Below are 71,895 nucleotides of genomic sequence, written 5' to 3' on the forward strand. Positions count from 1 at the left end.
TCAGAGACAATACCATTGATAGCACTAAGATGGTCGGAGATTTTCACATTGTGATCCATGCGTAGATTATGGAACTGCTCCTTCAATAACAACCGATTTGAGATGCCCTTTGCCTGATACAACCCTTCGAGTTTATCCCAAAGTTCCTTGGCTGTTTTCATTCCTTGCACATTTGCAAGAACATTCTTAGCCAAACACAGGCGAATAGCACTTGCAGCTCTCAAATCTAGTTCCTCCCAATCTTCATCCTTCATACCAGAGATCCTCTCCTTCAACGCCTTGTGCAAACCTGATTGTATCAACACATCCTTGACTTGTATTTGCCACAAGCCAAAATTGATTCTTCCATCAAATTTTTCTATTTCAAGCTTCACAGCACTTGAATACCCTGACATTGTTGCAACCGTATACTGGAATAGTATAACTCAACTGTAGACCGTGCACTAGGAAGGGTCCCCAGGAAAGAGAGGTGGGTCACAATGGACACACTTAAATACCAAGTCTTTCCTTAGCCAGAACCTTTTCCAAACTGCACTCTCACAGAGTCACACTGCCTTCCAGCAACAACAACAGCAACCAAAGATCAACCTCAAGCTACAGGACAAAATTCTTTTCTGATGTGGAAGCTCAGACTAGGCTGCAACCACAGAGCATACTAAGAATAAATCCCACCGAACCGAAGCTCTGATACCACTTGTTGGGAATACGACACCATTCCTCCTTGAGAAAACACCTTTGACAGAGAAATAAAATAGACACAATCACAACACAAGAATTTAACGTGGAAACTCCAATTACTGGAGAAAAAACCACGGCTGTTGTCAAATGACAACCATAGAATATCACTATGTGAAAATTGTTACAACACATAGACTTCTTTCTCTCTAACACCGGCACCCCAGTACACCCACACTCTCTCAAAACAAATATTTAACTACACCTCACAACACTCTCTAATCAAAGAGTATAGAGGAAAAGAAAAGTCAGATACAAGCTTTAAGTGTTTCCAACTGGTGCAAAAACAAATGGAGAACTTAGCCTCATATTTATAGCATAGGCCACCCACTCCATTTGCTATCCTAAGCAATGTGGGACTAATTCAACCAAATCCTAACATTTATATCTATTTATAACAACTCTGTAAGATAAAATGAATTTCAAGAAAAATCCCTACCTCGTTCGCGATTCAACTACGCGATAAACTGCATTTCTATTATTATCCTACAGCAATAACATCAATACCGACTGTCCTCGCAGCAGCCACAGCTTCTAAACACAGCCTTAGCTCAATCCTAAAATATTAATGCCGCATAAAACTCAATAACCTATAACACAACAGCAACTAAAAGAGTTTGGAACAAGGAACGACTTACTGGGCTTACGAATAATCGAGAAAACGGAGCAACAGCAGCTCCGGTGACGACGCAACACCTTGATGCTGTGTGCAACAGCCATAGAACTCAGTAATCAAGACCCGTAACTTGATCCTATGACACCAAGACCTCAGATCCTCAAACAATTTAAAATAGAAATACTAATTTAAAGAACGCATTGCTTACCCCAACAGACTTAGGCCTCAGTGGTGATTTTTGGTGGCAGTGGCAGCGGCGTGGAGCTCCGGCGACGCGGAGCCGTGGCCAGAAGCTTCAGTAGCGGCGGATCTGGCGACGGTTCAGACAAGGACGGCGCCGGCGACACGAGCGGCAACTGGGCACGGCGGCTGGACAGGTCGCGGTCCTCCCTTCCTCGCGGATCTCTCTCCTCTGCTTCATCCATGGACGGCAGCGACGCTAGCTCCCTTTGGCGATGACAACGGCGCGGACAGCTGCAGCAACAGCGACGGCTTCACGGCGAGGACAACGGCGGCGACAGGAACCCTCGAAGACGGCGACAGGCGCGACGTGGCGGTGGTTCACGTGGCTGGCGCAAGCCCTTTCTTCCTCGCGCAGCTCTCCCTCCCTCTGTTTTGGGCTTCCTCACGAAGGGGCAGCGAGCAACTCGGCGGCGACGGGAGGCCAACCGGTGCCGGCTCGTCCCTCTCCCCCTTTTCCTTCTTCTCCGTTCTCCCTTCCCTCTGCTTCTCCTTTCTTTCTTTCTATGAGTTTTGCTGCTGGATTAGGGAAGAAAAGGGGATTTGGTGGCTGAGGAAATAAGGCAGCTAAGTTTTTGGGGAAAATTAGGGTTAGGGTGATATTTTGGGGATTTAAGGTTTTGTGTATGAAATTAGGGATTTTGGGGTTTAATTTAGATTTGGTTAATTTTAATCAAATTAGGATATAGAGTGTTAATTTAAAATCTAATTTAATCTTAAAAATTATTTTAAAATATCATTTGTTGTATTAAAATACTAATTGGTTTGAAATCAAATTCTTTAATTGAATTTATAAGATAATAAGATTAATTTTCTTTATTCCTAAAACTTGAAGTATTAAATCATAGAAATATCAATTATTTGAATTAAATCACATAAAATTGTTTGTCATTCTGTAACTACTAATTTTGTAATTTAAATATAGAAAATAATTCAATAATTATAAAATTAGATAAAATTCTAATTAATTATCAAAACCTGATTTAATTTTTGATTTAATTAGCTTTAATAAAATAATTTCTGAGAATAAAACTTCTAATGAATAAATGAATTGAAATTAATTCATAATAAGATTTATTTAAAAATTATGGGTCTTACAATATAGGTATGACCAAATTGTTATTGTGAATGGTTATTAATTTTTTATTAATAAAAAATTAGATTTTTTTTTTATATATGTTTGTTATGTAACAGCAAATTTGTGCTTATAAACATGTAATCGGATTCCTATGTCTAAATATAGTTTTAGCATTATTTATCAACTATATTATTTAAAAGATTAACATAAATATCATATATGTTAATGGAGGAATATTAGGCCCGCGCAGGTTTTATACTAGTTGTAATAATGACTATACATAAAAAATCTAAAAAAAATCTAGAGGCTGCCATATAAGAATTTTACTATTGAATAAACCTTCTTTTAAAGGATTGTTATAGGATAGGATATATAGGATAGCTCTGTCCGTATAACTCACTTCTCATCTCTCTGTTCAACACAAGAAAAAACCTCATCACTCCATTATTGCTCACTTCTTCAATAAATTCGTTGCTCATCCACTAATACAAGAGAGTCCAAGCAAGCAATAACCAAAATTTTCACTACTTGAAGGTTTTTTTCTTATTTCTTATTTTTTTGAGTTTACTCAGCTCAATGTGTAGTTCTCAAATGCAACAAGTTTCTAATAGTAAAAATTTTTCTTTTTTAGCTGCAAAATATATGACCTGTTGTTTGATGTTCTTTGGCTTTAATCCCACTTCAGCAACGTCAGGAGGTATGATATATGGATTAGTTTTCAAAACAAGAATTTAGATCTGAATTTTTTATTCTAGTTTCTATTTTTCAGTCTTACTTCATATGTAAAGATTTAATTAGATCTGATCTTCTCGTGCTTCTTTTGTTATATTTCAATTTCCACCGTTTATTTAATTGTTTTAAAAGTATTGAAAATTAAGTACTAAAAAATAAATTAATAATATCAATAACGGTAGACTAATACTAAATCATGAAGGAAAAAAACATAATATCGTAAATCTTCTAAATGTGTAATTTAATCTCCTGGAGTTGTTAAGATGTTCAAGAAAGATTAGTCTGTGTTATCTAAACTATTGTTCTGATAATTGAAATCAGTCTGATTAATCGAGACCGATCCTCGAATCAATTCAGCCAAGATAAAAATTGATCGGCAATGAACTGATAAAGAACAAAAAAAAAAAGGGTCAAACAATCGATTAATCTGTCAAATCAAATTGGTTTTCAGCGATTAACGGTTTCAAAATAATAAAACATAAAAAATTATTTTATTAAATTCGATTCAACATTATTTAAGATTGAATTTTTAAACCTCTAACTTATTCGATTATTGGTTTGGCTTTCAAAACTTTTGTTTCAAACTGTCCCTTTACATATATGTTTCGTCAACTATGTTAGATGTACATTTTTTTTAAACAAAAAGCTCAATACAGTAAGGTGGAGCATTTAAAAAGTCTAGAATTACAATACAAATACTAAAAAAGAAACCGTAGTTATTTTTGACATTGCCATTAACAACTAGACGGAACAAAGTCAACCCACTCTTTGTAGCTCCTAATCGACTTGGTAATAACTTCCGCAACACCTGTTTTTTTATTCCCGAAAATCCTAGCATTCCTTTCCAACCACGTATTCTAAATGATAGCAAAAAAGCCAATCAGCCAGCTATTACGTTCGTCTTTTCTTACAGGAGCTTCTGTCCAACTCTCAAAGTGTTACTTAATGGTTCTTGGAATAGACCAAAATTTATTATAGGCGTCTAACCAAGCACACCACCACAGCCAATGAATAACTGAAAATCATTCTCAATTTCTTTTTTACATAAAACACAAATTATATCCATGTGATCAATAATGCCCAATCTAATCAATCTTTCCTTAGTATTGACCCTACCAACTAACACAAACCAGGTGAATAACTCAACTCTTGGTGGTACTAGTTCTCTCCATATAGATCTAGTGAAACTATAACTCGTAATGTTCTCCGAGAGAGTCTCAGTCTGCATACCTGAACAAATGAGTTAGTAGAATAAATTCTTAATCTATCAAAGTTCTATAATTCTGTCCTCCCTCTCACTTGTAACCTGACAGATTGTAAAACTTCATAAAATTGGTTAACTAATTCTAACTCCCATTGGAATAGTACTCTTCTCCAATAAAAGTTCCATATCCACTCCAATCCATCCTAGAACCCACAGTCCTCTATTACAGATCCGACTTGGTTTGAAACCGAGAAAAGCCTTGAAAATACATCCTGCAACACACCACATGGTAGCCAATTATCTTCCCAGAAACGAATCCTTCTACCATCTCCTAGCTCTAATGATAACCCTCCGACCATCTTATCTCTCGCTTGCTGTTCTCTTATCTGCAACTGACAAATGTCCTTCCACGGATCCTTTGTTTTAGGAATCGGCTGACAAGAAAGAAGGACACTTGGATTCAAGTCATTGCAGGAGCACACAATTTTCTTCCATAATGGGTAATCCTCATTTGAAAATCGCCACCACCACTTGAACAATAATGCTGTATTCCAGAGCACTGCGTCGCCCACGCCCAAACCTCCGAAGCATTTTGGAGCTTGCACAATATCCCACCTCACCAAAGGTACCTCATTCCTTCCGTCCTCATTACTCCATAAAAACCTCCTCTGCAAAAATATCAACTTATTTGCTACTGCTTTGGGCATCTTATATAAGTTAAGGTAATAAACCGGCAGACTATTAAGTACAGATTTGATGAGTACCAGCTTACCAGTTTTATTAATCGTTTTGGCTTTCCACAGATTGAGCTTCTCTTCTACTTTGTCTATAATAGATTTCCATGTCTTGACCAATTTCAGATTCGCTCTCAAAGAAATACCAAGATATTTGACTGACAACATTATTTCCTTACATCCCAACAAACTACACATCTTTTGTGACCACTCTCACTCGCAATTAACCGGAATCAAACTAGATTTATCAAAATTAATACTCAAATCAGACATCATTTCAAAACACTGTAAAAGTCACTTATAATTATAAATAGTCTCCTCCTCTGAGTGTAAAATACTGGATAGCACATTTTAAATAGGGTAAATTACACATAAGCTAAAATTTGAGAGATAAATTATTATCATTATTAATTGCTTCCAGTTTTATATTAACATTTGAATTTGTTGATGAAATTTGGACAGGGATTTGTTTTAATATCTTTGCCCTTCGGTCGAAGGTTAAATTATTGCAAGCAATCAGATAATAAGTTCAGTTATGCTATGAATTTTGAGACTGCTTTTGAAAAGGGATTTTTCCGTACACTTGAAAATGATATTGTGTATTTAAATTATTTTTAAAATTTTAGTTACATCGATTATATATTTGAGATTGATAAAACAACACCACATACATTAGTTTATCTTTTTGGTTAACAATACATTGACATTACTTGATAATATATATAAACCTTGTGATATATGTTACCTTATGGTTTGATTATATATAACTGTATGATGATAGATTGGTTAATAATACGTGGCATAATGACGAGTCAGCTAATGACACATGATATGATGGCGTAGATGGTTATGCTACGTATAACAATATTATTCATCTACTGACATCTATTATATTATCGTTGCAAATACATTAAATTGATCTTTGACTTTGTACTAAATGACTTATTTTAGTCTATAAAATTAAATGTCGTACATCAAATTAGTTTTTTCATATATTTTTTATTTTTTTATAAATTCAAAATTCTTAATATGTTTGAATGCACTAATTTTAATTTTTTAATTTTTCACAAATTATTTAAATACAAGTATTTTTATAGAAGATAAATGTTAGAGAGTCATTAGAATTTATTATTTTTTGTTATCACTTTTAGTTATCAACCTCCTTTAGTCCGCACTGTACTTTTAAATATTAATGGCGAACTATTAACCAAAATAATAAATTCTAATGACCCTCTAACATTCTTTTTTATAAATTTCAAAATTTAGTTTTAACCATACACATTTTATTCATAATAATTTAATATCGAAAAATTTTGTAGTATAAAATTATATTATTAATAAAAGAGATATATTGATTGATTGATTATAAAACATATCTTTTATTTTAGTCCAAAAAATATGTATTTTATAGGAACTGAAAAAATAAAAAAATGTATATTTTAATTCTTAATTTTTTATGAAAAACATGTATATTTTTAGACGAAAAAAAATATGTGTTAATCAATCATATAATTCTTTTACTAAAATAACATCTTTATATATTACAAAATTTATGTGTATTAAATTATTATAGAAAAAAATTAGATAATTAAAATTAAAATTTTAAAAATATTTTATAAAAGCACTTGTATTTAAAAAATATGTAAAAAATATGATTGAATTATTGCATCTAAAAATATTAAAAATTTTGAATTTACAAAAAAAATAGAAAAAACTCGTGAAGAGACTAATTTGGAGCACAATATTTAATTTTAGAGACTAAAATAAGTCATTTAATGCAAAGTCAAGGATTAATTTAATTAGTGCATATGTAATGATGATATAGCGAATAACACGTGAACGAATAGTATTGCGACACGTGACATAAGCTGACACATGGATAAATAATATTGTGGCATGTAGTATAATCGTCCACGTTAGGATACCGCGCGTCATTAACCAACCCGTTATCATATTATTACATGTGACTATATTATAATATGATACGTGTCATTAATGTTCCACGTCAATGTGCCGTTAATAAAAAACGAGTCAGAGATTAACGTAATGCACTCTTATCAATCTTAAGAACCTAATTGATACAATTAAAATCTTAAAGATGATTTTAGTGTATCACACCATTTCAAAGATCATTTTAAGAATTTATTAAAATATCTATATATTTTGTTTAGACTAAAAAAAATCGAAACAAAAAGGTTCGGACTATGCTTTTGGGATGATATCTTTTGGATGAATTCGTTACTTATACACTGCTATTCAACCAAAATGTCTAAGCAGACCTCATATATATATATACTGTTTTCTCCGATTTATTCCAACCGCACACGTTAAAATACTTTTTTTTTTTAAAGCAAATTTCAATTTAGAGTTTGTCATTTACCACACTCCCCTTTAATAAGCTTTTCAATCAACCAGCATTAACAATATATTGATTACCATATGTATAATTTGTTGCAAGATTATTTATCAGTCAATACATGATCATCCTTAGCCACCTAAAACAATGCTACCAGAAAACCCACCACACATATATTTATATATATATATATATATATATATATATATATATATATATATATATATATATATATATATTCTTGGCCTCTAACATTACTTTTTATCACCATAAGGTTCCACTCATTGATTCTTCAATGGCTGAAGTTGTTTCTGGTGTGGCATCAACACTCTTGGCCAATTTAGCAACAAAATCATTCCAAGAGATTACTCTGGCATGTGGTCTTAAAGATGATGTAAAAAAGTTTGAAAGTTCTTTGAGAATCATCAATGCATATCTCATAGATGCTGAGAACAAGCAAGCAAAAAACCGTAGTATAGATGACTGGTTGAAGCAACTCGGTGAGGCATTTGATGATGCTGGTGACATATTAGATGAAATAGAGTATGAAGCAAAACTTAATGAAGTGGTCAAAATGTATGGAAGCATTAGCACCAAGGTCCACCGATTCTTCTCATATACAAGTAATCCACTTGCATTTCGCATCAGAATGGCCCACAAAATCAAAGATATGAAACAGAAGATGGATGAAAAAATAAGAGAAGGGAGAAACTTGGGTATAATTGAACAACATGTCAACACTCCAGCTCCGGAGCACAATTTACCATGGCGAGAGACTACTTCTTCATTGCCTTTCCGTTTGTGTGGTAGACATGAAGAGAAAGAGGAGATTATAAATTTATTGATGAATCAAAAATCAGAAGCTAATGGTATTGATGTGATCTCAGTTGTTGGGATTGGAGGTTTGGGAAAGACTACACTTGCACAAATGGCTTACAATGATACCCAAGTGAAGGCGAATTTCGATCCCTTAATGTGGGTGTGTGTATCTAATGATTTTGATGTGAAGAAGCTAATACAAAGAATTATTCATGCGGCCTCAAAGAGAGAGAATGTGGTGGATGCAAATTCTAGTTTGGAATATATGATATCTCTTCTCAATCAAAATTTACATGGTAAGAGATTCTTACTCGTCTTAGACGATGTTTGGAATGAAAACCACAGCAAATGGGATGAATTGAGAAATCACTTGTTAGAAGCAGGTGGTGACAAAGGCAGCAAAATTATAGTGACCACTCGTAGCCAAATAGTTGTTGACATTGTGGGGAGTAATCTTTCAAAGAAGTTAGAAGGACTTCCTGAGAATGAATGTTGGCGGCTCTTTGTAAAATGTGCATTCCAAGAAGAGAAGGAAGAAGAGAAGTACCCAAGGCTAAAGCAAATTGGAGAGCAAATTGTTGAAAAATGCAAAGGGGTACCCTTGGCTATAACAACTTTGGGTTGCTTGCTTGGATCAAAATCCCATGATGAAAATGAATGGAGAAAAATAAGGGATAGTGAGGTGTGGAATCTCGATCAAGAAGAAACTGACATTTTGCCATCACTAAAATTGAGTTACAATCACTTGGCATCAGAAGTAAAACAATGTTTTTCATACTGCTCATGTTTTCCAAAAGATTATGAATATGAGGTTCTTGAGTTGATTATGTTCTGGATGGCTCATGGACTCCTCCAACCTACAGGCGAAAAGGAAGATGCAGAAGATATAGGGGAGTTGTATATTAAGAAGCTTGTTTCAGCATCTTTACTTCAAATTGAAGGAGATCCTAACCCCGACTTTAAATTCAAAAATTTAATGACATTTAAAAGACTCAAAATGCATGATCTTGTACATGATCTAGCACAATTAACAATGAAAGAGTCGAGCAAGACAAGAACCATTGTGCAAGAGGGACAACAAGAAGCATCAATAGAATGGATCTCTAACAAGTTCAACTATCTGAGGGTGTTGCACCTAAGAAAACATATGGAGTTGAGCTCGTTGCCTGATGATTGCTTTGCCACAATGAAAAAGCACTTGAGATATCTCTTTCTTAGAAATTGTCCTAGTTTGAAAAAGCTTCCTGATTCCATTTGTAAGCTGCAAAGTTTGCTGAGTTTGGGCCTTGGTTGTAACAGCCTTCAAGAACTTCCCAAAAACATGAACAAACTCATCTATCTTCAATATTTGTTTTTGATGGGAATCAAAATTACAAGTTTGTCTTCAATGAATATAGGGCGCTTCCAACAACTTAAATTCTTGTATCTTTTCTATTGTTCAAGGTTAGTGTCTGTACCAAGTGCTGTTGGTCGCTTGACTACTTTAAAAAAGTTGGGTTTTTATGAATGTCAAGAGCTGGTGCATTTTGAGGATGAAGAGGAAGAAGAAAAGCAACATGTGAATTTAAACCTTCAAGTATTCTTTATCCTTGGATCAGAAAAGTTGGATTTTTTACCAAAATGGCTTGAAAGAGCAACTAAATTGCAATATTTGAGTATAGGCATGACAGGAATAAAATCATTGCCCGCAAGGTTGCCGATGACCTCTCTTGAAGAACTTTCTATCTATTGGTGTTTAGAAATGTCATCTCTTCCTAACATGGATCAAACTCATCATCTTCAATATTTAAAGATATCTTTGTGTCCCGACTTATATGCAAGGTACAATAAAGAGACAGGTTCAGATTGGCCCAAAATTGCTCATATTCCATATTGCAAGGTTAGTTCAAATAATCTATCTCATAATATTATAAATCTAACCATACTGATTTATTATTATTATTATTATTTCAATTTTTGTATGAATAATTAATTGTTGGAATTTTAATTAACCAGTTAGAGTTATATCTTACTCTCCCTATAATTAATTCTATCACTTTTTAAATTGACAATTTAATTTTCTTTCTAAATAATTCCGTATAATTTATATATAAAAGGTATGGTAGAGTGAACTAATAATTAGTCCTTATAATATGGAATACTTCCAAATTTTGAAAATGCAATAGAATATAGGTTATAAATTTATACTTTCAACTTTGAGTCATACTGTAACACCTTCACTATCAGAAGTCACGCTTCCGGCTGCGTCACTCTGATAGCAAGAAGTATTATGACTAGTTTACATACTAAATACCAAAATAGAAGCCTGTGCCTCAAAACTGTATCGCTGATTTTTTTTGAAAATCGGAAATAAACACTTTATCTTAAGAAAAATACAAGCAGGCATAGGTTCATATACAAGACTCTTTACATAATAACTCATATTATAATATACATATAAAACATAAAATTCCTATCCCTCTTACAAACTTGTAATAACAAAGACGAGGGAAGAAAATAATCTAATTAATACAACAACTTAATAAACCAAACGCAGTATAACTCTTCTTAAAGCTTCTTCATTCGATTCCTGAAAAGGTAAAGCTGTAGGTAAAGCTGTAGGGGGGTGAGAACCTAACCACACGGTCTCACCATGGAGTTTTAAAGTTGTCATAAGAAGATATTTAATAAGAAAACTGTTTTCAAGCTCAGTGATTATCATTGCCTTATGACTCTTTTAAAAACCAATGGGTAATCGTTCAAAACCTTTTTAAAGAAACCATGTTTAATCTTTCAGAAATCCAAGGTCTTTCTTTTTACATAAGCAAATCTCAATCAGAAACCAACCACGCAATCAAACCACACAATCATTAATTCAGTATCAAAGTCCATTCTCAAATGTAACACGCCAGGACAAACACAGGCAAGACAGACAAGTAAAACACAAGTAGGAAGCAGTTATAGCAAATAGTTCAAGTAGCAGTTAGGAACAGTTTAGCAATTAGGCAAACCAAAACAAGTTCAAGCCTAAGCAAAGCATACAAATGCATATGATGCATGTCTGTCCTATGGCTGATGAGGCTCATCTATCGGTTATCCAGCCAACCCGACAAGTCTGAATTGTCCTTAGACTGTCCCCCGACGTGCATCCCCAAGAGTCTATGCATAGCTTTTTCTCAAATAATCAATATTGCTCAATGGAGGTAACATTCCCGAGAATTTATATAGTGACCAGTCACACTTACATCGTAGGGTCAACAGAGTATCGAGTTTTCAACCTGGTACACGTGGTGGCAAGCCACGGTACTTAATCCAAGGAACCTCATATCTCAGATATTTCATTCATAAGCCATTTCATTTTCATAATCAGTATATAATCATTTATCAAGCCATGACATTAACCTTCATGTAACATTCTCAATATTCTCAACATCATAATCCTTCATCAATCCAATTCTCATTTCCAAATTCATTCAAAAATCATATTTCAAAGAAATCCTCATCATCCTTCTTTTCATTCCATTTACTAACAATTCTCAATCCAAAACATAACTTTTCCTTTGATAAATGAAGTAATCTCAAATCATATAATACTTAAAATTAAACCTTTTTAAAAATAACTTCTTCAAGTGAAACTTCTAATTTTATAAAATTTCGGCAGCATTTTCTCTAAAACTCGGACTCTGCCACCCTTTTCGGGTCCCATCTAATCATTTCTCAAACCCTTTCTCAACCATTTCCAAATCTCATTCATTTTCAAAATTCAACCGGTGCCAATATCGTTGTTTTCAAGCGAATCAGTGCCAATAGTAAATCTCTTTTAAAATCAAACCAGTTCAAATACTAATTCATTTATAAAGTCACTAACTCAAAGTTAATCCAGTTTCATATTCCAAATCATTTCCAAGGCCAATTCCTTTACATTAACGAAAATAGCTTCAAAACCAAGAAAAGCCATTTTTCATAATAATCAACTAAATAACCTTTCAAACTAATTTCTTTTCAGCAATCACAAACTACTCAAGTAATCAAGCAATTAGTCATTCAGTCCAGCAAAAAACCACATTTAGAAGACAATCATAATCACAGACATATGTTCTCTCACATTAATATCTAGTTATCACAACTCTGTAATATAAATCAGATTTTAAGAAAAACCCCTACCTCGATGTCGCAATCGTATTATTAATCATAACAATTTCCTCTATCCCCAATTCGTGGTAGCAGTGGTCATTCCAACACAACCGGAACGGCAGCGGCATCACCCACAACTCTAGTAGCAGCAACTACAACTTTGGAAGGAAATTTAATAGAAGCTTAAGCAAATGCAAGGGTAAAATAGAACAGATCATCAAAAGAACAATACTCAGAATATTGGTTGTAGAACAAAACCAATCTTACCAAAAGAAATACGGGAAGGGGACAGCATTAACCATGGTAATAACAATGTCGATTCCAATGATACTCCAGTAACAGCGACATCAGTAATCCTCACAGCAGTAACCAAGGTTGCAACAGAATAGAGAGTTCAAATTCAATGGAATCGGAAATGGAAATGAATTCAATGGAATTGGAAATAGAGATAGCTTACAATGAAATAATAAAGCAGCAACAATAGGGTTTTCGGGCAGCTCCATCGTTGGCTCCCAACAACTCTAATGACAACACCCATGGTGGCAAGGACTCTGGCAATTGCGAAAACCAGAAGCAGGGGAGCAGTATAGAGCAAGAGCAAGAGCAGCAGTAGCTTCTTCTGACAATAGCTCCTTCTTCGACGAGCTTCAACGGCGGCAGAACAGTGATCCTGATTGCGGCACAGGACCCACCAACGACCCTGGCAGCGGCGGAGATCCTTTCTTCCTCTGCCATATGTGTGTGTTCTGCGATGATGACGGCTTGGACAGTAGCGGTGGTGTCAACCCAGCAGCAGCGACGGCATGGCGGTTCGGCGTTGATGGAAGCTCGGCGGTGACGCAGCAGAGGCTCCCTCCTCCACTGGCTCTCGCGCGGTTTACAACGGCGATTCACAGCCTCGGCGACGGTGACGATGGCGATCCGGGATGAGGGTGACGGCGGTGGCGACAGCAAGACGCGAGGCGGCTTCTCTCTCCCTTCCAGTCGTGACCTTTCTCTCTCTCTCAGTGACTCGACGGCAACGGCGGCTCCCAGCCCCGCCGGCGCCGTCCCCTTTCCTTCCCCCTTTTCTTCTCAGCTTTCCCTTCCTTCCGTGCCACCCCTTCTTCTTTCTTTCCCTTTCTTTCGTTTCTTTCTGCTGTAGGTTAGCTTAGGAAAGCAAAAGTGGATGGCGGCTAATTTAGGGAAAATTAGAGTTAGGGTTTTTGTTTTAGCAATTTAGGGTTTAATTTGGATCTTGGTTAATTTTAATCAACTTAGGGTAAAAAGTGTTAATTTGAAATCTAATTTAATTTTAAAAATTATTTTAAAATATCATTTGTTGTATTAAAATACTAATTAGTTTGAAATCAAATTCTTTAATTGAATTTATAAAATAATAAATTTAATTCTCTTTATTCCTAAAACTTGAAGTATTAAATTATAGAAATATCAATTATTTAAATTAAATCACATAAAAAATTTTGTCATTTCATAACTACTAATTTTGTAATTTAAATATAAAAAATAATTCAATAATTACAAAATTAGGTAAAATTCTAATTAATTATCAAAATCTGATTTAATTAACTTTAATAAAAATAATTTCTAAAAATAAAATTTTTAATGAATAAATAAATTAAAATTAACTCATAATAAAATTTATTTGAAAATCCTGGATCTTACACATACCCTAGCCGTGTTTCATGTTAATTTTAAGAAAGTAATGATATTAAGATATTAAAATCAAAATTTTTATTAAATGAAATAAAATTCCTTCTGTGAGTCTGTTAGTAAAAATTTTCCAAAGTTAGTTAATCATTGCTTTTAGTTATTAACTATCCAAATGTACATTATCTTTAGGGTTAACCACCAATTATACCCCCGGATTTTGTAAACGCTGACAATAATGCCCCTCACTTTTATTATCGACAAAAATATCATTGGAAAATTTTAAAACGCGCACGAAATGCCCGTCCGGCAAGTGATGCATGAATTACTACGTATTATGAATTATTGTATTGAAAAGCACAATAAGCTAATTATTATGTGAAATACAAAGAATGAATAACTCTTAATCATTTGAATATTGACTATACATTATTTAAAATGAGCACAAAATTTTATTATTATTGTGATTATAGGAGTTGATGCATGAATCTTTATTTTTGGATAGTGAAATACTTTTTTATTGTCAATTGACAGAAAATGAAAATTTAGAAAATTATAAAACAATTTAATTGTATTTAGTATATATATATATGCATGGTTGAATTAAAACTTAAGTTATTTTCATAAGGACTAGTCTATTGGCCTTTATTGCAGATTTATGATGATGATGATGATGATGAAGATGATGATTGAATAAAAGATATGAATGAAGAAAAGAAATGATAATAATAGCATTATCTTTGCGTAATATAATGGTTGTGTTCTAATAATTGCTTTGTTTGGCTACTCAGATCATGTCTTTGGCTACAACTACTTTATAAATGCTTTAATTTGTGTGGTTCGATTGCTTTTGTATGTCCCATTTTCTTTTAAAACTGAAAGAAAGCTATGTAGCTGGGCACCTCAAACTTTTGGGTGTTGAGTTTGAAGCAGTTTGAATATGTCAAGGTTTTAATTGTTCTACATTTCTATCTATTTTATTCAATTTTTAATTCGGTGTTACAGTTAAGATTTCTAATCACATTTGATTGTGCAAATAAATTTTACATCCAAGCATGTATCTTATTTCATTCATCCTTATTACAATTATAAAATGGTTAAATGACTTTTATAATATACATGTTATTTTGCTTTAGTTCTTGTAATTACTTTTCTTTTGATTCCGTAAAACTTAATAGGAGTTTTTGGATTTCTTCAATGAAGAACAAACAACAAAACCACAAAATATATATGTATGGCCACAAGAACATCTAATCTAAGCTTAATAAAATTTATTAACCTTTTAGTAGTTTGAAAATTAGAGACTTATAAAATATGGTCAAAAATAATTAAAATAACAAAAGGATTATTGAAACCCTATTAGTTAATATTAATATATTTGTTAATATATATGTAATGGTTTTAATGCTAAATTAATGTGCAGAGTGTGCCTCCACCTGCCCAGACTGCCAAAGTTATAGTGCATTACTGCAATGTACGGATCCATTCATTTTTGCAAATGCATTGAATTGAAAAAGTCATATCATATGTAAAGTCTTTGGTCCTTAGAGGGAAAATACAAGTTACTAAATAAATTATTTGTATAAACTATAATATATATTAAAAATATATCAAATATTAATTCAATAAAAGTTTAGGGTTTAAAGATTATATATATATATATATATATATATATATATGTATATCAAATAAGATTCAATAAAATTTTTATTAGAGATATTGATTTTTTTATTGTTTTAAAGATGATTAATATATTTTATAATGATATTTTTTATTTAATTATCTTATAATAAAATTTTTTAAAAATTTATTTGTCTAATGTAGATGTTAAAAATTTGATTGAAAATGATAAAATATGTCATATGAAAGTAATTTTTGTGGACTTATAATAAATAAAAATTTTTAACGACTAAAGTATTCAATCTAAATTTTTTTAATGATCAATTTAGGTATTTATTCTTTATTTTACTTTGTCATCTCATCATCTCATTTTATCTTTCAAGATTTTTGCTAATTCAAAACTTTTTGAATATCATTTTACAATTTAATATTAATATTGATAGTATAAAATATTTCATAGTCGGCTAATCATATTTGTTCTTTTGAATTACTATTCATACAACTAGTATAAAAAATAATTATTCCCACTAAAACACAAAAAACACTCCATTTATATTCATCTTCATCCTAATTTAAAAAAAAATGCAGCCGCCTCATTCTCCTACACTGCACGCCGTCAACCTCCATCACAGACCACGTTTGCGCGGCCGTCGCCTCCTCCAATGCTGTCGTGAATGATGCCATCGCGCCGTGTTGCTTCCGCTGTGAGGACGCCATCCACCACAGTTGAAAAGTCACGCTGAGTCGTACACGCTCTTCCCCTGTGCTGCACAACCTTCCATTCCGTCGTCACCACATTGTTGCGCCGTGTCGTCTGCCTCTTTCATCACGTCGCGTCAACCATATCCATCGTGACGCCACGTCTCTTCCTCCTCCTCCATCGTGTCTTGCCTCCTCCTCCTCTTCCTCTTCCATCACGGTGTTGAGTCACGTCCCATCCTCCAAAAATTGGTGGATGTTGTTTCTTCAATTTACTGGATGTTCCTTTTATTTGAGATTGGATGTTTTTTTACTTGAGAATTGATGTTTCTTGTCCTTGCACGAACAATGTCAATGGCGTTCTGCGTGGCGAGACGGAGATATGTGCAACGAGAATGGCGGCACATTGCTTGACGGACCACACGCACATGGTGGCAACGATGCGGCGGTCTGTGTGGCGAAAATGGTGGCGCACTACAGCGGTAGCGAAGTGGTGGTCTGTAGGAGAAGAAGGCCAAAGCTATGAGAAAAAAGGTTGACGGCACTGTGTTTAGAGAGCAGTTAATTTATCAAATTCTTATTATTCAAAAATGTAATTAATGTCAATTAATCAGATTCTGATTTTGAAAATAATTCAAAATTAATAATGAATACCCCACCCGACTCCTGACAATTATCTCGAAAGGACAACGAGGCTCCCAAGAAAAAAAACACCTAACTCGGCCCCTGATTTTTTTTTTGACTGATTAGTTCCTGTACAAAAAAAATATTAACTTTTTTTGGTACAGGCAGTCTCATAAAAGTAAATCTCAGAAGCTGAGTGGAGTATTTTTTTTGTCAAAGACTTCGTTATCTTTTGAGATAATTGTCAGGAGCTGTTTTGGATTTTTCTCAATATTAAATGAAGTTGTTTACTTGGTCTAGAAAATAGAATATTACTGTTGATACCCTGGCCCAATAATAAAGGCCCAGGATCAAGCAAAATGTCTAATCCAAAGGGTTGGGCCTCACCCAGTACCAATCTTCGTCTTATGAAGTCAGTACTCACTACGACTTGCTCTAAAGAAGTCGGGTACGAGGGTTAGCTGGCAGATAAACACTCATTCAAAAGAGTAACTGCCCCAAGAATCTCTCTAACTACTTTACAGAGCCATATCTTAACCTCCCTAAGATAAAGGGACGGTTAACACCCTAAAAGAGTGGCACTACTCCAATGGTGGTTATTGGTTCACCACTATAAATACGCTGACACCCCTAAGGTATCTCTAAGTCCAATACTCTTTAGACCTGCTCACACTCTTGCTAACTTAGGCATCGGAGTGTCTTTGCAGGTACCACCCCCCATTCTTCACGAGCACAAGTCGGACGGGGGTCCCCGAGTTACAGACCCACTTGAAAGCCTCCTCCTTCACACGTTTGGGCTAACCAACGTCATCTAGCCCATCAATCTTCGATTACCCACCGTAACATTGGCGCCGTTGCCGGGGACCCGAGAGATCAACCACTGATGGCGGACAGATCCCCCGAAGAGGGTCATGTGGAGTCAGATTCTGAACAAGAGAATCTGAACACAGGTAATAATGATGCAGACTTGACCCTCCACCAGGGAACCAATGATCAACACAGAGAAGGTACCTCTGGAGTAAAAAATCCGAAGGTGAATTCTTCAGAAGGGCACGAATCAGAGAAAGAGGGACCATCCCATGCAACTGAACTCATGGGATTAGTCCACAGTCGCCTGGAACAGCTAGAACAAGAACAGGAGCGACAGAAGGAGACTGAAAAGAACCTAAAAGAGGAGATGGAACGACGAAAAGAGTTAGAAAGAAAACTCTTGAAGTTAGAATCCTCCCTCAAAGGTCGCAACTCCCGTGACGAGCGAGAAGAACCGCCCCTGGGAGGGGAGGATCCTTTCAGCGAGGACATAATGAGGGCAAAAGTTCCGAGGAACTTCAAAAGCCCCGATATGGACCTCTATGACGGAACCACGGATCCGAAGCATCACTTAAGCAATTTTAAAAGTCGGATGTACCTAGCTGATGCTTCCGACGCTACGCGATGCAAAGTTTTCCCGACCACTCTGTCGAAAGCAGCGATGAAGTGGTTCGACAGCCTCCCCCCGAGGTCGGTCACTAGTTTTGAAGACCTCTCAAGGAAGTTTTTGATGAGGTTCTCTATCCAGAAAGACAAAGTGAAACATGCACCGAGCCTTCTGGGAATAAAACAGGAGGTCGGAGAATCCTTACGAGCCTATATGGAAAGGTTCAACAAAGCATGTTTAGAGATTCAAGACCTGCCCACAGAGGCAGTCATAATGGGGTTAGTCAATGGACTTAGAGAATGTCCCTTCTCACAGTCCATATCTAAAAGACACCCCGTCTCTCTAAGTGATGTACAGGAAAGAGCTGAAAAGTACATCAATATGGAGGAAAACGCTAAGCTGAGAGACCTGAGTTGGCGACCTGGGCACCCTCCCTCAACAAAAGAGAGGGAGAGGGAAACCAAGAAAAAGGAAGAACTCGGTCTCGAAAGGCCAAGAAAATACCACTCTTATACTCCTCTGAAAGTTTCTATAGTGGATGTATACAGAGAGATTTGTAATACTGAAAGGCTGCCGCCCCCTAGACCCATTAAAAATAAAAAAGGGGGGAGCCACAGCGACTACTGTGAGTACCATAAAATATATGGTCATTCCACAAATGACTGCTACGATCTTAAAAATGTGATAGAAAAGCTGGCTAGAGAAGGTCGGCTTGACAGGTATCTCATAGAAAGGTCGGACAGTCATGGAAAGAGAAAGCGAGATGATATGGATAGAAGAGACCCACCACCGCAGACTCCGGAGAGACATATCCATATGATCTCAGGGGGGTTCACGGGAGGGAGACTCACTAAATCCTCTCGCAAAAGACATCTCAAAAGAGTCTACCAGGTCGGAGAGGAGTCATCCGACCTCCCTACCATTTCATTCACAAAAGAAGATGGGCAAGGAATAATCCCTGGACATGATGATCCAGTAGTAATAACTATGATCCTGGCAAATGTCCATCTCCACAGAACCCTAGTAGACCAAGGAAGCTCAGCGGACATCCTTTTTAAGCCCGCTTTTGACAAACTAGGGTTGGATGAGAAAGAATTAAGAGCCTATCCCGACACCTTATACGAACTAGGGGACACGCCAATAAAACCACTGGGATTTTTGCTCCTCCACACCACTTTTGGAAAGGGGGAAAAATCAAAGACTCTGAGTATAGACTTCATAGTCATCGATGTGGGGTCAGCATATAACGCTTTAATCGGCAGAGCTACTCTTAATCGACTCGGAGCAGTGGTATCCACTCCCCACCTTTGCATGAAATTCCCGACCTCAGCGGGGATAGCAACGGTAAGGGGAGAGCAAAAGTTGGCAAGGAAATGCTACAATGAAAGCCTAAATCTGAGAGGAAAGGGCAGAGAAGTTCACACAATAGAGCTCGGCGGTGCAAGAGCCAGAGAAGAGCTGCGACCACAACCGGGAGGAAAAACCGAGGAGATACAGGTCGGCAAAGAGGAAGGGAAAAATACTCACATAGGAGCCAACCTAGGGGAAACCCTAAAATAAGGGTTGACTAAGCTCCTAAGAGATAACTCCGATCTCTTCGCTTGGAAGGCCTCCGACATGCCTGGGATAGACCCCGAGCTCATGTCCCACAAACTCTCGGTCTACCCGGGGTCCCGACCTATACAACAAAGAAGACGCAAGCTCGGCCCAGAACGAACCCTAATAGTAGAAGAGCAAGTACAGGCACTCCTGGAAGCTGGCTTCATCAGAGAAGTCAAGTACCCAACATGGCTAGCCAATGTAGTGTTAGTCAAAAAACAAAATGGCAAATGGAGAATGTGTGTCGACTATACCGACTTGAATAAGGCATGTCCCAAGGACCCTTATCTACTGCCAAGCATCGATACCCTAGTAGACTCCAGCTCGGGATATCAATACTTGTCATTCATGGATGCCTACTCAGGGTATAACCAAATCCTGATGTACGAGCCAGACCAGGAGAAGACATCATTCATCACACCCAGAGCTAATTTCTGCTACGTGGTCATGCCATTTGGATTGAAAAATACAGGAGCCACATACCAGAGGTTGATGAATAAGGTGTTTGCCTCTCACCTTGGGAGCCTAATGGAAGTATACGTCGACGACATGCTGGTAAAGACCAAGAAAGAAGTCGACCTCTTGTCAGACCTCTCACAAGTCTTTGACACCATAAGGCTGCACGGGATGAGACTAAATCCCGCAAAGTGCGCCTTCGCGGTGGAGGCAGGAAAATTTCTAGGATTTGTGCTAACACAAAGAGGGATCGAAGCCAATCCCGATAAGTGTAGAGCTATCCTAGAGATGAAAAGCCCGACTTGTTTGAGAGAGGTCAAGCAGCTGAATGGCCGACTTGCAGCCCTCTCCAGATTTTTGGCAGGATCAGCACTAAAATCCCTTCCACTGTTCTCCTTATTGAGAAAGGGATGTCAGTTTGAATGGACCCCTTAATGCGAGGAGGCATTCCAGGAGTTCAAAAAGTTCTTAAGCCAACCTCCTGTTCTGACCCGACCCGTAGCTGGAAAAGACCTCGTCCTATACTTATCTGTAGCAGACAAGGCTGTCTCATCAGCCCTGATAAAAGAAGACGAGGTCGGCCAACATCCAGTATATTTCATCAGTAAAGTTCTACAAGGCCCTGAGCTAAGGTACCACAAACTAGAGAAGTTTGCCTACTCCTTAGTAGTAGCCTCACGAAGGCTACGGCCTTACTTTCAAGCTCACACAATAAGAGTCTGTACGAACCAACCCATGAAACAAATCCTCCAAAAGACGGATGTTGCAGAGAGAATGGTTCAATGGGCAATAGAGCTCTCCGAGTTTGACTTAAGATATGAAACTCGGACGGCGATTAAAGCCCAATGCCTCGCCGACTTCGTTGCAGAATACGCAGGGGACCAGGAGGAAAAACCAACTACATGAGAACTCTATGTAGATGGATCCTCCAACAAAACAGGAAGCGGCGCAGGCATAATATTGGTAGATGAAAGAGGAACCCAGATAGAGGTTTCCCTAAAATTTGAATTCCCAGCTTCAAATAATTAGGCAGAGTATGAAGCCTTGATTGCTGGATTGAAGTTGGCAGAAGAAGTCGGTGCTACAAAGGTGATGATATACAGCGACTCACAAGTGGTGACCTCCCAGATAAGCGGAGAGTATCAGGCAAAGGACCCAAATATGAAGAGGTACTTGGAAAAAACTCTGGAGCACCTTGGGCGCTTTGCAGAAACCGAGGTTAAACATATAACTCGGGATCTAAACAACAGAGCGGATGCCCTATCCAAGTTAGCAAGTACCAAGCCAGGAGGGAACAACAGAAGCCTGATCCAAGAAACCCTCCAGGAACCCTCAATAGTAAAAATAGAAGACAAACAAGAAGTTCTTGAGGTAGTCGGTTTAAACCTCGGATGGATGAACCCCTTGGTCGAATACATAAAATTTGACATCCTTCCAAAAGAGGAAAAAGAGGCCAGGAAAATCCGGAGGGAAGCACAACATTACACTTTGGTGAGAAATATTCTCTACAAAAGGGGGATATCAACACCATTGTTAAAGTGCGTACCGACCTCAAGAACCACCGAGGTGTTAGAGGAAATTCACAGTGGAATCTGCGGAAATCATCTCGGAGCAAGGTCACTAGCCAGGAAAGTAATTCCAGCTGGATTCTACTGGCCGACCCTGCAGAAAGATGCCACAGAATTTGTGAAAAGTGCCAACCATGTCAGATGCATGCAAATTTCCACGTGGCTCCCCCAGAGGAGCTCATCAGTATCACTTCTCCATGGCCCTTTACAAAATGGGGAATGGATTTGTTAGGTCCTTTTCCCCAAGCGTCAGGACAAGTCAAATACCTGATCGTGGGAATAGATTACTTCACAAAGTGGATAGAAGCAGAACCATTGGCCACCATTACTGCTCAAAGAAGTCGGAGGTTCCTCTACAAAAATATCATCACAAGATATGGGATACCTTATTCCATTACTACAGACAATGGAACCCAATTCACCGATTCTACCTTCAGAAGCCTAGTAGCCAGTATGAAAATAAAACACCACTTCACCTCGGTGGAGCACCCGCAAGCCAATGGGCAAGCCGAGGCAGCCAACAAAGTCATACTGGCAGGGCTAAAGAAAAGATTACAAGAGGCAAAAGGAGTCTGGGCTGAAGAGCTCCCACAAGTGCTACGGGCTTACAGGACAACGCCCCAATCCGCCACTTGAGAAACGCCCTTCCGACTAGTCTATGGCGTAGAAGCAATGATACCAATAGAAATCAATGAACAAAGCCCAAGGGTAATTCTCCATGACGAGATCAGGAACATACAGGGGCACAAAGAAGAGCTCGACTTGCTCCCCGAAGTCCGAGAAGAAGCCCAGATAAGAGAAGCAGCGTTGAAGCAAAGGATGACTACAAGGTACAACAAAAAAGTCATTCGAAGAACATTTGCCCCGAATGACTTGGTCTTGATCAGAAACAACATTGGAGTCAACAAGTCAGGGGAAGGAAAATTCGCTGCTAATTGGAAGGGACCATACAAAGTCAATGAGGTCTTAGGAAAAGGTTATTATAAAGTGACCGACCTGAACGGCACCGAGTTACCAAGGTCATGGCATGCTTGTAATATGAAAAGGTACTACAGTTAAAAGCGAATTCTACTCCCTGATGTACTCTTTTCCCAACTTCATGATTTTTTCCCAAAATCAAAGGGTTTTTTCTGGAGGAGGGTTTTTAACGAGGCATCATAGTAGGGGCTAAGGGAAATAGACTGTCAAAAACCCTTAGTAGCAATAAAGTATCTCCCCAATTAATAAAGATATTTTTTACAAATATCTCTTAAATTCCTTTTTTTTTCTCTTTCTTTCGACGAAACGCACCGACTTAAGCTCGACAAAATGTGAAAATCCCATGAACCGACCTAGATGGTCGTCAGGATAAAACGACGAGGTACAAGTCGGTGTAAAGAGGTTATAGAAGTTGATCATGAGAAACTCAGAAACATTCCGACTCATAAGTCGAAATGAAAAATCGAGTAAAACAAAAATGAATCACGAAAGTGGCCTAAGTCATGAAAACTCAATAAATCAAAATTGAGTACTAGGAATAACAAAAGAGATCGAAAAACCCAAGAAAAGCTTAAAAACTGTCCTAAAAATCCTTGAAAACAAAAAGGTTTAAAAAGACAGACAAGCCAAGAGTTTTCAGAAAAGATTAAGGAAACTTCCGAAACCAGAAAAGCATGCACGTATAAAGGTAACTTAAACCCTTATCCAAAAAAGGGTATTATAAAGTGTTTTGTTTACGGCCTTAAAAGGCCAAAAAATTGTTTAAAACATCACTGCCAACACAAATAAAGAGTTTAAAAAAAGGGGGACCCACAAGCCGGGCCCCCAAATAGCCAACAAAAATTACTTTTTTAGAGGAGTAGACGGATCACCACCACCAGAGTCAGGAAGAGCGCCACCAGGACCGGGAAGAGAGGCATCCACAGGAAATGAAGAGGAGGTTGGAGAAACGATAGAAGAGCTCGGAGCATCCTTAGGGCGAGGAGGGGACTCAATGATCCTCTGCCCCCGAGTCTTCAATTCTGACTCGGAAACGATCACGGGGGCAGGAGGATCCACAATGGCACCATCAATGACAACTTTGTCAGGATCCAAAGGAGAAAGATCCAAGTCAGGAGCAATGACTCCGACTTGCTCCTTGAAAATCCTCCAAGCCTCCTCGGCGCCATCAGCAATAGAGTCCTCCAACTCAGCATATGTATTTCGAGAATTCAGCAAATTCTTCCTCACAGACACAAGATCTTGAAATAAACTCTGGTAACTCTCCTGTGCTGCTTTCCTCAAACCTGCCTCCATGTTGCATTGGGCCTGCAACTTACTCTCTTTCTCCCGAAGGCTATCTCTCTCCTCCCTCAGCTTAGCGAGCTCCTCCTTCAACTCCCTCTCATGCTCTTGATAAGTAAGAAGCCTTCCCTCCAGCTCCTCAACCTTCGAGGTTAACCCAAAGAGCTGAGAGGAGTCTTCTCAAAAATATCCAAGAGTTTGCCACAAACCCCCGCCGCCCTGAAACTCTCCTCAGCCAGAGTGGTAAGGTGGTTTCGAACAGAGACATCATTCATACTTATATGAGGATAGATGTTCTTTCGGACGAATGCAAAAGCATCCGCCTTAACCTCACCGTCAAAAGAAGAGCCAGACTCTAAAATCTTGCGCTTCTTCTTCTCTGGCTCAGGAAGAAGTCGGGCGGAGGGGAGCGGCCGAGACAAAGCTGAAGAAGAAATCACAATGGGCTGGGAAGGAGTCCCCGTGTTCTGGGGAGGAGGAGGAGGAGGAGAGATGATCGCCCTGGTACCACCAGTCCTAGCCCGAGACCTTGCCTTAGCCTCCTGGACTCTTTGGTAAGACTCCTGAGCATTCTTCCTCGCCATATCTGCAAAAGAAACAATTAGCAAAAACAACAAGTCGTCAAACCTCAAAGTCGGCAGATACAAGTCGGAAATAAGAAATATATATATATAAGCTACCTAGTTGCGACCGAACAAAAGTCGGCGATCTCTGGAGAAATTTTCTAGTATCCAAGTATGGGGCCCTCCCCCACACTTCTCGGAGAAACCCCACAATGGCCGCCTCCACCTCGTCTAGGTCATCCAGACCGTATTTCTCACAGGGGGAGGCCTCCAACCAATACAGGGGAAAACAAGGGGAAGAATTCTCATCCAAGAAAAAGGGGTGGTGACCCTCTACAGCTTGAACTTTGAAAAAATAATTTTTGAAGTCGTGGAAGGATTCGTCAAAAAGGGTGAAAATTCTCTGACCTTGTATGGCTCGGAAAGACACCCATTGCTGCTTGTTATTTAGCCCACTGAAGGACTTAGTCATGTGGAAAAGATAGAAGAAAATCCTCAAAGAGATCGGAAAGTCCAAAGCGTGACTAATAAATTGGTAAATTTTCAGAAAATCCCAAAAATTGGGGTGAAGTTGGGTAGGGGCAACTCGACAGTGGCGTAAAACAGCCATTTCAAATTCTGAAAACGGAAGAAAAACACCCAAACGGGTAATCATGCTCTCACACATATAGAAAAAATGAGGGACCTCCTCGGAACCCCTCCCAAAACAAACCCGGTCTTCCAGACCCGGGGCCACCAACTCATACTTGGGCTCATCCTCCTCAAAAGTACAAATGCGGTGATGAGTGCGAAGATGGGTGATGAACTCGGCATCAACCAAGGGTTCCTCCCCCAGGACCGTAACATCAACCCATTGAGCTAGAACTTCTACAGAAGACATTTTTTCTAAAATACGATGAAAACCTACAAAGGAAAAAGAAAAAGAATAAAAAACGAGAGTCCCTAAGGGGATACGAAACTTAACAGAAGCCTACAACGTCACTTCTCCCTCTCCAAAGAAAATAAAAAGCATGCAAGCAAAAGCGATTAACAAAGGGAGAGAAAAAAGAACCAACCTTTGCCGGAAAAAGGTAGGAGAAGATGAAAGCCTTCAACGAAAGAAGTCCCACAAACTGATATGAAAATGCTTCACGAACGGATGAAAGGGAAAATTTGAAAAATCGAAGAAACGAAACAAGGAAAGAGAGAGAAAGTATTTATAAGCACGTTAGGGGCATAATGGTAAAAACGGGGCAGTCATTAATGAGAATGCACCGTTACCAAGGCCATCAATCCCTATGCACATCCCTAACGGACACGACGCTTGATTAGACGTAACTGTCAGAACCAAAAGGCTACGAAAAGTCACGTCAGTTTCAGACCATCACATCGGTCCTCCTACAAGTCGACAACGACCCCGAGTAAAATACTCGAACCCAAATCTTGAAAAGAAAATTGGGCTCGAGTAGGGGCACTGTTAATACCCTGGCCCAATAATAAAGGCCCAGGATCAAGTAAAAGGTCTAATCCAAAGGGTTGGACCTCACCCAGTACCAATCTTCGTCTTATGAAGTCGGTACTCACCACGACTTGCTCTAAAGAAGTCGGGTACGAGGGTTAGCTGGCAGATAAACACTCATTCAAAAGAGTAACTGCCTCAAAAATCTCTCTAACTACTTTACAGAGCCATATCTTAACCTCCCTAAGATAAAGGGACGGTTAACACCCTAAAAGGGTGGCACTACTCCAACGGTGGTTATTGGTTCACCACTATAAATACGCTGACACCCCTCAGGTATCTCTAAGTCCAATACTCTCTAGATCTGCTCACACTCTTGCTAACTTAGGCATCGGAGTGTCTTTGCAGGTACCACCCCCCATTCTTCACGAGCACAAGTTGGACGGGGTCTCCGAGTTGCAGACTCACTTGAAAGCCTCCTCCTTCACACGTTTGGGCCAACCAACGCATCTAGTCCATCAATCTCCGGTTACCCACCGTAACAATTACAATTACACCCTTATTCAATTTCTTTAGCCAGACTCTCACCTAATAACTCCAATATTCATTACTCTCTTCAACCATTTCTGATCTGTTATATATATAATCTCTCCACCGTTAACCATCGTCACTTCATTAGAGTGTCACTTTAATTCCTACACCAAAGCGCCCATTCTTCCCTCCCTCACCGCTTGGAGCCACGCAGTGTGTCATTCTCCCAAATAACTTTAATTTAATGGTTTGTGTGTTTCTACTTTCATTTCTGGCATTTCATTTCTGACTTTTCATTTTTGTTCTCTTCTTATTACCATCAATTGTTTCCTTTCAAAAAACTGATAAAAGTTTTCCGGTCATTACTAGGAAGGGTATAAAATTATGCCTTTATTTGGTTAATGCTACCCAACCCCCTCTAAAATAACATGTAAGTTACCCTTCGTTATGTGTCACATTGTAATTGGTCCTTATCTTAATTATAGTTGGGTTATTTTATAATTTATTATTCTTAAAATATCAAACTCCACTCTCGTTAATTGAATATTCCACTCCTCCATTTTTTGTTTATCACTTCATCACCTAGATTTGATCCTTCCAAGCACCGTCGCATTCGTGACAAGAAGCGCTAACGTCATCGCCATGCCCTCCCACACAACCTCTCTTCCCAGTATAGTATAGCCAGTGCCTTTTTTGGCGCGAATCACTGCTTACCCACTTAATTAATGGTTAATTTGGTTATTAAATTTTTTTATTAAAAAAAATATCTTTATTTAATTATGTGATGGAACATATATTTATATGTAAAATATAATATAATAAAATAAATCTATTCAAAGTATTTAAAAGTATAATTAAAATTATGAACATACAAATATAATAATAAAATTTGTACTCCAAAAAAATAAACATATTTTTTTTATCATACATATATTATTTAAAAATAAATATATTATTAAAATTAATAACAAAAATTTAAAATGATAAAATTTAACTTTTTTATCGTATTTTTATAGTATTTTTATTTTTTATTTTTTAATTTATTAGTACTTTATTATTTAATTAATAATTAAACAAATTATTTTTATGAAAAATTATTTTTTATATTATATTAGAAAAGAGACCAATATAACAATTTAAAAAATAAATTGTATAAATATTTAAGAGATAAATATGAAATACATACCTAAGTAATATTTAGTTTGGTTATTAAATTTTTTTATTAAAATAAATCTTTATTTAATTACACGATAGAACATATATTCATATGTAAAATATAATATAATAACTCTATTTAGAGTACTTAAAAGTATAATTAAAATCAGAAAAAATATATTTTTTATTGTACATAAATTATTTTAAAAAATAATAAATTGTTAAAATTAATAACACAAGTTTAAAATGATAAAATCTAACTTTCTTATAAGTATTTTTTATACTATTTTTATTCTTTTAATTTTTAATTTATTCGTACTTTATTATTTAATTAATGATTAAATAAATTATCTTCATGATAAATTATTTTTTGTATTATCTTAAAGAAGAGACCAATATAACAGTCTAAAAAATAATGTAAAAGTAATTTTTAAATAAAAAATAGATAATATTAAAATTTTTAAATACAAAAGTAAATTATATAGATAGATATTTAAGAGATAAATATGAAATACATGCCTAAAATAAATAAAATAGACAAAAATAATTCTCCATTTCTCAATAGTACTCCCATTTTGTTTGTTTTATTTATTTTAGGTATGTATTTTATATTTATCTCTTAAATATTTATACAATTTATTTTTTAAACTGCTATATTGGTCTCTTCTCTAATATAATACAAAAAATAATTTTTCATAAAAATAATTTGTTTAATTTTTAATTAAATAATAAAGTACTAATAAATTAAAAATTAAAAAAATAAAAATACTATAAAAAATACGGTAAAAAAGTTAAATTTTATTATTTTAAATTTCTGTTATTAATTTTAATAATATATTTATTTTTTTAAATAATATATGTATAATAAAAAAATATGTTTATTTGTTTGGAGTACAAATTTTATTATTATATTTGTATGTTCATAATTTTAATTATATTTTTAAATACTTTGAATAGATTTATTTTATTATATTATATTTTACATATAAATATATGTTTCGTCACGTAATTAAATAAAGATATATTTTTTTAATAAAAAATTTAATAACTAAAACTAACCATTAATTATGTGGATAAGCAGTGATACATGGCAAAAAGAAGCGCTGGCTACACTGGGAAGGACAAGTTATGGGCGACGGAATTCAACGACGTGACTAAGGGATGATGCACTAAAGAAATAAAGGTTGTGTGGGAAAGCAGTAGATGGCGATGACGTTGGTGCTTCTTGTCACGAACGCAACGGTGCTTGGAAGGACCGAATCTAGGTGATGAAGTGATGAACAAAAAATGGAGGAGTGGAATGTGCTTCAATTAACGGGAGTGGAGCTTTGATATTTTAAAAATAATAAATTACATGTTATTTTAGAGGGGGTTGGATAGTATTCACCTTAAATTATTTACTACCACATGTTGCATTCCTTCTTCCTCTTCATCCTCAAAATTTATCAGCTCTTCGCACCAAAGAAATCCCAGCTTCTTTAAAGTAGTCATGCGACCAACAACACTTGGTACGGACACTAACTTTGGACATTGAAGATACAAGAATTTGAGTTGTTGAAAGCGCCCTATATTCATTGAGGACAAACTTGTAATTTTGATTCCCATCAAAAATAAATATTGAAGATAGATGAGATTTTTCATGTTTTTAGGAAACTCATCAAGGTACAAACTCTGCAAATTTTGCATTTTACAAATGGAATCAGTTAGCTTTTTGAAACTAGGACAATTTTCAAGATAGAGATATCTCAAGTGCTTCTTCATTTTGACAAAGCAATCATCAGGCAACGAGCTCATCAACTCCATATCTTTTCTCAGGTGCAACACCCTCAGATAGTTGAACTTGTTAGAGGCCCATTCTATTGATGCTTCTTGTTGTCCCTCTTGCACAATGGTTCTTGTCTTACTCGACTCTTTCATTGTTAATTGTGCAACATCATGTACAAGATCATGCATTTTGAGTCTTTTAAATGCCATTAAATTTTGGAAATCAAAGAGGCGGAAAAGATCATCTCCATCATGAATTTGAAGTAAAGATGTTGAAACAAGCTTTTTAATATATAACTCCCCAATATCTTCTGCATCTTCGTCTTCGCGTGTAGGTTGGAGGAGTCCATGAGCCATCCAGAACATAATCAACTCAATAACATGAAAGTCGTAATCCTTTGAAAAACAAGAGCAGTATGAAAAACATTGCTTTACTTGTGGTGGCAAGTGATTGTAACTCAATTTGAGTGATGGAAAAATGTCAGTTTCTTCTTGATTGAGATTCCACACCTCATTATCCCTTATTTTTCTCCACTCATTTTCATCATGGAATTTTGATCTAAGCAAGCAACCCAAAGTTGTTATAGCCAAGGGTACTCCTTTGCATTTTTTAACAATTTGCTCCCCAATTTGCTTTAGCCTTGGGTACTTCTCTTCTTCCTTCTCTTCTTGGAATGCACATTTTACAAACACCCGCCAACATTCATTCTCAGGAAGTCCTTCTAATTTCATTACAAGATTACTTCCCACAATGTCAACAACTTTTTGGCTACGAGTGGTCACTATAATTTTGCTGTTTTTGTCACCAGCTGCTTCTAACAAATGAGTTCTCAATTCATCCCATTTGTTGTGGTTTTCATTCCAAACATCGTCTAACACAAGTAAGAATTTCTTACCATGTAAATTTTGATTGAGAAGAGATATCATATATTCCAAACTAGAATTTGCATCCACCACATTCTCTCTCTTTGAGGCCGCATGAATAATTTTTTGTATTAGCTTCTTCACATCAAAATCGTCAGAAACACAAACCCACATTAAAGTATCGAAATTCGCCTTCACTTGGGTATCATTGTAAACCATTTGTGCAAGTGTAGTCTTTCCCAAACCTCCAATCCCAACAATTGAGATCACATCAATACTGTTAGCTTCTAATTTTTGTGTCATCAATGAATTTATAATCTCTTCTTTCTCTTCAAGTCTACCACACACACGGAAAGACAATGAAGAAGCAGTTTCTCGCCATGGTAAATTATGCTCCAGAGCTGGAGTGTTGACATGTTGTTCAATTATACCCAAGTTTCTCCCTTCTTTTATTTTTTCATCCATTTTCTGTTTCATATCTTTGATTTTGTGGGCCATCTTGATGCGAAATGCGAGTAGATTACTTGTGTATGAGAAGAATCGACGGACCTTTATGCTAATGCTTCCATATATTTTGACCACTTCATTACGTTTTGCTTCATACTCTATTTCGTCTAGTATGTCACCAGCATCATCAAATGCTTCTCTGAGTTGCTTCAACCACTCATCTATACTGTGGTTTTTTGCTTGCTTGTTCTCAGCATCTATGAGATATGCATCAATGGTTCTCAAAGAACTTTCAAACTTTTTTATTTCATCTTTAAGACCATATGCCAGAATAATCTCTTGGAACGATTTTGTTGCTAAATTGGCCAAGAGTGTTGATGCCACACTAGAAACAACTTCAGCCATTGAAGAATCAATGAGTGGAACCTTATGGCAATAAAAAGTAACGTTAGACGCCAAGAATATATATATATGGTGAATTTTCTGATGATATTGCTTTGGCTGGCTAAGAATGACCATGTATTAACTGATAAATAATCTTGTAACAAGTTATACATATGGTAATCAATGTATTGTTAATGCTGGTTGATTGAAAAGTATATTAAAGGAGCGTATGGTAAATGGCAAACTTGAAATGCAATGACAAATATGAAAATTTGCTTCCAAAAGAAAAAATAAAATATTTTAACTTGTGTCATTGGATTAAATTGGAGAAAACAGGACTCAAATCAAATTACTATTTATCACACCCTCTTTTAATACACTTTTCAATCATCCAGCATTACCAGTATATTAATTACCATACTTGTCATTTATCGTAAGATTATTTGTCAGTTAGCACATGGTTAATTACACATATCATATGATAATCCGGCTATATTTAATAATATGATAACTGGTAGGTTCATGACACATAGTATCTTAACATAGACAGTAATACTACGTGTCACAATATTATTTATCCACGTATCAGCTTATGTCACGTGTCACAATTATATTTGTTCATGTGTCATTTGTTATGTTATCATTATAGATACATTAAATTGGTCTTTGATTTTGCACCAAATGACTTATTTTAATCTCTAAAATTAAATGTCGCACGTCAAATTAGTCTTTCACGAGTTTTTTCTCATTTTTTTTGTAAATTTAAAGTTCTCAATATCTTTGAATGCACTAATTTCAATCATATTTTCACATTTTTTTAAATACAAGTATTTTTATAAAATATTTTTAAGATTTTAGTTTTAATTATCCAAAATTTTTTCTATAATAATTTAATACACATAAATTTTGTGATATATAATAATATTATTTTAGTAAAAGAATTATATGATTGATTAATACACATTTTTTATTTTCGTCTAAAAATATATGTGTTTCTCATAAGAAATTAAAAATTAAAATACATATTTTTTATTTTTTCAGTTCCTATACATTTTCTGGACTAAAATAAAAAATATATTTTATAATCAATTAATCAATATAGCTCTTTTATTAATAACATAATTTTATATTACAAAATTTATTGATATTAAATTATTATAAAAAAATTGTATGATTAAAACTAAATTTTAAAATTAAAATTTTTTTTAGAGAATCATTAGAATTTATTATTTTAGTCAATATATAGTTAGCCATTAATGTTTAAAAGTATGGATTAAAATATATGTTATTGTATTACTAGACTAAAAGAGGTTGACAGCTAAAAGTGATAACTAAAAATAATATTCTGATGGCTCTCTAATATTTATCTTTTATAAAAATACTTGTAGTTAAATAACTTATAAAAAATAAAAATAAAAATTAGTATATTTAAATATATTAAGAATTTTGAATTTATAAAAAAATGAGAAAAAATGATAAAAGAACTAATTTAGTGTACGACATTCAATTTTAAAAATTAAAACGAGTCATTTAGTACAAAATTAAATACCAATTTAATACATCTATAATGATGATAACAGATATCAGTACATGAATAATATTATTACATATGATATAACTATCTATGGCATCATACCACGTATCATTAACCAATCCATCATTATATCACATGTCATTAATCAATCTATCATCATAATGATATACATAATTAAACTATAAAGTAACATGTCCCTAAAAATTTATTTCATCAAAACATGTCAATACATTATTATTGAAAAAAATATCAGAAACTAAGGTGGTGGTGTTTTGTCAATCTTAAATACAGAATTGGTGTAACTAAAGTTTCAAGGACAAGTTAAGTACATAATATCATTCTCAAGTCTATTTTAAAAATTTACTCGTACTTAGCATAATTTTCAGCTTTCTCTTGTGCCATTATCTTAAAACATACAGACAAAGTTTTAATTTAGAGAAAAAGATAAATCGATCTCTAACTTTTTGGTCGGTAGACATCTAAATTTCTGAGAATTTAAAAATATATTTAAGTCTCTAATCTCTTTAAAATTTGGACACATTGATCCCTAAGTCTAATTTGTTCTGTTTTAAAAACTCTCTCATATATACATCCGTATCAATCAGATCAGTATAATGGGAGTTACGTTTGATTTTTTCATTAGGTTTGACACACCAAAGTGAACTTGAAGGATTGATATGTCTAAATTTTAAAAAAGTCAATGACCTAAATGTATTTTCAAATTTTTAAGGACTTAAATATCTGTAGATCAAAAGATTAAGGACTTATTTGTCTTTTTCTCTTTAATTTAAAATACTTTTTAAGTATAAAAGAAAACATGAAAATCCCTTTTCAAAAGCAGTCTCAAAATTCATAGCATAACTGAAATTATCTGATTGCTTGCAATAATTTAACTTTCGACCAAAGGGCAAAGATATTAAAACAAATCTCAGTCCAAATTTCATCAACAAATTCAAATGTTCATATAAACTTGGAAGCAATTAAAATGATAATAATTTATCCCCCAAACTTTAGTTTATGTGTAATTTACCCTATTTAAAATGTGCAATCCAGTATCCTGATGAACTTGTCAAATAATACAAGAAAGAGATTTTATTAATATTTTGTCCAAAATTAGTCTTTATTTTGTCAATATATAAAATATTAAAAATATTTTTATACATTAAAATTAACTATTAAAAATAATCATTATGTATTTATGTATAAATATATATAATTTAATTAATTTTTAATATATATTTTATATTCCGATGTATATTCTATCTTAGTATCAAATTTTAATGTATATTTAATATAATTGATAAAATATTTATGAAAAGGGACAGTTTGAAACAAAAGTTTTGAAGGCCAAACCAATAATCGAATCAACAAAGTTAAAAATTTAAAAATCCAATCAGACTCAAACTACATTAAATTAAATATAATAAAATATATAATTTTTATATAAAATAATTTTTTATATTTTTTATTTTAAAATAATTAATCGCTAAAACTCAAATTAATTCGACTGATTAATCAATTGTTTGACTGCTTTTTTCGATTTTTTATTAGTTTATTATCGATTAATTTTTATCCTCACCAAATTGATTTTATACTTAAAAAAACACGTCGAATAACGACGATTTTTTTATGAATTTGTGACGGTTTTAAATTGTTGCAAAATAACATACCGACGCTTTTGAAAACGTCGCGGATTAACCAAACCAATTTCGATTCTAAACAATGATTTGAAAAACACAGAAATTAGCATTTTTTTGAACTTCTTAACAACTTAAGCGGTTAAATTGCCCATTTGAAGATTTATGATATTGTATTTTTTTTCTTCATGCTTTAATCTACCATTATTGATATTAATTTATTTATTAGTACTTAATTTTCATTACTTTTAAAACAATTAAATAAACGGTGGAAATTGAAACATAACAAAAGAAGCACGCGAAGATGAGATATAAATCCTTACACTTGAACTAAGACTGAAAATTAGAAACTAAAATTGAAAACTCAAATCTAAATTCTTATTTTAAAAACTAATCAATACATCATACCTCCTGACGTTGCTGAAGTGTGAATAAAGCCAAAGAACATCAAAGAACAGCTCATCATATATTTTGCACCGAAGAAATTCCCACAAAAAAATGTTAAAAAATAAAAACTTTATTAAAAACTTGTTGCATTTGGAAACTACATATTGAGTTTAGTAAACTTAAAAAAATAATAATAAATAAATATAAATTAAAAAAAAAAAGAAATAAGAAAACAAACCCTTCAAGTAGTGAAATTTTTGGTTATTGCTTGCTTGGATACTCTTGTACTACGTGCAAGAAAATTTAATTAGTGAATATTATTGAAGAAGTGAGCAATGGAGAGACAAAGAAGAGTTTTTTTTTTTTTTTTCGACAGAGAGATCATGAGAGGTGAGTTATATGTATGAAGCTATAGAAATTGAAGATAAGGTGTGTAATGGGGGTCACATTCACATACTTAATTGACTTACTATTCCTAATCATGCCTTCATGCACTGATCCTCTTTCAAAAAACAAGAGCATTAAAGAAGGACCCACCTACCTCAGGATAGACAATTAATGCTCTCATTCTAAATGATCACTCACATGTTGGAGAAATTACTGATATTTTCTTTTAGTCTAAAAATAACTTGAAAACAAGCGTAATAATTCGTGTCATGTATGCGATAAAATTAAAATTATAATTTTAAGTTGTTTTGTTAAAATTAATTTGAATTACAATTATTTGATTAATAAAAAAGTAACATGCCATGTATTGTTCGTTTTTTTTATTTTAGTGTTAAATGGATCAACTCTAATGTAGTTATTAATCGTTTTTATTAATCTACTCTAATGGCGAGTTCGTGATGTCGCGACGGGTGGGCGGCGATAGCGAACACATGACGGCACGACAGGTTTATTCTCTATGTCGTTGAGTGGCCGCTAGATTTGTTCACTTATTTAGGTTTATGGTTGTTTGTGGGTTTGGTTGTAACAGATAACAGTTAGACTCCAATATAATGAGATTCATGATCCTAATAAGGAGAAGAGGAGAATTGCTAGGTAAATTTATGAAAATAGGTGAAGTAGTTAAATGGGAAATGCCACATTATATGCAAATATTTCATTGACAGTTGTCTTATTTCGGTCCTATTTTTCTCCTGTAAAGACATAATTTATCGAAATCTCGTCATTTTCACAATTTTCAGGTACCTGAACGTCTTCTGGCGTTAAAACTATATCAGAATTTTGGACAACTGCATGTGTCTTTACTATGTCTTTTTCAAGAGGAATAGTATTTACCTCTTTTCTTTTTCGAGAATTTTTGTCTTTGGAACCGACAGGCCTGCCACGCTTCTAGCGTGAACTTGTTTCAATGGGTATTTGTTCGACTGGGACATCAATTCGAATTGGGGCATTTTTTGCTGGTATATAAGATTTGGTTATCCTCTTTGTATCGGAAAATGCATCAGGCAATTCATTTGCTATTCTTTGCAGATGTATAATCTTTTGAACTTCTAATTCACATTGCCTTGATCGAGGATCCAAATGCATCAAGGATGATGCATTATAATTAAGTTCCTTTTCAGGAAGCTTATTCTCTTCCCCTAATGTTGGAAATTTTGATTCATCAAAATGACAATCTGCAAATCGGACTTTAAATACATCCCCAATTTGTATCACAAGATACCTTACTATAAAGGGAGAATCATATCCAACATATATCCCCAATTTTTTTTTTGGTCCCATTGGATCCCATTTTTTATAAGATAACTTTGCTTTTTTTTCTTCTTATTATTACGGTGTTTTTTTAGCTTCTCATGTATATTTTGATGTTTTTTTATAAAATTTTCTGTAACTGTTATTTGATTATTTTTATCATTTACTATTTTTTATGCATGTTATTTTTTTTATGCAATTTGAATTTATTTATTTGTTTTATTTTATACAATTTTATTATTGATTTTTGCATATTATATTTATTATTGTTATTTTTTATAATATAAATTATTGATTATATTAAAAAGACTAAATTAAATAAAAAACTAATTATAAAACTTTTATTAAAGTTATAAGTAGTAAAAAATTATAATAAAAAATACTAAAAAATGACTGAAAGAAAGTATTCTGGTTTGAAAGATTATTCTATATAAATTAACCTTATGTATATTGATATTTTATGTATTTTATTGGTGATTTATCATTTAACATAGTAATTCGTTTATGCTACGATAAGAATGGATGCCCGATGAAATTTGAATATTTGAATTTGTTGCATGTATAAATAAAAGACAACGTCTTTGGCAACGGACTCACTACAATAATATATAAATTCTCCCTCTTCTCTGTCTCTCTATGGTATAAACAGTAACATATATAAATTAGTAAATATATGAATCACTTCTATTACAGTGAGATAATAGTATTGGTAAATATTAATATTAAAGTCTTCTATTTATACTTTTTTATTTTATATTTATTTTCTCTTCCTTATTTATTTATCTTACAACCCGTTATCAGCACGAAATTTTGATCAAAATTTAGAAAGATTCGGGTACTAAATTTTTATTATGTCAAAAGTCTCTCATATTAAATTTAATGCTCTTGATATATCTGAAAACAACTGCTTATCATGGATACTAGATGTCGAAATCTATCTTGATTCGATTGATCTTGTGTAACACGCACCCTATCACCCTAAGTTTTATCATAGCCATAAACTAAGGACGATAAAACAGTATATAATCAAGAAATAATAAAATTAGAAACCCGATGAAAGGAATAGAAGATCAAAGACGTATAAAATAGAGATACAAAGTGCGAAATATTCACACACGATAACTAAAGCGCGCAAGCATGAATAAAACAAAGTATGTAAAACTTTGCAAAAGCTCCAAGATATATAAGGTAATAGATATAAGATAAACAAGTCATATATATATATATATATATATATATATATATATATATATATATATATTGTGTATATATATATATACACAATAATCAAAAGAAAACTAGTCACTGCTTGCAGAGTTTAGGCCGACTAGTTAAGATTACAACAGAGTTTTTATATTAAAACAACTAATATCCTATCTCTTAAACTTTTCCAAAGGGGGCGAATTTTCACCCTGCCCCGCCCGTCTTTAATCTAGTTACTACTCGCCTCACTTTTACCCGCGAATAGTAAAATACTAAATCTTAACCCGTCTTTGCAGGTATGTTCCTGCAGCTGCCCTTATAACCATCAAATTACATTTTAAAATTTACAATAAAATCATCACATCCATACATAAATTGAAAGAATAAATCTCTACATTCAAGTCATAATCCTAATCAAGTCCAACCAAATATTTTAAATTCACACGCGCACGTTTACTACCGTTGCTTCTTCTTCTTTTTCTTTCCTGCTATTGTGTCTTCTTCTTCTTCTTCTTCTTCTTCTTCTTTTCCTTTTTCGTTGTTTTTCTCTTTCGTTATCGTCATCACCACCAACAACAACATTTATGTTGTTAACATCTTTATTGGTTCTCATCTTCTCTGGTGCCATTATTAAATAATTTCGATTCATTTCTTAGTTTATTTGAGATTCATCTGGATCCAGAAATAAATTCGATGTGTTTTTTATGATGATTGAGTTTTTTTTTACTGCTTGTTCAAATCTGAACTAATTTCGATTCATTTGTGAATTAACTGAGGTTCACTTGATGCTGTTGTTAAGTATTGACCAAATTTTTTATTTCTTAAGAAATTTTGGTTCATTTTTTAGTTTAATTTAGGTTTATTGGGTTTCGTTTCGCTTAAACTTGTAGAACTTGTTCGTGTGTGGTTGTTTAGTTTATTTTTGTTCAAATCTGAACTAATTTCGGTTCATTTGTGAATTAACTGAGATTCACTTGAATTTCTTTTGCTCATCTTCCGCTTTGTCTTCTTCTTTTTTATCTTTTTTTCTTAATTTTCTCCTTCTTATTTTATTTTTTCAAAATTCTTTTTTATTACTCTTTTAAGAGGAATAAAATCAAGAAGAAGGAACGCGAATAAGAAGGAGGGAAAACACGAAGAAGAAGGAAGAGGAATGCGAAGAAGGAAGAAGAGAAACGCGAAGAAGTAAAAGAAGAAGAAGGAGGAGGAGGAGAGAAATGCGGAAACGTTTACGTAGTTGGAGCGTGTTTTCACGCTCCACTAATGACACTAATTTTTGTTGGGTTTGAGCCAACTTAGTTGGATTTAGTTGTCAAAAAGATTTAGATGTATAGTAACTCTCAAATTGAAATATAAACATAAGATTCATAAATATCAAATAACAATAAATTAAAAAACTAATGTTTAATCACTAAATAAATTTAACACAATATCAAGAAATTACAACACTACAAAACTAATGTTTAAAATGACGGATATGGGCTTGATGTCTTACTTTCTTGGCATTGAAGTAGTTCAAAAAGATGATAAAATTTTTATTTTTGAGAAAAAATATGCAAATAATATTTTGAAGAAATTTCAAATGGAGCACTCAAAATTAGTTTCTACTCCAGCCGAAGAGAAGTTCAAATTACTAAGAGAAGATAAAGAAAGGACAGTAAATTCTACATATTACAAAAGTTTGATTGGAAGTCTGAGGTACTTAACTGCAACCAGATCAGATATTGTGTTTGGAGTTAGTTTGCTTAGCAGATTTATGGAAGATCCTTTGTACTAACCATTTGCAAGCGACAAAATGGATTTTTCGATATATCAAAGGTACTTTAAGTGATGGTATTTTTTATGAAAATACTAATGAAGTGAATCTTGTCAGATACACTGATTATGATTGGGCTGAAGATATAGAAATAAGAAAAAGTACTTCGAGATTTACATTTCATCTTGGTTCTGGTGCAATTTTATGGTCATCAAAGAAACAAGTAGTAGTAGCACTAGCACTCTCTGCAGTAGAAGTAGAATATATAGCAGAAGCAAGTTGTGCAACGCAAGCAGTTTGGCTCAGAAGAATTCTTGAGGAATTGAATGAGAAACAAAGTACTCCAACAATAATATTTTGCGAGAACAAGTAAGCTATTGCACTTTGCAAAAATTCAGTATTCCATGAAAGATCGAAGTATATTGATATTCGATTTCACAAAATCACATAGTTGGTAAATAAGCAAGAAGTTGTGATCAAGTATTGTCCAACTAAAGAACAAATTACAGATATATTTACAAAACCATTGAAGACCGATTTAGTTTACAAATTGAAGAAGATATTTGGAATGATAAATTCTACAAAATTGATTTAAAGGAGACAATGTTAGATAATTAAATCAACTTACAAAAAATCATTCACCACCATTATATACAAAAGTTTAGTCAAATCTTGGTCAAAAATTGAAGGAAGTAAAATTTGCAATGTATATGGGATACAACTAAAAAAAGTTAAAAAGGATCATGGTCAAATATGAACAAAAGAATGTTTAGTATTTGTTTTGAAGAATTTTCTCTTTTGTTGTTTTGAGTGTTAGCGAGTTTGAGAGATGAAAAATATAATAACCTTAATTATTTGAGATGAAAAATTTTCTCTTTTATTGTTCAAATCTGAACTAATTTCGATTTATTTGTGAATTAACTGAGGTTTACTTGATGCTGCTGTTAAGTATTGACTAAATTTTTTATTTCTTAAGAAATTTCGGTTCATTTCTTAATATAATTTAGGTTCCTTTGATTTTTTCTCGCTTGAATTGTTGAACTTGTTCATGTGTGGTTGTTTATGTAGTCTTTATTCAAATCTGAACTAATTTCGATTCATTTGTGAATTAACTGAGGTTTACTTGATACTGCTGTTAAGTATTGACCAAATTTTTTATTTCTTAAGAAATTTCAGTTTATTTCTTAGTTTGATTTAGATTCATTGGGTTTCATTTCGCTTGAACTTGTTGAACTTGTTCATGTGTGGTTGTTTAGTTAGTTTTTGTTCAAATCTAAACTGATTTCGGTTCATTTGTGAATTCACTGAGGTTCACTTGATGCTGCTGTTAAGTATTGACCAAATTTTTTATTCCTTAAGAAATTTCGGTTCATTTTTTAGTTTAATTTAGGTTCGTTTGGTTTCGCTTCGCTTGAATTTGCTGAATTTGATTATGTGTGCTTGTTTAGTTAATTTTTGTTCAAATCTGAACTAATTTCGATTTATTAATGAATTAACTGAGGTTCACTTGATGCTGCCGTTAAGTATTGACCAAATTTTTTATTCCTTAAGAAATTTCAGTTCATTTCTTAGTTTAATTTAAGTTCATTTGATTTCATTTCACTTGAAATTCTCTTGCTCATCTTCCGCTTTGTCTTCTTCTTCTTTTTCATCTTTTTTTTTCTTCATTTTTTCAAAATTCTTTTTGATTACTCTCTTAAGAGGAATAAAACCAAGAAGAAGGAACATAAAGAAGAAGGAGGGGAAACACGAAGAAGAAAGAGGAATGCAAAGAAGGAAAAAGAGAAACACGAAGAAGTAGAAGAAGAATGAGGAGGAGCAGGAGAAAAACGCAAAAACGTTTATGTAGTTGGAGCGTGTTTTCACGCTCCAAAGATAAAACTAATTTAGTTATAAAAAAGACTTAAATGTGTAGTAACTATCAAATGAAAATATAAACATAAGATTCATAAATATCAAATAACAATAAATTAAAAAACTAATGTTTAATCACTAAATAAATTTAACACAATATCAAGAAATTACAACACTACAATATAGCAATAAAATAAATCACACTAGATATAAATGAGTCTTCATCTTATTAACTTTGTCACTTTTCAACTCTTCATCATCATTAATAATTTGGAATAATGTTATTGCTTTGTATTTCTCCTCTAGATGACCGACCATGAAATAATCTAAATTTACACTCACAATAAAAAAATATATAGATTAGTAAAAAAATAAAAAATTTAAAAATTTAAATTAAAAAAAATCCCAAACAAACACCAAATAAGAAACAGTCAAGTAACTATAACCAAATAACCAAATATTTTCATTATTTTCTTTTTCCTTCTTTAAAAAATAAAAATACTAATAAACTCTAGATTTTGGACATTAAAAAGCAGTGATCCGAATGCACGGTTCTGAAATTTCCCAAAGGAAAATATGAGACGGTGCGAAATTTACAAATCCAATTCACTTTCGTCGATTTTCTGATTCCTAATCCTGTCCTGGTTCGCCGCCGCCATGAGCAACGATAATCTGAGGTTGCCGAACCCGAACCCGAATCCGGAAGGGATGCTGGCAATCCCAGTGAAAAAGACTGATCCGGTGGATCTGCACCGGCCGTTACGCAAGTTGGTAGCGAGAAAATACTCAGAGAGCGATGCAGAGAAAGTTGAAAGCGTTCTGGAAACCCTAAACAAATGCCGCAGCGACATGGTGGAGCGAGGGGACCTCTCCCTTCCCAAGCTCCGTGACTGCCTCATCCACTACTTCAAATGCCTCTGCATGGTTGAGCCACTCTTCACCGCTATCTCCTCCGACGCCGACCCCATCCTCTTTGTCTGGTACGACGCCTTCTCCTCTGGGAAGGAGTGTTGGGTTCCCTATCAGCCCAACTGCATCCAATTGGAGAAGGCTGCTGTTGTCTTCAACCTTGGCGCCGTATGCAGCCAGATTGGAGCCTCTAGCGAGCGTACCACCCCCCGTGGCCGTCACCTTGCAATAGATGCCTTCAATGCCGCTGCCGATTTCTTCTTGAAACTCTGGAAGGTTTTTGCCAAGGACGTCTCCGCCACCCTCGACTTGACTCTCCTCTTCGCCGAGAGTCTTCACTGCCTCTTCTCCGCTCAGGCTTTGGAGCTCAATTTACAGCAACAACTCCACAACAACAACAGTTCGGCTCTCCAAAAACATCGATGTGCCATTTCATTTAAATCGGTCAGTCTTGACTCTTGATTGATTTTACATTTTAGATTTTCAATTGGATGAGAAGATGATGAATTGATGATGATGATTGTAGGTTTCTGAGCATTATCGGAGAGCATATGATTTGATACAAAGTGATCCGGCTGCAATCGAACATGTCTCCTCATTTGACAGAACCTGGATAACTCATCTTTACCAGAAGGTGAAATTCTGTGAGGAGGAGGCTCTTCAGATGCGATCATCCATCCTACCCAAATCCCAGCTACCTGTCCAATCTTGTGTTCTTGATCATGATGCAAAATTTGTCACTAAAAAATTAGTTAAAGGGATTTGCGGGCGCGCGTACCAGTGGATACCCAAGCTAGAAGGAATATACCTTGACCTCGTCCTTTCCGAGTACATCCCTTTCAAGATTATCGATGGTGGAAAGCTGGTGGCTCACCCATGGGACATGCCTCCACCTTATCCAACAAAATTTGCAATCTCCTCATCTTCGTCTTCGTCACATCTTCTGGCATTGCCTTTGAAGAAGAGTAAGCCCTTGGACCTGTACCAGCCCCTGCGCAATTACTTTGTAGTCAAATGCTCTGAGAGCGTGGCAAAGAGAGTAGAAGGCCTTTTCGAAATGATAAACAAATTGCGTAGTAAAATGCTGCGTGATGATCTCTCTCTACCCATGCGCCGTGACTGCCTCATCCGCTATTTCAAATGCCTTTGCATGATTGAGCCTTTCTTCCCTATGCCAACCGCACTCAACCCACCTATCTTTGTTTGGTACAATGCCTTCTACCCGAAAAAGAAATCTTCTCAGCACAACATCCATTTGGAGAAGGCCTCTGTTCTCTTCAACCTGGGAGCCCTTGGCTCCCACATTGCTCTCTCCTGCGATCTCACCACCATCCAAGGCCGGCGTATTGCCATAGACGCCTTACATGATGCTTCATATTGGTTCTTAATACTAACGCATGAGGCTGAGAAGGCATCTGCCACCACTGACTTGTCAATAAGCTGCGCCCAGATGCTGCGCCGGATAATAACCTCTCAGATTGCTTATTTGGAATGCGAGCTTCCTCATTCCCATTCCCATGGTGGTGGATATCCTGTATGTATCATCATCTAGCTTTTCAGTTGATTTTTTCTTAGCGCAATTGATGATGTCAATATTGATTTGTTAAATTGTGTGATTGGGATGATGTAGGTCTCTCTGCTTTATCGGAAAATTTATGATCTGATGACATTCGGACCTTTAGCTGAGAAGCTTGTTCAATCCTCGATACCTCAATTTATTGAGTCGAAGATGAAAACCTGCCGTGTTCAAACTGGTCTTGATGTCACTGAACTATTTCTTTCAGGGTATTGTGAGGCTCAATCCCTGCTTCGAGAGGCATGTCAAACACCATGCTTGAACCTTCTCTCCGAGGTTGGCCCTGACAAGATTACGGATGGAATACTGTGGCCAATTTTAGAGGCAGTAACATCGGCATTGGAGGAGATGAACTTGTCCGGGAACACTCCCATGGAGGAAAACTAAACAAGTTTAGGAATGAACTTTTTATATAAGGGAAAAAGACAAATAGGTCCTGATTTTTTAAATTTTTGGCAAATACATCTCTGACAAAATTTAAATACAAAAAATCCCTGACCTTAATAAACGGAAGACAATTTAGTCCTTCCGTCTATTTACCTCTCATACACCTAACGGAACTGGCTGACGTGGCTGAAATGGTGTCCAGGTGTTTGTTACGGTGTCACGTTGGAAGGGGAAAAAAATTCGAAGGACAAATAAGTCCTTGGCGTCATTTTACAAATAAAGTTCGGAGGACAAATAGGTCCTTGAGAATTTTTTTTTCAAAATTAATAAATTCATTTCCTAAATTCTCTCATCTACCTCTCTCCATTTTTATATTTCTCTCTATTATTTTTACTCTATATATAATTATATTTTATATTAGTAATTTGACAAATCAAAATATGTCATTCGATATTTTTTTACAATTAAAATATTTTAAATGTAAAATTATACACATTAAATTATTTTAAATTTTCGATAACGAATGTTAAAATTAATTACTAATAAAAAATTAGACTTTTTCATATAAAAATAATAACTAAAAATCTTATTATTTAATTTTTTATCTGCAGATATCTTGGTCTTCTTAGTCAGAAACTTTTGTCAATTTACGACTTTTTTGTAAAAGTAGTTTGATTTTATAAATCTTTTGTGTCATGCATAATTTATACTGTTAGAACAAAGTGAACTATAATTTTAAAAAAATATTCTCGCAATGTTATTATGCATAAAAATACTAGTTCTAATATAATACACAAATGCACTAATGCTAACTTAATACATGAATAATGCACAAATGAACTAATGCTAATTTGATGCATAAATGAACTGATGCTAACTAATGCCACTGGTATGATGAAAACTGAACTAATGCAATTTAACAAATTCTAATATAATACACAAATGCACTAAAACTAAACTAATGCAATTTAAGAAAAAAGAGTAGAAACATAAGAAGCCCAATTTCTACAATTTTAATACAAATAATTTAAATTGTAGAATAAAACAAGTTAACTAGATTTCAAAATACAAGCATAATTTTATCAGAAATTATTTTTATTATGGAAAGAAAATTGGTGTTTTGGTTGAATATTGACATTTGAAGTGTATTACAGTATTGTAGAAATTATTCAACACGCCTCCACGTATTGGCTAAGATGAGTGCCCCCCACGTGTTGACTTCTCACAAAAAAATTCACCCATCTATAATTACACCACATTCTCCCATTTTCAACAAAAACACCAATATTTTTTCCATACAAAAAAAATTAGCCTAATTTTATAAATTAAATTCTCATACTAGAAGTATAATAGAAGTATAATGAAAAAAAAATTCTCAAGGACCTATTTGTCCTTCGAACTTTATTTGTAAAATGACGTCAAGGACTTATTTGTCCTTCGAACTTTTTTTCCTTCCAACGTGGCACCGTAACGGACACCTGTACACCGTTTCAGCCACGTCAGCCAGTTCCGTTAGGTGTATGAGAGGCAAATAGACGGGAGGACTAAATTGTCCTCCGTTTGTTAAAGTCAGGGACTTTTTTGTATTTAAATTTTGTCAGAGATATATTTGTCAAAAGTTTGAAAAGTCAGGACCTATCTATCTTTTTTCCTTTTCTTTTTTAAGATGGATGTTGGAATTTTGTTCGTTGATACTAGAACTCTTTGTGAATATATTATACTCGTAATTTTGTTTGTTGATGTGTGAATGTATTCCATAATATTCCTCACTAATTTGTATGCCTCTGATCTCGTAGCCATTGTTAGTTTTTGTTGCGTATTGGTAGATAGAACGTTTCAATGTATTCCTTCATATTATACGCTTTATTATGTCTGCTAGGATGCTTGAAACGTGGTATTGACGATAACTTCATTGTATAGACCTTTTCATGACCAGGGGGAATGTATTCGTTGTAGCCAGAAGATTAACTAACATATCTAGGATTTACTGAACATAGTGGACCTAAACTTTCATTTTGATTACTTTATTGCTTCTATTTTTAGTTATATTAAATAGTATATGCAAATTTTGCATTACTAACAAATCCAACATGAAGTGGAGATGAATTATGATAGAGTTTACTTAGGGCAGGTTTTAACATGTTCAGGGGTGGTAAGTTTTTTGACCAGTAGAATTTAAGATTTATATATTTGCTATAGAACAAGGAAACCAAGCTAATTACTATAGAATCCCACAAAAAAAAGAAAGAAAGAAAAAGAAGATAACACAAGTAGGCAAGCTAGCATTTACAAAGATATCCAAATGCTATGGCTACCCCAGCATGGCCCTACTAAATAGTTACAAATGGCCATATATACATATAAATTGTTAAAATAAGTAATCATCGCAACATATTCTAGAATCAGATCAAGGAACTAAAGAAAATATATATTTCTTACACTCATGAATGAGACAGAAGCAATAAATTTATAAATCAATAAGCTTAAACTCTTGTAATTGTACATTAGCAGGGGTGTAAAGCTTTTAATGACAATATATTTAGGTGTAGGTGTTAATTCGTTATTATAATTGATATAAACTTGGTCAAAGGGTGGTTATAAGATTTGTAGGTTATCCTAAATAATAGGATGCATTGTCTTTAGATAATCAGGCCACTTTAGAGCAAGTGCAAACTGCATATATCATAATAGAAAAGCTGGCATTAGAAGTTAAAATAACCAGACCAAAAGAAAATAGTCAAAATACAAAGCTAAGTAACTAACCATCGCAACAGCAGACAAATAACATCTCATGATCCTAAATATGAAACCCTCAAAAGAATGGATTAATTCACTCTTTTATTTATTTAATAGGTATAATAGTAATAAATTATTTAATAGGTATAACATCAAGAGTATCTTTTGATTTGCACTTCCCGTCACGTGGTTATGACCTGCCTTATTGGCTAGGTCTTGGTCGCCATATTCTTCTCATGATTAAAGCTGGATACTTTCCTAATTGGCTTTTGTATGATCTATGAAAGCAATGAAGATGGTCTATAAACAAAATAAGGTATATGCTAATCCCTTTTATGGTACTTGATGCGTGAGCATCTTGTCTATCTTTTCCTAGTGAATTTGTATCTAAATTGTTGAGTTTAATTTAGAATTAATTATATTTTAGCCACTATGGATGCTGTTTTGAGTTTTGTGAAATTTTATTTATTTTAGGTAGCATTCGGAGGAATTTGATGAAGTTTCTGCAGAGAAGAAGAAGAAACCAAAGAGATAACCAGTGAAGACCGACGCGGACGCATGGCTCACGCGACCGCACGGAATGGAGAAATCGCAATGACGCGAACGCGTGGACTGGAATCTGCACAAATGACGCGAGCGCGTGGACGACACGGATGCGTCACATGCGCGATCTGCAATAATACAGAAAATGCTGGTTACGACTTCTGGACTGTTTTTGACCCAGTTTCCAACCCAGAAAATACAGATTAGAAGCTGCAGAATGGACAAAGCAAGTTGTCCCCACCCATCAACTGAAGATCTGTTAATTAATTCGAATTTAAATTCAAATCTTATCTTTTAGGAAAAGATATTATTTTTATTTTTAGATAATTAGATTTTAAATTAATTAGGATTAGTTATAAAAAGGGGAGACTTCTCTTCTATTAGGTACAACATTAGATTAGAGGAATTCCATCAGGAAATTCTATACAAATTTACATTATACATTCCATGAGCAACTAATCCTCCATTGTTAAGGTTAGGAGCTCTGTCTATTTCTATGGATTAATTTTATTGCTTTTTCTATTTTAATTTATGATTGGATTTATAATTTAAGAATTGTTTTCGCTCTTTATTTTATGAATTTGGGTGGAACGGAAGTATGACCCTCTTTCTATTTGAGTTCTTGTATAACTTGGAAAAGCTCTATACTTAAACAACAGCTTGAAAACATTCTCCTAAATTTTAGTTATTTGAATTTAATGGGATACGTGACATATAATCCCCTTATTTTTGGGTAATTAGAGTTTTTGTGGCATGAAAACTGAAAATTGATTTTTACCCTCTAATTGGAATTAATTGACCAAGGAATTGGCAGTTGATGAACTTTAGAGGAAACTAGAAAGGTCTAAGGAATTAGGGTCTAGTCACATATAGTTTGTCATAAATTAAATCCTACATAGTTAAAATAGTTAATAAGAAAAGTTAATCCGAAAAAATAGATAACTCTGAAGCCTTAACTGTTTATCCATATTTTATTCCCAATTTATTTAATTGTCTATACTTTTGATATTTTGAATTCAAACTTAAATCTTTTGAACATCTCAAAACCAATTTTTGCTTGTCTAACTAAACCAACCAATCAATCATTGTTGCTTGATCCATCAATCCTCGTGGGATCGACCCTTACTCACGTAAAGTATTACTTGGTACGACCCGGTGCACTTGCCGGTAAGTAGTGTGGGTTGTAAATTCCGCACTAAGTTTTTGGCGCCGTTGCCGGGGATTGATTGTGATTGACAACTATTAGTTGTTTGATTGCTTAGATTAGGCGTTTTAGTTTTAATTTTATTAAAAAAAAATTGCTTTGAATTTAAAAAAAATATATATTTTGACGGTATTTTTTTTCATTTACGTTATTTTTTTTCTTTTCTCTTTTACGTTATTTTTCGTTTACTCCCCCCCTTTTTTTTTCTCACGCCGTACCTTTTTTTTTCTTTCCTTTATTTTTATAATTTAAAAATATATATATTTAAAAAAAATTTAATAAATAAATAGCACTAATATTTTTTTAATTTCTGAATTTAAGTTTAGTGTTCTCCAATTAATTTTATTTTAATTCTTAGAATTCTGTTCTTTCTTCTTTGCTTGCTTGTTAACCACATGGTGCATTTAATCATGTTTGGTGTTTTGTGCTGAGGAAAAATAATGGAGAGAAATCACATGGTTACTACTCACACCCGAGTAGTGATTCATATTATGGTGGATGGAGGAACTATCAAAATTTTGGTTGGCAAAGCCAAAACCAAAGAAACTTCAATGCTCCATGTTCCAACTACCAAAAACCATCATCTTTCTACCCATATCAGGAGCCACCATCATATATTGAGACTTCTCAGAAGAAGAGTGTTATGGAAGTAGAAACTCTTAATGCTATCCTTACCCAAAACAAGCTTATGACTCAGCAATTAAGTCTACTTACTCAACAGATGAGTGGCATGCAAGTCCCAACTATCAACACCCAACACCCAAATTTTGAGTGGGGAGAGCAACCTCAGAGGCCACAAAATTTTAATCATAGTGCTCAGGGTAGTTTTCAACAGAATAATTTTAATAACCACCAGTTTCAACCAACTCAGCAGGCAAACTCTAAATCCCAAGAAGATCCTAATTGGGAGATGATGATGAGTTTTATGCAAGAAACCAGAGCCTCCATTAGAAATTTAGAAATGCAAATGGGCCCAATAAGCAAGCAATTACTTGAGAGGTCTGCAAGTGCATTTTCAAGTGATACAGTGGTGAACCTAAGAGAAGACTGCAAGGTTATTCAACTGAAAAGTGGTAAAGTAGCTGGCTCTGAGACCAAGGTCAATGAAGAGTTAGTTGAAAAAGACAGCTACCAAGAGGAAGAGGTTGAAATTGAGAAAGCTTGCAAAGAGGTGGAAGGATTCAAAGAAGAACACAAGGGAGTGGAGCTTGCAAGACCTCTTCCAAATCCATCACCATCCAATACAACATTCAAGTGGGTAAAATTCCTATCCTTAATCCTTATTTTCCCACTTGAATATGTGCTACTAGAGACGGATGGTCAACTTAGAGCTCTTTGTGGCATTAAGAGCAAGAGGAAGATGGTTAGTGACAAGGGATGTCAAGCAAGATTCAATATGGTTGCATGCTCCAAATTGAAGTGCAAGGATTGGTGCAGAGCTCACTTAAATGGGTCTAGAAGGTTGTTTGGATGTCTCTGTGAGAATTCAGATTGCTTGCCACCAGGTGGAAATAATGGTGATCCACAAGAAGACGGACGTAAAAGCAAGATTTGGGACCCTGGAATTCATTTCCACAATCAACTCTCTTGGGGCCTTGTCACTTGTTTCAATTTGCTCAAAGGCGTTATACGCCTGGTTTGGGATCCCGGTAGCCATCGGAATTACAAACATTGGTGGGGATTCCTGAATCAGTACAAGCACAAGCCACCATGACAAGAAGCTCACCACATGTCCAACTTAAGGACTTTAACTAAAAGTACTTGGTGGGAGACAACCCACCGTGGTATGATCGTTCTTTTTCGTATCCTTAGTTATTTTCTCATTTATTTTATTTTTATTGAGTTCTTACTAATTTTCTGATCATGCAGCTAGTTTTATCACAGGAACCGAACACCTCAAGCTAAAAAAAAAAGCGTGCACACGACGCGCAAGCGTCGCTGATGCGTACGCGTCAGAGGGGTGTGCGTGAAAAATAAAAATGAACAGAGAGTTGCGCGGGAGTGGCGCAAGAATGGAGCCTTTCGCACAAACAAGCCCACGCGATCGCGTACCCCACGCGTTCGCGTCGTTTGTGATTTTCGCCATCCACGCGGGCACGTCACTGATGCGAACGCATGACCTGCAAATTCGACGTAAAAGAGTGTTTGGGCAGAAAGTTGTGCTGGCTTGGGGCAAGAAGTGTGCTAGAAGCACAAATTTGGTCACGCGGACGCGTGACTGACGCGTCCGCGTCAATTGCACATATGGCCATCCACGCATTCGCATGCATGACGCGAACGCGTCGTATGAATAATTGGCTCCCAAGCCATTTGAACAGAAAGTCGCGCGGGCCCGCGGCTGGCTTCGCGCGAATCGCACAAAACTCAAGGCACGCGGACGCGTGCCCGACGCTTACGCGTCATTATGGAAATCTCGCGACCCACGCGAACGCGTGCTGCACGCTTCCGCGTCGCTTGCGCCGCCCAGTTTTCTTTCTCTCTCTCTCCCAATCCTAATTCTCTCTTGTCCTTTTATCCTTTTATTTTTCTTTTTTTTCTCATCATATTTATCTCTTTCTATTTTCAGTTCTTATTTGCTTGAGGACAAGCAAACTTTTAAGTTTGGTGTTGACGCTGCACTTATGGGTTTTCTAAAACACAAAAGGGAGGCGAATCATCTTCACGGAGGAGCACAACCTGAAGAATAAAGCGACCGCTAGGATAACTAAGGTGGTTGAGTTTCTTTCATTTTTATTCCTCCCGTCTTTTTTTCTATGTTATGTTCTAGCTTTCTGCTATTTTGCTTTGTTTGTTGCATGATCTTTTTATTAGTTAGAATCCTAGGACTAGTTTAGTTTCCTTTTTTGAATATGCTGAAAAGATGTTTCATGTACCACTCACTGAACTTGAATCTAAAAAAAAAAAGAAGTGATGTATTGCATGAGAAATTGAGTTTAATTCTAAGAATAGTCTTATTTACTTAAATGTGGTGGTATTTTCTGTGATTTTTGAATGCATGATATGAACAGTGTATATTTGAATTTGAATCAAGAGATGTTGATGTATAAGGAATAGGAATTTAGAGAATTATTATGCCTTCTCTGAAATAAATAAAAATTTAATCCTTGAAGCAAAAGAAACAGCGAAAAATAAAATAAAATAAAATAAAAGCAAGGTCCAAGGCTCTGAGCATCAATGACTAAGGAGGTCAGACATGATTAAAAGCTCAAAGAGTTATTTTCCTAGTCATATGCTTGTGGTGTGACTGTGTCAAGTAATCCTTGAGACAAAACACTTAGAGTCGAGATCAATTGCGTTTAACAGAGTATGCCAAAGGCTTTGAGCACCACTGTCTGGGAGTAATTGAAAGAAAAATCAGAACTCAAAGGGAGTCCCCAGTTAAGTGCTTGTTGTGTTTCTGTGTCAAGTAACTCTTGAGACAAAACATTTAAAGTCACGGCTAGGCTCAAGGTGCAAAGCACCAAAGAAAAATAAATTAAAGTAAATGTTGCTGTGTCCAAGGATTAAACTGAAATGTAAAGATCAGAGAATTCATAATATCATCCGGATTCTAATTCTGAATAACAATAACATTCTTGATTCAAAGGAGAGTGAGATGCCAAACCGATTCAGGATTACAGTTATAAAACCCACTATAAAAAGAGACATGAGCTTAATCGAACTCTCATTCTCATGCAAATTCACATCCTAAGCCTATATTAGTTTTTGTTGCTTGAGGACAAGCAACAGTTTAAGTTTGGGGTTGTGATGCGTGAGCATCTTGTCTATCTTTTTCTAGTGAATTTGCATCTAAATTGTTGAGTTTAATTTAGAATTAATTATATTTTAGCCACTATGTATGCTATTTTGAGTTTTGTGAAATTTTATTTATTTTAGGTAGCATTCGGAGGAATTTGATGAAGTTTCTGCAGAGAAGAAGAAGAAACCAAAGAGATAACCAGTGAAGACCGACGCGGACGCATGGCTCACGCGACCGCGCGGAATGGAGAAATCGCAATGACGCGATCGCTTGCCTGACGCGAACGCGTGGACTGGAATCTGCACAAATGACGCGAGCGCGTGGACGACGCGAACGCGTCACATGCGCGATCTGCAATAATACAGAAAATGCTAGTTACGACTTCTGGGCTGTTTTTGACCCAGTTTCCAGCCCAGAAAATACAGATTAGAAGCTGCAGAATGGACAAAGCAAGTGGTCCCCACCCATCAACTGAAGATCTGTTAATTAATTCGAATTTAAATTCAAATCTTATCTTTTAGGAAAATATATTATTTTTATTTTTAAATAATTAGATTTTAAATTAATTAGGATTAGTTATAAAAAGGAGAGACTTCTCTTCTATTAGGTACAACATTAGATTAGAGAAATTCTATCAGAAAATTCTATACAAATTTACATTCTACATTCCATGAGCAACTAATCCTCCATTGTTAAGGTTAGGAGCTTTGTCTATTTCTATGGATTAATTTTATTACTTTTTCTATTTTAATTTATGTATGGATTTATAATTTAAGAATTGTTTTCGCTCTTTATTTTATGAATTTGGGTGGAACGGAAGTATGACCCTCTTTCTATTTGAGTTCTTGTATAACTTGGAAAAGCTCTATGAACAACAGCTTGAAAACATATTCTCCTAAATTTTAATTATTTAGATTTAATGGGATACGTCACATATAATCCCCTTATTTTTGGGTAATTAGAGTTTTTGTCGCATGAAAACTGAAAATTAATTTTTACCCTCTAATTGGAATTAATTGACCAAAGAATTGGCAGTTGATGAACTTTAGAGGAGACTAAAAAGGTCTAAGGAATTAGGGTCTAGTCACATATAGTTTGTCATAAATTAAATCCTACATAGTTAAAATAGTTAGTAAGAAAAGTTAATCCGAAAAAATAGATAACTCTGAAGCCTTAACTGTTTATCCATATTTTATTCCCAATTTATTTAATTGTCTATACTTTTGATATTTTGAATTCAAACTTAAATCTTTTGAACATCTCAAAACCAATTTTTGCTTGTCTAACTAAACCAATCAATCAATCATTGTTGCTTGATCCATCAATTCTCGTGGGATCGACCCTTACTCATGTAAGGTATTACTTGGTACGACCCGGTACACTTGCCGGTAAGTAGTGTGGGTTGTAAATTACGCACCAGTACTCAAGAATGAATTTCTCTCTGTCCTTTTTGTTCTTTGGGGTGGTTGAATTGTTAGAATTGATCATCTATTGCAGCTGGGATTAAAACACGAGGACAAGATTATTTTTACTTGGTTGATGCATGTCTTGCAGCGTAGCACAATCTTTATTTTATTTGTAGAATAATCAATTTTGTAGTTGGATAGAAAATACAAGTTACATTTGAATATGAATTTGAATTTTCGTGAGATGATGATGAAGAGTAAACACAGGGGACTCGGGGTGAAAGAACTGCTGAAGTGGAGGGCTATACAACAAAAGGAGAAAATCCAAATAGGTGGTGATTTTAATTTTACCGATCCGGAGCCTGATTATGAGGAAAGCAAAGCAGAAACGGACTCAACAATTGGATATGTTAAGGTAAAGCCGTTTTCCAAATGGACAATGAATAAATTTTCTTCAGAGTATTAGTTTGATTAGAAATTCTATAAATATGTGATTTTAGTTTGTTGGAAATGGTTCTTGGACAATTAGTGTGTTTGATCATTGTGATATGTTATTGAAAGATGCCTTTTAGCTTGTGACTGAATGAAAGAAAAAGGAAGAAGCCCTTTTGATTTGGGAGCTGAGCATTTTTTAATCGTCATTCATCAATTTCTTTATGTTTACTTTTGCAAATGTAAGTTTACGCTCATCTTTTATGCTAAGTGAACATTTTATTGAATTTGTTTTGATGTCTCAATTTAGAGAATGAGAGTTTGTGAACTGGCCAGGAAGGTACTGTGAGCCTTAAAGGGGTTGGTCAACTCACATCAACTTGTCAAGGGGGTATTAAGCCACAGTGAGGTCTCAGAAAAATCTCAACGATTCATGGCCATGAAGAATTATTCATATAGATGTCCAATCCATGCACGATAACCCATGATAAACAACTCAAATTATAGCTATTAGATATAAAAATCATTCAAGCTTCCAATTGAAAGCCTTATCATTAAACACATCCCTGTTTTTTCTTTTCTTATCACTCTCAAATCTGGGACTTTGTTTCTTGCATAACTCTCACAGAGCTCTAAAAGAAAAAGTCCCATTTTCTTTTCAGTGGGTAGAGACACAAGCTGGTTGAAGAAATTTTAGATATGTGATGAAGCGAGTTATTATCTCTGTGTGCTTTGTCTTCCTTAGAACCTACTACCAACATTTGTAACATTTTTTGTGTTCCCTGTGTTTCTTGAATTTATTGCGTGGTGAGTCTATGGTATGCTCCTATGTGTCCTTGTGCTCTTTGTTGCTTCTTCTATGCTTCTTTCTAGGTATTTATATAATTTATCAACTGCATTATGCTCAATTTCAATATTAAATTTGAGGGGCCAGTTTCCCATCATGTGGCTTGCCTGTCACCAAATGATATTCTTGAATGGCGTAAGTTTGTATGAGTTAATTGCTCATATCATTGATGTTGTACTACTATAGTTAAAAAGACAAAAAATTGTGTTGAACCGTTGTTCTGTTCATTTATCAATGTTGTAGACTTATAGATCCTATGATCAACAGGTCATAGCGAAGGTGTGCAACAATCTTACATTTGTTGCTAGGTTCACCCTCCTCGTTACCATTGATATTGTCAATTAAAATGGAAAAGATTATATGTTGTGATGTCAGCTGCTTAATTTTAATTTATTCGTTAGACTGGTCAATACTGATCTTATTCTAATAATGTCTTTGTTATATGTTGGAGGGAAGCGAAGGAACACCTTTTGCAGGTTTGTCAAGTTAGCAAATTGTGATTATTGCATTTCAGCACTTCACTTTTTTAGTTCTATTGAGATTTGTTATTTCAAAAATGTCCAAGCTTATGTATTGCTATCAATTCTTAGTTATGTTTTCCTCTTGTTAGGCGGACATTACTACGGAAAAAATCAAGTTTCCTCCGGAATACCCATATAAGCCTCTTGGAATCAGGTGATCCTTCTTGCTACTGTATGCTTGTCAATTCTCATTTCCAAATGTGTTTTATCATGATATCGACTCAATGTGTGCTTTCTATATTGTAGCATGACTATAACCTAATGGACGGTTCTTGACGCAGAAAAAGATTTGTTTATCTAAGTGATTATAAGTTCTTTTATCTGATATAGCACAAGTCAATTTACAGTATGAGATACTGGTTTTGATTTAATATTTCTGTGTCTTGTTGCCGCTGCAGTTCATCCTGAAGGTTGGAATCCTATGTGGTCTTTTTCAAGGTCAGATTGATTCCAGTTATGAAGTTCTGGATGTGATTTGTTTTTTAATCTTATGGTTTAACGTTTGGATTGTGGTTATTTCCTTTTACACAAGTAGCTTGTATCTGATAGTAATAGTAGATGTTTGATAACTGTTTTATACAGCTTTCTGATGGTCTATACTGAACTTTCTAATTTACGAATGCAGCATGCTTGGGGATTCTTTCATTCATGGTGAGTACGTTGTATCTTCTTCGTATTCTAATCAAATTCTAATTCTTTCCATTTCTTGTCATACTTCTTTCTTTGGAAGATAGTTGTCTTGCCTCACCAAATCAGAGCTAGGCATAGTGTGTTCTTGCACTTCATTCTTTATGGACAACAGCCCAACCATCGGCAGTATAAACACCACCACCACTGGGAAGCAGCGTTTAGCAAGATCTTCCCTTTCTTTCAATTGCAAGTCAGTCTATTGCATTATCCTTTCATGAATCACGATAGAATTTAGCAATGTCTCTACAATTTGTATCCCACTTTCGCCATTAACGCCCCTTGTTTTGATAATTTTTCCATGCAGGGCAATATTCAGGAAAATGTTCCTAAGTATGTGAAGAAGTAAACCAGGAGCAGCAGCTTTCTCAACAAGTTTCTCCCGAGCAGGCATCAGAAGCGGAGCCCGGCGACACAAGTTCAAAGGCTCTTTTGGAGAAGGGTTCAAATTCTAAGGAAGAAGGCACAAAAGAGTAGAGCAGTTGAAGGTTGTAAGAAAAACGGAAAGCAACCATTCCCAGCCCGGATGATGTTATTACTGTTGTCCATCTTTGGGGTTGTAATGGCATGAGTGTATTACCATTGCTTCAGCTTTGATATCTCGATAGGTACATAAGGGTCTCTCTATACAAAGGGTTCTCCTAAACTGGCTCATAATATGTTCTTGCTTTGGGTTTTGTATAGGGAAATGATGATGGACATGGAGGTTATGTCGTATTTTTTCTTTTTTGGATGATTTAACTCCATTGTGTCTATGTTGCCAGTTTCTTGGTACTTTTGGTATATAAGAAAGTTATAAGCTTTGATACTCCTGTAACTCTTAAATCTATTGGGAACAAACTTGTAGTGCAATTCGTTTTAAGACATTTGGGTAATATTTGTGTGCAAATGATTTATTTATGAAAATTATCTTTTTAAAACCATTATAAATAGAAAAATGGAGGTAACAATTTATAGAAGTCCTATGTATTCTGTATTTAAAAAAATGATAGATTTATTTGTAACTAAATTTGATTAATTAGAGATTATTTATCTTTTTCTCTCTCTCTCTATATATATATATATCAAATCTTAATATTTCTAATATGGCCCTAAGGCTAATTTAAGTCTTTAAAGTTCTAGCATATGTATAAAGTTTTTAGTCTTATAAATAGTTAAAAAGAATGTCTTATATCCAAACATCATAAAATGTTAAAAAAGATACACAAAATTGAATATTAACTAAAATAAAATATTTAACAGCCTAACAATAAACTTTGTAGGAAAAACTACAATAGTTTACTTAACTAAATTGAGAACTGCGCGCGATGTGTGGGGCGGTAAATTAATGATAGTATATAATAAATATTAAAAATTGTTATATTTTGTAGAATTAAATTAAATATGTGTAAGCTAAAGTTAAATTTAAAATATGTTTTATTTAATATAATTTGTAATACAAAAGATTTGGACGTTGGAGTTGTACAAAATGACACTTTTATTTGGTGGTTTGATTTTTGCATTTGTTTAGTTGATGGACTTAGGCCCAGTTTGGGTAAATAACTTAAATAAGTTCTTTTGGAAAAAGAACTTAAAGCATAAGGACTTTTATTAATTTCAGCTTATAAATAAGTTATTTGTGTTTGGATTTTTAGTTATAAAAGTACTTATCTTAAAGTTATAGTGTTTGGATAAATAACTCAAAAAATAAAATAACGATGATAACAAAAACTTTTCAATATTAAATGTTGATTTTACATAACCTAATCACTAATATTGTGTATGATATGGTAGGTGAAAATAAAAAATAAATATAAAATGTGTGTCAATGTATATTTTATTGCTGTTTTTTATTTTTTTTTTTACTCCTATTAGAACTCTCTTCTCCTTTATTGAGGTCAAGAACTTGCTATAATCAACTATGAAAATAATAGCAAGTTATAAAATCACATGTGAAAAAAATAAAATTAAAACTAAAATTTCATACCACAGTTAAATACAAATTTAATAATAAAAAATAGAGTGATAAAATAATAATAAAAAAAACTTAGAATGAATATATGTAGTAAGTTGTTCAGATGCAATATTGTCTGAAAATGAAAATGGTGGTGGAGGATCAATATTTCTATCACATGAACATGAAAATGGTGGTGAGGTTTGGAATAGTGCGTGAGAATGATGGTGGAATGATGGTGGATGGCCAATGCTTCTAGCAGACCTTGAATGAAAATGGTGGTGGTCAGTATTTTTCCCAGAGTCAAGAAGGAAAGTAAATTTTTTTTGTTTTGAAATTAATTTTTTTTAAAGAAGTGATAGAATGACTTATCGAGAAGTAGAGAAGTCATATATTTCTACTTCTTCAAAAAGCTGTAAATTAACTTTTCGGGAAGTTAAAAGCTTTTTCTATAATGGTGCCAAACACGCAGATTTTGACTTTTCATAATCCAAAAGTTAAAAAAAGTAGCTTCTGCTACTTCCCAAACGGGCTCTAATATGTGGAGCTCGTCCTCCTTTGTGGTTCTTATAAAGGTATGTTATTTATTGAATAGTTAAGTTGTATGCACTTTTTATTGTGTTGTTTGTTCCATCCTTGCATGTATGTTCTTTTTCCGAATGTGTGTCTTGAATTTGTATGATTTTCTTTCTCCTTAATCCCTTGATGGGTATGTGATATTCGCCTGATAATATTAGTGTTGGCGAAGTTGGTTTTTATAATCACTGAATAATTTAAATTAGAAATAAAAATGATGTCTTGGTAACAGTGTATTATTGAATTTTTTTAGATTAAAATCATTTATTTTGACTTCAAATATAAGTGTGAGGTTGCACAAATTTTTCTGGAGTGTCATTAGATTTGAAACAACTGTGCTCAACAATTTTCAAATATTTTTTTTTTTGGTGTGGGGGGAGGGGTCAGGACCCCGAAAACCAGAAAACAGAACCCAACTACGCAGAGCCTCTAAGCCTATAAGATCCCGCACAATCAAATAGCATAGGAAGATAGAGCTCAGAAATAGGATGATCAAATAAATGCAAACCAATTCCAAGTTGATGTCCCTTCTTGGCCATGACATCCGCACAAAAGTTTGCTTCACGGAGGGTATAGCACATACTCACATGATGGATTCGCCAGACCAGAATATTAATGTCTTGTAGTAGGGAATAGCACGGGTGCAACAGAGGGCAACCTTCTCAGACGAGCTTAATTGCCATTTGCGAGTCTGATTCTATAATCACATCATTCATCTCATTAGCAGCTGCAATTTGGAGACTTTTAATAATAGCCCAAAGTTCGGCGTGCATGATTGCGCAAGTTCCAAGATTACATGAGAAACTCATGAAGCAAGTTCCCATAGAGTCTCTGAACACTCCCCCACACGCAACATTATTTGTCTTAGCAAAAACCGACCATCCACATTTATTTTAATAATACCCTCATCAGGAGGATCCATCTAATGCATACTCAGAGTTGGTATTAATCAAGCGTGGGGTGACTTTTTTCCGGCACTAGTTCGAAATCTCTTTGGCACGAATCATAATAGAGGTAGCAAAATCTTTTGGCATAGTAAATGAACCTTCAAAAACAAACTTTGTTCCGGAGATACCAAAGGGAGGAAACTCCAACACCAAAGGTAATGGGCCAGGAGTCCTTAGCTTCTAGGTTTGAGCATAACCAATCACGAATATCCAAGCTGAAGAAGTGTTGATTTCTCTGGTGGGATAGAAGAGCTTGCCAAACTAACCTTGCTATAGGGCAATCCTTGAACGCATGTAAGACAGTTTCCTCATTGGAATTGCATCTTGGGCAATCTGCTTCACTAGTCATGTTCCTCCTTCGTCGGTTGTGATTAATAAGAAGAGCATCATTAGCCAGTAGCCACAAAAAAGTTCTAATCCTCTCGGGCCCTTTCCAGTCCAAGACAAATCGAAACACGCGATCATTTTCAGTAAGGTCTGTATTCAAAGCTTCATAAGCTGATTTTACAGTAAACATTCCATCTATACTAGGATCCCAGGCAGCTTGATCAGCATTCTTCCACGGGGATGGAGGGGCCATGGCAGCAATCTTAGAGACCCAGTCCTCCAGGATCCATTCATGAATCTTTTTCAAGTCCCAATCACCTGAAACAAGGAGGAAATCATTTAACATCCATTTATAATCATTTGGGTTAATTACCTTTTTTGAGTATTGGTCCAACGGTCATGCTTTTGCCACCCAATTGTGGTTTCAAAAATTTATGCTTGCACCATCTCCAATACGCCAAGTCGTGTTGCTCTCAACATCTTTCCAAGCTGAACAGACCCCTTTTCATAGATTTGAATCCTTGGTTCTCCTCCTGATGTTAGGCATGATGTCGTTACCGCATTTGTATTTAGTCCTCAACACCTTGGCCCAAAGACTATCTCTTCTCTCAACCAAACCCCAGCCAACCTTCATCATGAAAGCATGATTTAAGGTTCTTGCATGCCTGATACCCAGGCCGCCTTTTGCTTTCGGCATGTTAACTTTCTTCCAGTTTACCAGGTGAACCTTTTTGACATTCTCTGTTTCTCCCCATAGGAAGTTCCTGCATTTGGAATCAATGATATTACAAGTAGAGACAGGTAGAAAGGCAGTTTACATAGTATAACTAGGTAAGGAAGTAAGCACAGATTTCACCAGGGTTGACCTCCCTACCAAGGAGAGGGAAGATGCCTTCCAATTGTTCAATCGCGATTGAAGCTTGATGATGATATCATTATAAGTATTTTTTGTGACTCTGGAGTGGAGGATCAGAACTCCCAGATATTTTTTCAAGTCCTGCATGATAGAGAATTGGAGGACCCTCCTAATGTCATCCTTGACAGTGTGACCAACATTTTTGGAAAAGAAAATACGAGTCTTCTCCTTATTTACTTTTTGGCCAGAGCTATCACAAAAGGCAGTTAACACTTTATTAATAATCTCAACCTGTCCAACTGAAGCCTCTACAAAAAAGGATAAGGTCATCTACAATTTTCAAATATAAGTGTGAGGTTGCACAAATTTTTCTAGAGTGTCATTAGATTTGAAGCAATTGTGCTCAATAATTTTTTTTTTACCATCAAATAGTACAAAAATTATTGTAGCACTTTGATCTGAAATAAGTGATGTGTTAGTAACTAATAATTTGATTGATGAGATTATAAAAAGTATATAGAATTACCTTATTGTTGGATATTGTGGTGTTTGATTATATGTGCCACAAATGCAGTTGTCTCCTTTTCATCTAATATAATCATTTCTAAGCAAAGAGGCTCCTCTTCATTAGTGGGTGTTAATGTTTTCCATAAACGAACCATGCAAACTTTGATAAATAAATTGTCGGTTTGTTTGGTGATATTGTTCAAAGAATGATGCTCGAGTAAATTTGAGATGTTGTGTATTTCAGAAATAAATTTTTTGTACTAAATTTGATGTTATTTAAAGGAACGGTGATAAGAGACTTATATAAGTAGGTCAAATAGTATGAAATTTGAATATTTAAAACGTAAAATTTATTATGATTAATAATATTATTATGACATTTGTAATATGGATGTTTATTACATTTATTAAGTTATTTATAGAAATTAATTATTAGGTTATAAATTTATTGTATTGTTTATAACGATAAAATATAATAAATATAAGAATATGGATTCAATGTCTTTGTAGGTTACAAATTTGGTCCAACACTATTAATTTCTAATTATTGGTGTTTTTTAGTTTTTTTTTTGTATACTTAATTTTTTTGCTGATTTGGAAATAATAATTGAATGGTTGTTTCTAAAATTTTACCAAGTAAGCAATGTTGCTGACATGGCATTAGTAGAAGAAAAAATATATCTTAAAAATAATGTGAATAAACTTATCCATCTACTTTTATATATTAAGAATAGATTATACACTAGTTAATATTACTTCCCAAAAGCAAGAAAAATTGAGTATGCTGTTTGCCACCAAAAAAAAAAAAAAAATTGGAGAGAACAATGCCACAACAATAATAAAATCTAATCAAATTGACTTATTTTATTTATTTATCTAGAATATTACCAAATTCACCTTCTATTATACATGCTTGCTAAAGAATGAGTTGGGTACATTTAAGGGGTCATATATTTATTTATAAAAAATGGACATTAGATTTGATAATTAACCATTTAGAATAAAAGAGGGATCTACAAAATAGAATTATAAAGAAATTCATTATGAATTTTTATATAAGGTTGCAGATAATGAATAATAAGAAGGCTAAAACAAAAAGATATTATAGTTAATAACAACTCTAATGAGGAGCCAACAAAAGAGATTCTTAGTTCAATTATATTTTATAAATTTGAGTGTAAACCATGAACCGAACAATTTACTGAAGTGAATTAAAGCCAAAAAAAGTTTGAATTGACTAATCATGATCCATCAATATCATTGTTAATCTCATCATCATCCAGAGAATGGCAATTGCTTTACAAAATACAATCGGAAAGACTAAGTGGGAAATCCCAAAAAGTAGAAGAAATTATGTGCATCCACACACAATAAGATTGGATTTTGTACATATAAAAAAAAAACTAACAAGAAAATCATTTAATACCAAAGAAGAAATTCCTCTTTTTTTTTTCATTTTTTTTACTTTGAATTTGGGACTACCCAGGTTCTTATACAAATAGATATCATCGGAAAAAAAATGACTCTACCAGATGACATCAAACTAATTTAATCATGACTAGTTTACCAACAATACAAAATGACCAGTGAACCTTCAACCTGGTTAGGTAAGAAAATCACAATGAACAATGCCGAACTCATCAATGGATCTGGTAGCAGCACATCAGAAAAATTGTGTAGATACAAACAATAAATTTTGAAGGATTTGAATAACAATAGAAGCAATAGTTTTGAACAAAAATGATTAATTGATCTCAATTCTCAAACAAGAACACGAGGAAATTTGTTATAATAAAAGAATAAAACCACACAAATGTATTCTCTTCCACATTCCAAACAAAAGAAATACCTAATTTGCTATTTTCCAAAGGAAAAAATAGAAAATAAATTAGAGAAAGGGTGAGAGACTATTCCTTCTCTTCACAGTAATTTCACAACTGTTTTATTTGCAAAACAAGATAACGAGACGGAATTGCTTGCATATTAGGGAAAGAATAATCCACCAAATTTTGGTTCAAAGGAAACACTGGTTTTCAAAGACTTTAAAAGTAATGGGAAGATAAATTTGTCTGACAAGAATAATTATAAAAAATTTTTGAAATAATAAAAATTTATTATGACCAAAGTATTTGATTGAAAATTCGTGGAGAACCAAGCAAAATATATACATTATTAAAATAAAAGAAAAGAATAAATCACTCCCTTTACTACCACATGTCACAAAATTTGATACCTTCTATCTACCTAACGAACAAAGGCTACGAAATCAGAGGCATACAAATCACTACAAATTAGTGAAGAATAAGAAGGAATCTATTCAGTATTCACACATCAACAAACAAAATTCCAATATCCAATTTAAAAATGAAAATAAACAGGTAATTCCTAAAGCTTGTTCAGTTTTGGTCTATGGCCATGTTACTGTGGTCTCCTGGGAGCTCATCTCCTCCAATGCGAATGTCACTGCCACTAAGGTTGGCCACAAGATTTCCATCCTTAATCATGACAGGGCCAGCCTTGGAGAGAAGGTCCAAGCATGGTGGTTGACATCCCACTGGAATACGATACCCTGTAAGAAATTGTGCAGCCTTACAATACCCTACAAGAAATTGTTCAGTGACATCACTAGGAGCAAATTCAATAAGGCAGGTTCTCATAATCGACAGAAGATGTTGAGCTATCAAGGATTGAACACGAGTCTCAGCTAAAGGCCCCAATGTCGACATGTCAAAAGCTTTCCGATAAAGCACAAAAACCTACATTATCCCAATCAAACAATTCAAGAAATCAAGATTGACAAAAATAAAATGCGCTAAGAAAAGATCAACCGAAAAGGTAGATGACGATTCATACAGGACATCCACCACAAACTGATACATAACGGAGTTGAGGAAAATTGCATTCCAAGTCAGCAACCTGCGCGCTTATTATCTCGTGCAGCATCTGGGTGCAGCTTATTGACAAGTCAATGGTGGCAGATGCCTTCTCAGCCTCATGCGTTAGTATTAAGAACCAATATGAAGCATCATGTAAGGCGTCTATGGCAATGCGCTGGCCTTGGATGGTGGTGAGATCGCAGGAGAGAGCAATGTGGGAGCCGAGGGCTCCCAGGTTGAAGAGAACAGAGGCCTTCTCCAAATGGATGTTGTGCTGAGAAGAGTTCTGTTGTGGGTTGAAGGTATTGTACCAAACAAAGATAGGTGGGTTGGATGAGGAAGTCATGGGGAACAAAGGCTCAATCATGCAAAGGCATTTGTAATAGCGGATGAGGCAGTCACGGCGCAAGGGTAGAGAGAGGTCATCACGCAGCATTTCACTACGCAATTTGTTTAGCAATTCGAGAAGGCCTTCTACACTCTTTGCCACACTCTCAGAGTATTTGAGGACAAAGTAATTGCGCAAGGACTCGTAGAGGTCCAACGGCTCACTCTTCTTCAAAGGCAATGCCAGAATATGTGACGAAGACGAAGACGAAGACGAAGATGAGGGTATTGCAACATATGTTGGATAAGGAGGAGGCATGTCCCATGGGTTAGCCACCAGCTTTCCACCATCCATAATCTTGAAAGGGATGTCCTCGGAAAGGACGAGGTCAAGGTATACTCCTTCTAGCTTGGGCATCCACAGGTCCACACGCCAGAAAATCGCTCTAACTAATTTTTCATTGACAGATTCTGCATCATGATCAAGAGCACAGATAGATGAGAATGATCTAAGTGGCTGGGATATGGGTTGGACGGATGATAGCCTCTGACGTGCCTCCACTTGAAAGAATTCCTTCTTCTGATGAAGATGAGTTATCCAGGTTTGGTCAAATTTGTGGACATGCTCGGTTGCAACCGAATCACCTACTATCAGATCATACGCTCTCTGATAATGCTCAGAAGCCTACATCATCATCATCATCATCATCATCATATTGAAAATCTAAAATAAAAAAAAAATAAAATGTAAAATCAGTCTAGGGGCAAAACTGACCGATTTAAACGAAACGGCACATCTATATTTTTCGAAAGCCGAACTGCTGTTGTCTTTGAGTTGTTGCTGTGATTTGAGCTCCAAAGCCTGAGCGGAGAAGAGGCAGTGAAGACTCTCGGCGAAGAGGAAAGTCAAGTCGAGGGTGGCGGAGACGTCCTTGGCGAGATCCTTCCAGAGTTTCAAGAAGAATATGGCGGCGGCATTGAAGGCGTCCATTGCAAGGTGACGACCAAGGGCGGTGGTGCGGTCGGAAGAGGCCCCAATCTGGCTGCATACGGCGCCAAGGTTGAAGACAACAGCAGCCATCTCCAATTGGATGCTGTTGGGCTGCGAGCTGACTCCATTGTTATGCTCAGAGTAGAAGGCGTCGTACCAGACAAAGTTGATAGGTTCGGAGTCGGAGGAGATAGCGGTGAAGAGTGGCTCAACCATGCAGAGGCATTTGAAGTAGTGGATGAGGCAGTCACGGAGCTCGGGAAGGGAGAGGTCCCCTCGCTTCACCATGTCGCTGCGGCATTTGTTTAGGGTTTCCAGAACGCTTTCAACTTTCTGTGCATCGCTCTCTGAGTATTTTGTTTCTACCAACTTACGTAACGGCCGGTACAGCTCCACCGGATTACTCTTCTTCACTGGGATTGCCAGCACCCTTTCTGGATTCGGGTTCGGGTTCGGGTTCAACAACCTCTGATTATCGTTGCTCATGGCAACGGCGAATCAGGATGGGGTAAGATTAGGAATCAGAAAATCGATCAAAAACGGAATTGGATTTGTAAATTCCGCACCCTCTCATTCCCCTTTTAACGGTTTAACCTATTCAAGGTTTTTTTACCTTTTCCACTTTCCTCTTCTCTTTTCTCCCTTTTTCCTCTTTTGTTTTTTTGGTCAGACCCTTTTTCTTCTTCCTAAGTTGTCCAACAACAAATTATTTCTCTCTGCTTAATAAACGGGCCTAAAGACGCACCTTCGAATGGATAATCATTGCCCAACAAAAATGTAATCCACTAGAAACATAAAAAGAGTCTTCGAGGCCCAAACACAAAAATTTATTCCTAATTTTATATATTTAAATATTTAAAAATATAAATATATTTTAATATAAATAAATTTATTTTTATTTTTATTTTTATTGGCTCATAACCTTAACTAATGAGGTTAAATGGCTCATGACTTATAGAGAAAACTAGAATTCTTCAAAAGTCCAAAAAGGTCCGAATGTCAAAAGATCCGAATCAAGGGTGAATCTTTTTCCTTTTATATCTAACTCTATTTGATTTGAAAATAAAATAAAATATTAAATTCTAAACTAAAAGATATTGTTTCTAACTAAAATTTACAAAAATAAAATAAAAGATAACTAATAAAGGCTAAATCCACTTGAAGATGCTTCTTAAATGATACTTTGATTCGAATTGACTGGCGTTAGGTTGGCGTTTAGCGCCCATAATGGTTGAAGTGTCTCTGTTTTGTGAAGTGGTGCTGGCGCTAAACGCCAAAAGGGGTTGCTTCAACTTTTTTCTTTTTGCTCAAAACTCTGTCAAATTACTCCAAATTTCACCTGAAATTATAAAAACACAAACAACTCAAAGTAGCATCCAAAGAGGAATTTTGCACAAAATCAAATAAAACTTAATAAAATCTAACTAAAAATACTGGAAAATAAAGGAAAAAAAAGGTAAAGATACTCACGCATCAATCACTCAAGTCATAAGTTGGAGGTTGAGTGAGGTCTACATCAACATCCAATTCCAATTCAATGGGGGAAGATTCAACAAACTCAAAGAGATCATATGTTGGTGCGGAATCATGATCAATAGGGCTGCGTTTGTTTTCGAGAACAGGACAGGACAAGACACTGAGAACAGGACAGGACAAGACACTGATGGACAGAGACACAAAATTGTGTTCTTGTATTCTGTTTGGTGATAAACTAGAACAAATTATAAAAATCTAATTTATTCTCATTTTTTTCGTTCAAAAAATTTGAGATGAAAAATATAATAATAAAAAATATAATTATGAAAAATTAACAAGAATAATAAAAGAAAAAATAAAAAATAAGTTGTGTCCCTTGTTAGTGTCTCCGTGTCCTTCCTGTCAGGATGGACACAAAATACACTAATTCAGTGTCTTTGGACACATTGTCTCTGTCCATGTCTCCTCTGCCAAACACGATCGTATATCTCTGTGTCCCTATCTTAGTGTCCTGTCTCTGTAAACAAACGCAGCCTAGGAGAACTTGTTGCTTGCTCCATTTCTTCCAAGTCTTCATTCTTAATATGCTTTACAGGTTGTTCACCCTCCTCAACATCACTTTCAAACTCAACGGAAGAAGGATCTACAACTCTAGATTCCTCCTTGCACTCAACATCTCCTAAGTCTTCAACCACTTCTTCCTCTTCAACAATTTCTGCTTTCTCCACTTGCTCCAAACAAAAGCCCACTCCTCATTCTCCACTTGAGTTTCTAACGCCTCTTTCATACTACACTCTTCATTTGATTTTTCACATGTGGCCATGGGAGTACTTTGAATGCATAAATATGGGGAGACTAAATTAGTCACTACCTCGATCAAGATAGCCATGAATTCTACTTGCCTTCTTTGAGCTTCACATCGCTCTTAAAAAAGTGAAATGAGAGTGTCATTCATGATTGTTTAAGGTGGAGAGGGGGGTTCATTGTTTGGAGAAAGATTTCATAATTAGAAGGTGGTTCATATTGGTGAGAGCATTGAGGTGGTAAATATGGAATTGTGGCTATTGGAAGTATTGGTGTTGAAATGGGGGTAGTTCAACGGGTATTCGTTCATAGTAGTCACAAGGGTGTGGTACATGAGATTGGTAGTATGGCGGATATAGGTTAGGATCATTGAGGTGTTTGGTGGCATGAAACTTGTGAGTATGGTGGTTGAGGGCTATATTGAGGAGGGAGTTCATAGGCATATGGTGGTTATGGTTCATAACCACAAGGAGGTCAATCATATCCATTGGATTGGTATGCACCACAGGTTGAATTATGCTCATAGTATGCCGGAGGAGGTTGCTTCCGTAAAGATTGTCCGTATGCTTGAGGCTCCTCCCACCTTTAATTTTTTCATCCTTGATGCAAACCTTCATTGTAATTCTTACTTCCTACAACATAGTTATAACCAAACTTATAGGCAAATAGGTGAGAATTCATAATAGCAAGAGAAAATAAAAACAAACATTAATAAGAAATAATGAAAGCAAACTCCTAAAACTAGCAACAACTATCAAGGAAGCAAGAAACAAAAATATTCACAATATTAACATATATACAATAACCAATAACAAGCGCACATTTGCAATTCCCCGGCAACAGCGTTAAAAATCTTGACGTGAGGGATATCGTCAGTTCAAAATTTTTCACAAAAGTAATCTCGTCGAAGTATAGATCCAAACCGATAGACAACCCTCAATCAAAGTTTAATTTGTTTGTCACTTAAGTCAAACCAACAAAAATTGAGAGTATTTAAACCTCGGGTTGTTTCTCAAAAGAATTGCAGGAAAGTGTGCATATTATCAGTTATGAAATATTTTGGGTTTTTGGTACAAGGAACAAGAAAGTAAAGCTACCACTAAGAAATAATGATGGGAATTGTCTATTACTCTCACTTAATTATCCTCTAACAATTGATGAAAAGTCAAGTGAGTACAATTGATTCTAGTCCACAAGTCCTAATCAAATCCTAGTGAAAGATTAGTGTTAGTGGAATTCAAATCAACTAGTAACCTTCAATTACCAATCAACATTAGATTTTTACAATTCAAGAGTTTCCAAGTCATCAACTCAAGTCAAGAATGCTAAAATCTACTCTAAAATTAAAAGAGACATTTTAACAAACACTTAACATGCATAAAATAAAAGCATCATAAAAGAGCAATAATAATAAAATCTAAAACTACCACATGCAAGATAACAATAATAACAACTCAATTAAACAACAAAGAAATATAAAACATCATATTGCATTAAATGAAATTAAAATCAACAAGAGTTCATAAACATAAAAATAAACAAATAAAAGAAACTACATGTAAAACTAAGAGAGTAAAGATGTAGCAACAAGAAATTGCAAGGAAAACTAAATCAAAGCAAGAATTGAAACCTAATCCTAAGAGAAATTTAATCTAATCTATCCTAATTATAAAGAGAAGAGAGAGATTCTCTCTTTAGAATATGACCTAAAACATCATTCTAAACTAAACCTAATTCCTCTCTCCTTGATTCTTCTTGAATTTGACTTGAAATACTTCAGAAATGAGTTAGATTGGGTTTTGGAAGGTCAAAAATCGTGACCCACATGTTACATTAAATGAAATCACGTGCTTGCATCCATACGTACGCATGCATGCTTGACGAACGGATTTCCTATCGGTAAAGAAATTCACAAATATAATCGCGTTGTAAGTATAGCTTTTGAACCAACAGAAAATCCTTTTGTACAAACGTTTGGTTGTCACAAGTAACAAACCCAATAAAAATAATTAACCGAAGTATTCAAACCTCGAGTCGTCTTCTCAAGGAATTGCAGAGAAGTATGATTTATTATTGGTTATGGAAAACAGTATTTTGGGTTTTAAGAGGATTTTGAGCATGAAAAATAGATTGCAGGAATTAATAAATCAATAACTATAAATCTCTTGGCAAGGTATAAAAACCGGAATTCCTATCCTAGTTATCATTATCAGATGTGGTGAGAATTGGGTTTTAATCCCACTTAGTTATCACTTTTTAAATAAAGGAAAGTCAAGTAGACTAATTAAATTGATCATCGAGTTTCAACCACTGCTGAGTTTGATAACTCAAGTATTACCAATTAATTAACCAAGGCCAAAAGGGAGAAAAATCATAAATAGAGCAAAACAATCATGAGTCTGAAATACCTCAAATTATATTAACTAAAAAAATCCTAACATGAATGGTTCATAAGCCAATTGGGCAACATCAATCAAATACACATAAAAGCATCAGAGTAAATAAAAATAGAAGAGAAACATAGATTATTGAACCTGGTATGAAGAAACAATCCTAATGACTAAAAGAAATCCTAAAGCCTAAGATAAATCCTAATCCTAAGAGAGAGGAGAGAACCTCTCTCTCTAAAAACTACATATAAATCCTAAAACTATGTATGAATGTGTGTTCTATGATGTGTTCCATGAATGGATGAATTCTCCCAATTTATAGCCTTTAATCTGTGTTCTCTGGGTTTGGATCTGGACCAAAAAGGGTCAAGCAGTTGCTGGGACTGACTTCTGCAATTTCTGCAGATCGCGCACGTCACGCGTCTGCGTGGGTCACGCGGTCGCGTCATCTGGAGTGTTGCTCTTCCACGCGGTCGCGTCAGTCACGCGTCCACGTAATCTGTGTTTCGTATGAGCTGTGCGTTCGCGTCATGTATGCATTCGCGCGGATGCCGCTTTTCGCAAAGCACGCGTTCGCGTCGTCCACGCGGACGCGTCGCTGCCAGTTTCTTCCAAAAACTCCATTTTGTGCTTTCCTTCTATTTTTGTATGTTTTCTTTCCATCCTTTAAGTCATTCCTGCCCTATAAAACCTGAAAGTACTCAACACACAGATCAAGGCATCGAATGGTAATAAAGGATAATTAAATTTAATATTTTTAAAGCATAGGAAACATGTTTCTTCATATGTCATATCATAAGGAAGGAATTGAAAAACCATACAAATTCATATGAATAAGTAGGTGAAGAGTTGATAAAAAACTCAATTAAACACAATATAAATCATAAAATAATGGTTTATCAATCCTTGTGCATACGCATGGTTGTCAAATGCTCCAAACTCTATTTTTTCATGAATCCTTTACTTTTGCATGCGTTTTCCTCATTCTTTCAATCCATACTTGCCTTGTAAACCTGAAATAACTTCATCAAACACATCAAGGTATCAAATGGAATAACTGAATTAAAATTAGTAAATTAAGGTCCTAAAAAGTATGTTTTCACTCTTAAGCACAATTTAGGAAGAATTCACAAAACCATGCTATTTTAGTGAATAAATGTA

The 71,895-nt window shown here is 34.8% G+C and overlaps 6 protein-coding genes across 10 annotated transcripts; 3 read left to right on the plus strand and 3 right to left on the minus strand.

The window, feature by feature from the left end:
- The first annotated feature begins 2,981 nt into the window (after positions 1-2,981).
- LOC112733830 (putative disease resistance protein RGA3) lies at positions 2,982-15,242 on the plus strand. 4 transcript variants are annotated; one of them, XM_072213503.1, is made up of 5 exons: positions 2,982-3,203; positions 3,301-3,366; positions 5,033-5,230; positions 7,970-10,393; positions 14,932-15,242. In XM_072213503.1, the coding sequence occupies exons 3-5, from the start codon at positions 5,147-5,149 to the stop codon at positions 14,968-14,970; spliced, it is 2,547 nt and encodes an 848-aa protein (XP_072069604.1). In that variant the 5' UTR covers positions 2,982-3,203; positions 3,301-3,366; positions 5,033-5,146; the 3' UTR covers positions 14,971-15,242. The 4 variants fall into 4 exon arrangements, 2 of the variants coding, with proteins under 2 accessions (XP_072069604.1, XP_025638719.1); XM_025782934.3 differs by lacking the exon at positions 5,033-5,230; XR_011870493.1 differs by lacking the exons at positions 5,033-5,230; positions 7,970-10,393 and having other exon boundaries at positions 14,932-14,997.
- On the minus strand, positions 10,889-14,688 carry LOC112733844 (uncharacterized). The gene is made up of 4 exons (XM_072211999.1): positions 14,679-14,688; positions 13,085-13,700; positions 12,658-12,779; positions 10,889-11,083 (listed from the first exon to the last, which is right to left on the minus strand). Exons 1-3 carry the CDS (start codon positions 14,686-14,688, stop codon positions 12,767-12,769), a joined length of 639 nt encoding a protein of 212 aa, XP_072068100.1. The 3' UTR covers positions 10,889-11,083; positions 12,658-12,766.
- Positions 15,243-29,287: 14,045 nt separating the features above from the next.
- On the minus strand, positions 29,288-35,651 carry LOC112720708 (putative disease resistance protein RGA3). The gene is made up of 3 exons (XM_072213504.1): positions 35,465-35,651; positions 35,248-35,259; positions 29,288-31,710 (listed from the first exon to the last, which is right to left on the minus strand). Exon 3 carries the CDS (start codon positions 31,687-31,689, stop codon positions 29,593-29,595), a length of 2,097 nt encoding a protein of 698 aa, XP_072069605.1. The 5' UTR covers positions 31,690-31,710; positions 35,248-35,259; positions 35,465-35,651; the 3' UTR covers positions 29,288-29,592.
- Positions 35,652-42,174: 6,523 nt separating this feature from the next.
- Positions 42,175-44,953, plus strand: LOC112720714 (uncharacterized). Its single transcript, XM_025771761.3, has 3 exons — positions 42,175-43,090; positions 43,173-44,180; positions 44,277-44,953. Exons 1-3 carry the CDS (start codon positions 42,395-42,397, stop codon positions 44,607-44,609), a joined length of 2,037 nt encoding a protein of 678 aa, XP_025627546.1. The 5' UTR covers positions 42,175-42,394; the 3' UTR covers positions 44,610-44,953.
- Positions 44,954-54,257: 9,304 nt separating this feature from the next.
- LOC140178228 (uncharacterized) lies at positions 54,258-57,586 on the plus strand. Its single transcript, XM_072213485.1, has 6 exons — positions 54,258-55,992; positions 56,127-56,191; positions 56,436-56,475; positions 56,663-56,688; positions 56,772-56,917; positions 57,032-57,586. The coding sequence occupies exons 1-6, from the start codon at positions 55,946-55,948 to the stop codon at positions 57,071-57,073; spliced, it is 366 nt and encodes a 121-aa protein (XP_072069586.1). The 5' UTR covers positions 54,258-55,945; the 3' UTR covers positions 57,074-57,586.
- A 6,575-nt stretch (positions 57,587-64,161) lies between these two features.
- On the minus strand, positions 64,162-66,757 carry LOC112733874 (uncharacterized). 2 transcript variants are annotated; one of them, XM_025782975.3, is made up of 3 exons: positions 65,849-66,757; positions 64,724-65,758; positions 64,162-64,626 (listed from the first exon to the last, which is right to left on the minus strand). In XM_025782975.3, the coding sequence occupies exons 1-3, from the start codon at positions 66,548-66,550 to the stop codon at positions 64,267-64,269; spliced, it is 2,097 nt and encodes a 698-aa protein (XP_025638760.1). In that variant the 5' UTR covers positions 66,551-66,757; the 3' UTR covers positions 64,162-64,266. The 2 variants fall into 2 exon arrangements, with proteins under 2 accessions (XP_025638760.1, XP_025638765.1); XM_025782980.3 differs by having other exon boundaries at positions 64,787-65,758; positions 65,849-66,683.
- Positions 66,758-71,895: the final 5,138 nt, after the last annotated feature.

This window comes from Arachis hypogaea, chromosome 2, assembly GCF_003086295.3.
Source record: "Arachis hypogaea cultivar Tifrunner chromosome 2, arahy.Tifrunner.gnm2.J5K5, whole genome shotgun sequence".
Lineage (NCBI taxonomy): Eukaryota > Viridiplantae > Streptophyta > Magnoliopsida > Fabales > Fabaceae > Arachis > Arachis hypogaea.

What these genes read in the sequence shown, in the direction of transcription:
- LOC112733830 (XM_072213503.1), top strand. Translation starts at nt 5,147, where the DNA reads ATGCTGTATTCCAGAGCACTGCGTCGCCCACGCCCAAACCTCCGAAGC. An exon ending in AATATCCCACCTCACCAAAG is followed by an intron (nt 5,231 to 7,969) that starts GTACCTCATTCC and finishes TATCACCATAAG; the next exon opens with GTTCCACTCATTGATTCTTC. An exon ending in CTCATATTCCATATTGCAAG is followed by an intron (nt 10,394 to 14,931) that starts GTTAGTTCAAAT and finishes CCTTTATTGCAG; the next exon opens with ATTTATGATGATGATGATGA.
- LOC112720708 (XM_072213504.1), bottom strand. Translation starts at nt 31,689, where the DNA reads ATGGCTGAAGTTGTTTCTAGTGTGGCATCAACACTCTTGGCCAATTTA.
- LOC112720714 (XM_025771761.3), top strand. Translation starts at nt 42,395, where the DNA reads ATGAGCAACGATAATCTGAGGTTGCCGAACCCGAACCCGAATCCGGAA. An exon ending in GTGCCATTTCATTTAAATCG is followed by an intron (nt 43,091 to 43,172) that starts GTCAGTCTTGAC and finishes TGATGATTGTAG; the next exon opens with GTTTCTGAGCATTATCGGAG. An exon ending in CCCATGGTGGTGGATATCCT is followed by an intron (nt 44,181 to 44,276) that starts GTATGTATCATC and finishes GGGATGATGTAG; the next exon opens with GTCTCTCTGCTTTATCGGAA.
- LOC140178228 (XM_072213485.1), top strand. Translation starts at nt 55,946, where the DNA reads ATGTCTTTGTTATATGTTGGAGGGAAGCGAAGGAACACCTTTTGCAG. An exon ending in CCTATGTGGTCTTTTTCAAG is followed by an intron (nt 56,476 to 56,662) that starts GTCAGATTGATT and finishes TTACGAATGCAG; the next exon opens with CATGCTTGGGGATTCTTTCA. An exon ending in TGGGGATTCTTTCATTCATG is followed by an intron (nt 56,689 to 56,771) that starts GTGAGTACGTTG and finishes TTTGGAAGATAG; the next exon opens with TTGTCTTGCCTCACCAAATC.
- LOC112733874 (XM_025782975.3), bottom strand. Translation starts at nt 66,550, where the DNA reads ATGAGCAACGATAATCAGAGGTTGTTGAACCCGAACCCGAACCCGAAT. An exon ending in GTGCCGTTTCGTTTAAATCG is followed by an intron (nt 65,759 to 65,848) that starts GTCAGTTTTGCC and finishes ATGATGATGTAG; the next exon opens with GCTTCTGAGCATTATCAGAG. An exon ending in CAGTTTGTGGTGGATGTCCT is followed by an intron (nt 64,627 to 64,723) that starts GTATGAATCGTC and finishes GGGATAATGTAG; the next exon opens with GTTTTTGTGCTTTATCGGAA.